At 33.8% G+C, this 72,089-nt stretch overlaps 4 protein-coding genes and 1 long non-coding RNA gene across 5 annotated transcripts; 2 read left to right on the top strand and 3 right to left on the bottom strand.

Annotated features, from left to right (window-relative positions):
* Window positions 1-10,118: 10,118 nt before the first annotated feature.
* On the bottom strand, window positions 10,119-15,182 carry LOC145582476 (uncharacterized). Its single transcript, XR_014099884.1, has 2 exons — window positions 14,730-15,182; window positions 10,119-10,347 (listed from the first exon to the last, which is right to left on the bottom strand). It is a non-coding gene; the product is annotated as an uncharacterized LOC145582476 (long non-coding RNA).
* Window positions 15,183-42,302: 27,120 nt separating this feature from the next.
* On the top strand, window positions 42,303-44,833 carry LOC145582475 (disease resistance protein RGA2-like). The gene is made up of 2 exons (XM_081639467.1): window positions 42,303-44,367; window positions 44,503-44,833. The coding sequence occupies exons 1-2, from the start codon at window positions 43,008-43,010 to the stop codon at window positions 44,538-44,540; spliced, it is 1,398 nt and encodes a 465-aa protein (XP_081495593.1). The 5' UTR covers window positions 42,303-43,007; the 3' UTR covers window positions 44,541-44,833.
* Window positions 44,834-50,657: 5,824 nt separating this feature from the next.
* LOC145582474 (putative disease resistance protein At3g14460) lies at window positions 50,658-58,828 on the top strand. Its single transcript, XM_081639466.1, has 4 exons — window positions 50,658-50,805; window positions 53,481-56,845; window positions 58,314-58,387; window positions 58,480-58,828. The coding sequence occupies exons 2-3, from the start codon at window positions 54,677-54,679 to the stop codon at window positions 58,365-58,367; spliced, it is 2,223 nt and encodes a 740-aa protein (XP_081495592.1). The 5' UTR covers window positions 50,658-50,805; window positions 53,481-54,676; the 3' UTR covers window positions 58,368-58,387; window positions 58,480-58,828.
* A 498-nt stretch (window positions 58,829-59,326) lies between these two features.
* LOC145582473 (transcription factor ORG2-like) lies at window positions 59,327-63,860 on the bottom strand. The gene is made up of 3 exons (XM_081639465.1): window positions 63,756-63,860; window positions 62,294-62,668; window positions 59,327-59,601 (listed from the first exon to the last, which is right to left on the bottom strand). The coding sequence occupies exons 1-3, from the start codon at window positions 63,858-63,860 to the stop codon at window positions 59,503-59,505; spliced, it is 579 nt and encodes a 192-aa protein (XP_081495591.1). The 3' UTR covers window positions 59,327-59,502.
* Window positions 63,861-68,129: 4,269 nt separating this feature from the next.
* Window positions 68,130-70,895, bottom strand: LOC145582472 (transcription factor bHLH101-like). The gene is made up of 3 exons (XM_081639464.1): window positions 70,554-70,895; window positions 69,676-70,041; window positions 68,130-68,228 (listed from the first exon to the last, which is right to left on the bottom strand). Exons 1-3 carry the CDS (start codon window positions 70,893-70,895, stop codon window positions 68,130-68,132), a joined length of 807 nt encoding a protein of 268 aa, XP_081495590.1.
* Window positions 70,896-72,089: the final 1,194 nt, after the last annotated feature.

The following is a 72,089-nucleotide window of genomic DNA, read 5'->3' as shown; positions in this document are numbered from 1 at the left end:
TAACAAAAATTATAATATGAGTTGGTGTGTCATAAATTGAAAGTGACATTTGTATACTTTAGAAAGTCTCACCATTGGGAAATTAGACTTCACATGAGTTGCTAAATTGAGAAGCGGGTTGGGTATCACCATTGGAGGTAAAAAAAACAACTCATTTTATATTTTAATATTCAAAATTTAGATACTCAACTTTGAGTCTCATTTGACAAAAAGTGTGGCCCTTATCAATATTATAATATATTTTGTAATTTATTTAAGTTTTATTATTATTATTTTTTTGAAAAATTTACAATATGGATTTGGTGGGCCATAAATTGAAAGTCACATTAGTATACTTAGGCCCTGTTCTTTTGACCTTTTGGGCAGAGCAGAGCAGAACAGATTTCAGCAGAGCAGAGCAGATTGGAGCGGAGCAGAGCCGAGCCGAGCAGATTTCATTATTATTATTATTAGGAAAAATGCACTTTATTAATCCCAACTATTGCCCATTTACCTACAACAATCCCAACTACATTTTATTTTTTAATAATCCTAACTATTGACTCAATTTGCCTAGAGTAGTCCTAGCAGGTCACCTACCTACATTAGCAGGTAAAAATCCTACGTGGCATCTGTTTTTCTTTCTTAATCTTCAAAGTTTGACTTCCTCCCTTAGTTGGCATTATAAATAAAGTGAGTCACCCCAAAATTTTTTGCCCGTTATTTTTCCTTCTCTCTTCTTCTCCCCTGTTACAGTAGTTCAAAATTTTAATTTCTTTTCATTTTTTTTTTTTTGCGATTATTTCAATTTATCAATGGCTGGTGGAAGGACTTCACTTGGTGGGTCCCCAACGTCTTCTTCAAGCTCTAGAGGAGGGTTGTACGCTAACATCAAATGTAATTGTGGGCTTGACGCTATTGTACGAACGGTGAAGAAGGGACCAAATGTTGGTTGTAAGTTCTTTGGTTGTCCAAAATGGCCGGTAAGTCAATTGGTTGATAGTTTATCCTATTGTGATTGCTTTATTGAGTAATTAAGCTTTGTTGATGTTGTTTTTGTTTTTAATCGTTAAATTTGCTGAAACTAGGGTTATGTTGACATTGTACATGATACTGATTGCAATTTCATGAAGTGGGTTGATTGTAACAATGGTGATGACTTGAGAATTCATATTTTTGAAAGGGAAACAAACATAGCTGAGTTGGATATGCAAAAGGCTATGTTAGAAGACAAGGTCAAGATATTGCAAGGAAAGAAGGGAATTTTGTGGAAGAGGTACAAGAAATGAAAGCTGAAATTACCCAACTTAGGATTGAACTCATGCATTGTTCAAGGAACGAATCCAATTTGACAATGGCTCTGTTTTGTTCATGGGTGTTCTTTGGCATGGTGGTTTTTATGTTAAATTTGGGTTCTTGATTAGTAATGAACTAAGTAGCTTAGTTTTTGTGGAAGAATTATGTACTCATATCAATTGGGTGTATTTTAGTGTGTAATGTTTTGTAAAATCAGCATTGTGGTTTGTACTTTGTGAGTTTTTATGCAATGAAATAAAAGTAGACATTGGCACAACATATTCTTCATATAATATCATACACAAAGGTAGATTCATGTTATGGTAAATTAGTAGATTCATATTACATCATTCAAAAGTAACCAAATCCAAAATAAGTAGCCAAAATGCACAGGCTGCTGGTAGAGTGAACTGTCAACAAAATAAACCTTGTGCCTTAGTATTTTATACACAAAATGACTAGGACATTGTTTCATACAGACACATCCTACATATGCTACTGAGTTTGGTGATGCTTGGTTGTTTTTTGGCTTGAGCTATCTCCAGTCATGACATTATGGCCTTGCTGACTGAATGTTGTTCTGGTCCTCATGGTGATAGCTGTTCCAGAGAGTTCCTTAGTAGATTTTCCACGAACCTACAGGAAAAATGTATAAGTGTGGTTAGTGAAATCTGACAATGTTGAATAAGAAATCACAGAGTCAGATTTATTTGGGTTACTTACATTGCTTATCATAGACCCATCTGCACCAAATAGAACTCCAACCCCCATAGGAACTTAGCTCCTTCCCCTTCCTCTGCCACCCCTTGGATGGCCTCTCCCGTAACCTCTGCCACCCCTAGTCTGCCCTCTCCCACCACCTTTGCCACCCCTTCCCTCTGTAGACTGAGACTGTGATGCACCTGTAGTAGCAGTTTGTGATTGACCTCTCCCAGCCTGAGGTTGTTGACCACCTCTTCCCCCTCTTATTGCCCTTCCCCCTTTTCCAAGTTGAGTGGGTTGGGCAGAAATGTCATGATGTGATGGTGCAATCTGTGCATCAGTAGTAGTTGTTTGGGATGGCTGACCATCTTTCCTAGTCTTCCCTAGGTTTCTTTGTGGGTGGTTCAGTTGGGACCTCTATAACATCTTTATGAGGGCATTTTCTTTTGTTGTGGAGGGTGGATTTACACAAAGTACAGGACATTTGTATACCAGTTTTGGTTAAGGAGCCTGACGGCTATTTGTAATATTTCAATTTTGCATCAAAACACATCCCAGTCCAAACCTTGATACATCACTATACACCCCATACAAATCACTTCCATCCGGCAGAGCCAGCACAGGTGCTGTGGTTAACCTTTCTTTCAGGATCTTAAACGCCTCCTCACACTCTTGAGTCCATAAGAACTTATGCTCCTTTTTCATCAAACTTGTCATGGGTTTTGAGATCCTTGAAAAATCTTTCAAAAACCTTTTGTAGTAGCCTGCCAAACCCAAAAAAACTCCTTACATCCGACACATTCTTTGGGGTTGGCCAATCACTCACAGCTCGAATCTTACTTGGGTCCACTACAACTCTATCCTTGGAAATCACATGGCCCAGAAATGCTACTTTCTCCAACCAAAACTCACACTTAGACAACTTGGCATACAACTGATGCTCCCTTAAACATGATAACACTTGCCTCAAATGCTCCTTATGCTCTTCTTCATCCTTTGAATAAATCAAAATATCATCAATAAACACCACTACAAACTTGTTCAAGTATGGCCTGAAAATCCTATGCATCAAATCCATGAACACTGCAGGTGCATTGGTCAAACCAAATGGCATGACTGTAAACTCATAATGACCATAACGGGTCCTGAAAGCACTCTTTGCAATATCTTGCTCCGCAATTCTCAACTAGTGATACCCTGATCTCAAATCTATTTTCGAGAATACCCCTGCTCCTTTCAACTGGTCAAACAAATCATCGATCCTTGGTAATGAATACTAATTCTTCACTGTCACCTTGTTCAACTCTCGATAATCAATACACAACCTCATACTTCCATCCTTCTTCTTCACAAACAATACTGGGGCTTTCAAGGTGATGAACTAGGCCTAATGTAACCTTTCTCCAACAAATCATCCAACTGAGTCTTTAACTCCCTCATCTCAGTTGGAGCTATCTTATATGGAGCCTTAGAAAAAGGTCCAGTTCCAGGCACTAGTTCGATAGTGAACTCAACATCCCTTATTGGTGGCATACCCGAAATCTCATCTGGAAACACATCTGGAAATTCTTCTACCACAGGAATACTCTCCTCACCTTTCTTTTCCTCAGATTCAATCTCTTGAACACTACACAGAAACAAAGGACAACCCTTCTTAACTAGCTTCTGTAGTTGCATTGCAGACACGATTCTCAACCCTGAACTTTTCCCTTCCTTTTATATACCACTTTGGTCTTACTTGGGCTAGTCAAAGTAACCTTTTCAGCCGCACAATCAATCTTTGCCTCATACTTTCCCAACCAATCCATACCCAGAATCACATCGAAGTCATTCAAATTGAACTCGATCAAATCTGCCAGAAATTCTACCCCAGATATGGAAATAAGCACACTAAAAAACAATCTCGAACAACTCTTTACTTCCCCAAACGGAATAGACACATTTAGAGAAACTAACTCAGGACTTTCTAACCCGAGACTCCCAACTACATTCTTAGAAATAAAATAATGTGACGCCCCTGAATCAAACAAGACTCTCACAGGAGAAGAACTTATAAAGAAAACACCAATTACCACATCATTAGCAGACTCAGCCTGACAGCTATTCATCACGAACACACGACCCTTTGGGGCACCTCCCACACCGCTACTGGTTCCAACTTTGGGTTTAGGTCCACTAGACTGAGGTGGTTTACTAGGTGCACTAGACTCTTTCACTTTCCCAGACTTAACATCAGCTTCCTTCTTGAAACACTCGTACTCACGATATCCCAACTTCTGACAGTAACGACAAGTTACCGGGTTCCCCTCACAGTCCTTTCCTAGGTGGTCTTTCTCACACCTTTTGCAAAAATACTTCCTCTTGGGTCTCTCACCCCTTTGGTTCCCATTCCCATTAGGCCTAGACGACTGGCCTCCATTCCCTTTCCCAAAGTTCCCCTTGTTGTCCCTCCTATCTCCAGAATTCCCTTGGTAGCTCCCATTGGGCTTATGCCTCTTTTCACCCCCGTGAGAAGAGTATGGGTTCTTCCTTTTCTCTCCACCATGCTCCATTTCCCTCCCCTTGATTCCGTACAGGTGGGCTGCACGTCCATACACTTCATCCAGGGTCTCAAAGGTCACTCCCCCTAACTTCCCTTGCAGGGTCAAGGTTAGGCATTGCTCAAATATCTGAGCTTTGATGGTTTCAATAGGGACTACTTCCGGGGTAAACCTCATCAACTCAATGAACTTGTTGTAGTATTCACCGGTTAACATGTTCCCCATTCTTAGGTTGGTAAACTCCATGCACTTTTTCTTTCTCAGGTAGGAAGGGTAAAACTTTTCTCTCAAGGCTTCCTTAAACTCATCCCACCCAAAGTTTGGCTTTTTCAACAACTCATCTTTTCTTTGGGCCCACCATAAATTAGCTTCCTCCCTCAAGTAGTAAACCCCATTATTCACCCTCAACTCACTTGGGCAATTGATAGCATCAAACAACTTATCAAACTCCCTCATCCAGTTTTCAAGACTGGCAAGACCATCCTTTCCCAAGTAAACAGGTGGTTTGGCTGCAACAACTCTCTTGAAAACCTCACTATAAGAGTCAAGGTCAAAGTTTCGGTTTCCTTTGTTCACCACTTTCGTGATGCTCTCAGTAATATGGGTTAGCTTCCTAAGGAACTTCTCAACCTTGGAACAAGTGTGCTTACTTTTCACTTGGTCTCTCATTCTTGCAGACATACTTCCTGGGTTAAATTATCATACTTTGAAAATTAAAACAAGTTCTATCATATAAGCATTTAATTCACTTAACAACATAGAGAAATTTCAAATAATTCATTTTATTTCATTAATAATTAATGAAAATACAACTTTGTCATTTAGGACAATTATTGAAACATTAAACAAAACCATAGTTCAAAAATCATTCAATCAAACAACACTATGAGCATAACCATCTTCAATAGGATCATAATCTAGATCATCACTCCTATTACTTGGTTCGGCCATGAGAGTTGGGTTTTAACCACTATAGCTTGAAATAAGGTCTGATGAGCTTGACCCAGATTTACTTATATTTCTGTCCGGGCCAGGAGTGTAACTTGGGCTTTTTGTTGGGCTTACATCACCACGAGGTTGGCTTGAAGAAGCTTTGGGGTTTTGGGCTTTTTCTTTTGCAGTTTGAGAACGAGTCCTAGGCCTTTTTGCAACATGGAAATGGACTTTTGGGCTAGGTCGTTTTGAAGATTCGTAGCTTGGAGTTTGGGTAGGAGAACGGTAATGCTTGCCCCTACTAAGAGGTGGTAAGGACTCATCACTAGATTTCATATATTCATAACGCTTCCTTGGGTAAGAGAAAGGTATTTGGGCATTTAGGTAGTACATTTGGTCATTTTCTCCATAAGTGAAATCTTTTGGAGGCTTGGGAATTTTCACAGCTTTTCTCCTAGGTTCATACTTGCGCTCCACATAGTGCAAGTCCCTCTTAAGGCTAGACATGCTTGCTAACCATTTCCCTTCATGATGATGCTTCTCATTCCACATCCCATTTTTCTTGATCACATCCCCATATTTATCAAAAAGAGGTTGATATTTCTCAATTCTAGGCAAATGGGCCAAGGCCAAAAGAACCATCCAAGGTTGTTGGGTCAAGACTTCCTCACCAAACTTCTCATAAAGGGTCAAGGCCAAAGTACAAATTCCAGTCATGAAATCACTAACTGTGACTCTACTATCTTTCAAGTAATGAATGTCAAAATAATGGTGTCTCATTTCATCAATCTTTTCCATTTGTTTCACACACACACGCAAAACAATTAATTAAATTTCGAATCACACAAACAATTCAATTCAAAATCTATTTGCAATAAGAAATTCATAACTCAATAAACCAAGTATAACTCAAAATCACCCAATCATGGGTAACACTCCAAAATTTCGAACCCCCTATACACACTTCAAGGTGTTTTAACACCAACTTTAATGCACACATGATCTCATACTCAAGTTTCAAATAATTTCAATTCTTTTTATTTTCGAAAATAATAAATATGTACTTGAATCATGATTATAGGACAGTCGAGCCCACGTCTCCCAGGAAAGTTACCAACAATGTTGAGGAGAGCCTTTCCTAGACAGAGAGTCGTACCCATTATAGGCCTCCGTAGAGAGCTCGAGCATCCTTTTCTCATTCATCTTTCCACAAATAGGAAAATAGTTTTATATAAAAATAAAGCTTTTGACTCTCACACAAATGCGAAACTCTATCTATCCTATATGCCCTTCTTAAGTCTACCCATCATTTTTATTATTACTCCCATTTTAATATTTTTAGGACCGTTAAACTGATACCACTTTGTAACACCCCCAAATCTCCCTCTACGGAAATACTAGTATGATACGTATAATTATACCGTAGAGATAGACTTAGGCGTATTACCGTCGCGTGATTACGCAAGGCTACTCAAACTTACTAAACAAAACCAATACTTTGCTCTTCTTTATCTAATAATAGACTAAAAATAGTAACCATTGTCATGAGTACTCAAAAATAAATACAAGAACCAACATATCCTAATCTAGGTGAACCATTCCCGGGACTTCAAATGCTCATTTATGACTTCACCTGAAATTAGTCAACACTGCTTACCATTAAGGTAAACAGGGCGAACCAAAACAAAAAAAGAAATACGGATTAGCAAAATATGCTAAGTACGATAAGTGTGAGATAATTAAACTCAATTTATTCATAAACATGCTTTTGAAATCAATTCCATCCATTCCAATAATTAAATCAATAATTCCAACTCAAGATTCCAAAACCAATATTAATATCCAATAAATCCAATTCCACTTATTTTAAAACCAAATCCAATTACTCAAAAACTAATTCTAATTCCTCTCCCAAGTGTGCACACCCCCAAGCTAGTCTCCTTATGTTACAAGGTTATTCTTAAGGAAAGACTCGGTCATACAAAGTCCAAAGTCTTATCAAATAAACCAAATCTGCATAGTGGGATTACTCACATGCTTATAAAGCTTTAATAATAATAATTCAATAAATCCACTTTAAATCCAATACTTCCAACTTTTAATAATAATTCCAAAACTCCTCTTTATTAAATTCAACATGCTCTCAAAATAAAACCCTTTTAAACATGAATAATAATTAATTCGTTTAAAACATGATATAAAATCAATTCTCCAATTTATTTATTAAAACCAATTTATTTAAACATGCTTTTATTTCATAATCATAATTCAATTCAATTGGTTTAATAAACAAGCTTGGGTGATGTGGTTTTTTGTGGAGTAGTGTGCTTCAAAAAACCTAAATCTAAAGTATTAAAAGCAGTATGGGTAAGGAGGGGTGAGTTTGGGGCATCTGTTTCTTTGGGTGAGGTGGAAGATGCTTTTTTAGGCAACTACTGTTCTAGATTAGGCAATTTTTTTGAATTAATGTTGGGACAGGTGTTTTTTTGGTCCTAGGGCTTGTCCTAACTTGAGTCAAAGTAGTTGGTGGGCCCCTTTTAGATGTCCTTTTCTTTTTCTTAAGTTTGGATGGTTGTGGGGAAGATTGGGAAGCTTGTGTCAGTGGTTGGAAGTGTCTTTGAACTTCAGGTTCCCCCATTGGCTCAAGCTCTGGTGACTCATCTCTATGCTTTACATAAAGCTCCACACACTTATACTTCACACCCAACTTTGCTACCTTCATAACATCAGCATCATCATGTACTTTCCTCAAACCATTTGTCATGCTTAACCCAGGCAGCAAGTAATACAACCCAGCAACATCTTTGCTCTTACCACAACACTCCTTAGCTAACTCTATTATGTCAAAGAAACTTAGCAAATCTGGGTCAATTTGCTTTGATTTACCTCTGCCCCCCTCATAAACCAAATCACCATTACTAAGATGCTTGAACCACCCATTATGCCAGAACTTCAAACAGATTTTATCACACATTTCAACCTAACAACTACAACAAGTAATCACAATTACGCCCAGCGTAAAAATCATGAACAATAAACCCTAAAATAACAAATACATGCCACACAAAACTAATCAACAATCAAACTTCAACACAAATCAGAAATCACCTCAAACCCTACCCAATTAAACACGTTAACAGATAATTCTACCCAACATTGGCAATCATACGCATAATTTAGCAACATAAAGCAACAATCTTTGCGAAAAATTATAGATCTAGGGTTTACCTTGAAGCTGCTACACTTCACTTCTTCAATGGCGTCGCGAACACTCTCCTACCAGCGTCAATCCTTTTTTCCTAAATATGGAAACTCAATTTTGGTCGAATTTTGCCAATAATGGGTACTGAATTATGGTTGACAGAGTTAATTCAAGGGAAGAAGTGTTAATGGCGGGCTTTAATTTTTGCAGAAGGTGGTTAAGGGAAGTGCTGACGTGGCTTTTGTTTTGGGAGGGAAATGAAATGAGGAGGTCCACTTTAGTCTTCCTACAGTCAACACTTCAAAAAAGTTAAAAGAAAATAAAAATTTGGGGGAAGGTAAACTTTTGAAGCCGGCTGCCAATCAACAGGGACTGCTTTAGGCAAATTGAGTCAATAGTTAGGATTATTAAAAAATAAACTGTAGTTGGGATTGTTGTAGGTAAATAGGCAATAGTTGGGATTAATAAAGTGTATTTTTCCTTATTATTATTATTATTATTATTATTATTATTATTATTATTATTATTATTATTACTACTACTACCACTACTACTACTATTATTACTATTATTAATATTATCGCATTATTATACTAATTATTAAACATTATTATTAAATATTAATTATTATTATTATTATACTAATTATTAAATATTATTTTATTATTATCTTTATTAAAAATTAATAATTATTATTATTATTAAAAATTAATAATTAGTATTATATATAAATATTAGTTATTATCTTTAAATATTAATTTTTATTATAAAAAAATCAATTATTATTATTATTAATATTATTAATAATAAGTAATATTATTACTATTATTGTCATTTTTTTTTGAGAAAATATTATTATTATTATTATTTATTATTTATTATTCTTAATATTTTAATTATTAAATATTAATTATTATTATTATTAAATATTAATTATTTTTTATTATTATTAAATATTAATTATTATTATAATAATTCAATATTAAGTATTAGGGCAGGGCAGAACAGGGCAAATTAAAGCAGAGCAAATTTCAGCAGAGCAGAGTAGCTCTAAAAAACGTGGCCTTAGAGAGTCTCATCATAGGAAAATTAGACTTCACGTGAGTTGCTAAATTGAGAAATGGGTTGAATATCACCATTGAAGGTAAAAAACAACTCATTTTATATTTCAATACTCAAAGTTAAATCTCACTATTGGAGATGGTCTTAAGATGCTCCGTTGTTTTTTAATGTTCTTTTAGCTGGGTTTAGACCTGCCAACGTTTAACACTTCTACTTCAGGTGCACGATAATCAATTAATCATCATACACTTATGTCCAGCTTCTAAATATTGCACTTGATTATGTGACATGATGCATATGACCATGCTGTGGTAAGAAACAGGTTCTTTAGAGATTTACAACAGGAGTTAGAAGGATATGTGCACTGCAGTAAACACCACAGCAAGAAAGGATAATGACGCATGTAGTAAAACGCTACATATTTCCACAAAACTGGAAAAGTTAATTTTCAACATGTAGAACAGAGATTCAATTGATTTTCAGAGGTTTACAATATCAACCTCACCCATCAATATGTTCCCAAAAATTATTATTTTTTTGGTTAATGCTGTGAAGCACTCTACAAATTCAACAGGCAAAAGCAACAAAACAACTTGATGGACTCCAACAACCTCCCAAACATGCAACTTCAACCTGCATACATGAAAAAACAGATCTGGTAAGACAACATTCATATGGAAAGAAAGCCGAGCAAAGGGCAACCCATGTTCACAAGAAATATCAATAAATGCACTTCTAAAGCAATCACCCCAAAACAGCAATCAAACGAAATCAAGAGGAAATATAACCTCCAAAAACCATAACAATCTTCAGATCACTTTCATTACAAAACAGTATACAGTGTAAATGATAAAGCCCCAACCAAATCATTGTTGACTGACCCACATGATAGTTGTAAGCAAGATTAAAATGGATACCCAAAACAATAGCTCTTCCAACTTCCAAGAAACAAATATTCAGTCATGTGCCCAAGTCATCCACAAAAGGGAATGATATGGCACTAAGAGCAAAAGAGAGTATTAACAAAGTAAAAAAGAAACAAGAACATGAGCTCAAGTTACACATCCACCTATAGAACAATCCACTATAAGGGATCAACTCCGACATCAAAATAATTCTATAAATGAAAGATAAATCTACTAATGACTTTGTGCAACGCAATTCCATAGCTCTAAATTATACTTAGTAAGATATAGAATGTGTCATAAATGAACCGAGAGAGGATGTTTAAGGATCTGCCTCTGGACTTGAGAGTTATTGATTTTGGTTATGAATGAAGGGTAGAATTCAAGTTTGCACTAAATTGATTAAAACACCCAAGTCAAGTTGGATATTTACTTAAATTTCATCACATAGGTCATCATTAAACTAAGCAGGTCAGCTTTTATTTGCTTGATTTGTAATTTTTCAAAGACACCTCTTAAAATAACCATAACTTGCAACATAAAGTAAAGCTTTCACCGACACCAGCCAGCATTTCAGTATGTTATTCTCTCCATCCCCCAAAGACTGCATAAATAGGGTTGTCCGATTGTCTCTAATAAAATTAGTGAATCTATCAGCAATAAGGAAGAAGTTAAGTTGGGATAGTAGATTGTAATTTAATGCAATTATTTTATCAAATAAGGTTCACATTATGAGTCTTTCAAGTAGCTAGACACTCCCTGATACATTCTAACCCTCCTTTCTCTCTAATAAATTCTCTGCTCCAATTGACTAATCAGCATAACCAAAAGTGCTTCCCCCTAGGAGCCACACAACCAGGATATCTTCCTACCCTACACCCTTTTTCCTCTCTCAAACTTGGGTTGAATGAAAACCCTCTTGTGGTTCTGGATACCTCTAGGAGTGTCCGCAGTTCGGTTTGAAATTTTCCAAGAGCAAACTGACTGCAAAATACGGTTTGGTGCAGTTTGCAGTTTCAAAATTGTGTTGCGATTTCAAAATTATATTGCGGCTTAGAATTTTGACCAAACCCTGGTTACTGGTTTAGGTGCGGTCAAAAACAGTTTGGTTTGCAGTCTAGACCACGCTCTGAACAACCCTAGATACCTCCACCACACCACCACATGTAGAGTTTATAAAGCCACCATCTTCACCAACGCATTATCTGCAATCTCTAAACTCATCTGATAAGATATACCACACTACCAACATAGCTACTGCAGGCGAAAGGCCACCAGACAGATGCCATAAGCATCACCTCTCTCAAAAATCCTCAACATCTGCAAAACAACCAGACTCCCACCCACTGCACCACAATCAAGATCCCCTCGACCGTCAACACTAGAATTTCATTTTGCAACTCTGTATAACCACCTTGACTGTCACAGGCATAACCACCGACATATTTGCCTAAAATGCTTGCTCAACCTCTTTAATCACTCACTCTCCACCTCAGGATGGGAAATCGCCACCACCAGGAGAGATCCTTCATCCAATGAAAAAGGTGGCAGTTGTTTTGAGTCTTGAGTAACACCGTTACTTGGTGGTCCTCCTCTTCAAGCTCCCGTTAATCAAAATGTAACTTGGGTACAGTATTTTTCCAAGACTTTTTTTTAAGGTTCTCAAAGCAAGTCCTTATTATTTCCTCCATTTATAGTTCAAATGTTGGTAACGATGCAACAACTCCAATAAACTCCATTTCATCAAATTCAAATTAGGAATAATAGTATAATAATCCAAAAGCCATAAATCCTAAATCGTACTGTCAAATACAAATAATAGACCAAAATTTTTGAAATGTAAAAATAAGGAAGATGTAAAGTTAGGGGAAATTGATAGTAGACTGAAATTCGATACAATTAAATCATCAAATGGGGTCCAAGACATTTTAGAGGCAGCAAACTCCCAATGCTAAGAAAAGTTAAGTAAACTCAACCAACTAAAGCTTACTTCATCCTTTCTTCCTAATAGCCTGTATATATACACTCTTTCTTTCTTTTTCTCTTCTCTCCCCCACCCCCCCCCCCAACCACCCCAAAAAAAAAAATAAAAAAAAAATTAAAAAAAAAACCTAATTGACTAATTTGCATAACCAAAAGTGTCCGTGCCCCTATGCTGGTTTATTACACTCTAAAACATGCAGAATCCAACCCAAAATAAGCTGCAAGATACGAAGTTCAATAATAGTCACATTGTAAAACACAACTGCCCAACCTCATATACTAACTTCCCCTACATATCTATACAGAGGATACAAATAGACACACATGCACATACAACATGCCACAACTAGAAGAGAATTAGCTAGGTTGTTTCAGTACTTCTATAAGCATTGCACCTATTAAATTTAAATCAAGAAAACAATGGTTCTTCATGGACACTATTGAACTGCTATTTAAAACATTAGGTGGTACTACAGCATATCGAATATCGATAATCAGCAAACTATGCATTTGAGAAAACGCATAAATCATGGATATCTACTTCCTCAAACACAAAACTCCATTCTATTACTTCATTACTCCACCCCTGCATCTATTTCAATATCCACATAATCATAGACATCTTCATAACTTTACTACCTAGTATCAAACATCATAGATAAGTAGCCAAACATTCTGGTTCACATATGGCAAGATCTCTCTCCAAAATGGATGAATGCATACTCATAATCAGAATCTAATTAATTAAGCACATTTCCTATACGGTAAAAAGTAGAAACCCATAAAATCCTATCACCAGTTCATAATTAAAAATTGTTATCACCAAATACTTCCTCGAGCACAGTACACCATTTCCAAGCACCAGACTACCCTTGCCTTGCCCACTATCCCCCTTGCATCTACTACAATATCCACATAATCATAGACATCTTCATAATTTTACTACCTAGTATTACACATCATACATAAATAGTCAATGGCAAGATCGACTGTAGCTCTCCAAAACAAAAGAATGCATACTCATAATTAGAATCTCATTAGTTGCATTGTATCTCTGCTAATAGCACATTTCCTATACAGTAAAATGAAGGAACCCATAAAATCCTATCATTTCATAATGTAAAGAAGGCTATCACCAAATACTACCTCAAGAACAAAACACCATTTCCAAGCACCAGACTACTTCCTCGCTCTGCCCCCAATCCCCCTTGCATCTACTTCAATATTCACATAATCACAGATATCTTCATAATTTACCTAGTTTCACACACCATACATAAGTAGGGAAACATTCTGGTTAGCATAAGGCATAATCAACTGCAGCTCTCCAAAATGGATGAAATTCACACTCATAATCAGAATCTAATTAGTTGCATTGTGAGTTTGAGACATCTCTGCTCTTCACACATTTTCTAAACAGCAATATGTAGAAACCCTTAAATTCCTATCATCGTTCATAATGTCAAAAAGGCTGTCACCAAACATCACAAAGCACCATTTGGAAGCACCAGATTACTTCCTCGTCCATCTAGCTCCTTTGCATCTTCGTAAAAAGATGCCTCAATAAGCCTCTTAACTCTTTGCCCATGACAGAATACAAAACTTGGTATCATAGCTGTTAACTTGAAACACCAGATATATATTTCTAGACAAAGGCAGCATCAGCCTGACAAACCATTTTACTCATCAGACTTTCTTCTCAGCGAGAAGATGAAATCCTCCCAAACCCTCAGAGATTCAAACCGAACAATTTAAGAAACGAACAATATTCAAGTTAACAATGACCACCATTTCACCTAAAATGGAGTGGTTGTGGTAACTCGAATCATTACAGACCTTCAGCAATAAACGGATATAGCACACCAATTACCAAATTCAAAGTTATCCAATTTCAACTAAAAAAAAAAAACTCAGAATTCAACATTATAACCTAAAAAGTGAGTACAAATCAATCAATCTAATGAAAATGCGGAAATCAAAAGCCACATTTCATCAAAAACTCCCAAATCACCAAACCCTAAAACATAAAACCCAATAATTTCAAGATCAAAATCCCGATCCAATCAATTTAACCAGCTCCAAATTCAATCAATTAAAATCAATTTGAAACAATGAAAACCTAATTACCTGAAAAAGGAGGGAGATCAATGACCATGTTTCTGGGCATGCTCAAGATGACGGCGTTCCTCGGGAAGAGCAACAAGGTAAGAGAAGGCCATACCACCAAAGCAAACATGGTAAAGAGGCATGATTGAATCAGTCTCGATGTATTTAGCATGATAACTGTCGATTCCTTTGGTGAATGATTCCTTGAGGTAGGAGAAAGATAACATAGGCTTCACCTTGTCGGGAACTTCCTTCACTGTAACACCTCGAAGCTCGTTGATGAATCTACGCAACGCCATTGTTGTTCGATGAGGGAGAAAGAGAGAGAGAGAAATTGGGGATCGAATTTAGATTGTAACCCTAGGTCAAAGATCGAATTTTGATCGGGATGTGAAGATTGAATGTGAAATGGGTATTATAGACCTGAGCCTATTTCTTGCTCTTTTAGTTCACTTTGTGGTTTTAACCAATTGGCCCAAAGCTTATTTCTAGTGATTACTAAGGAAACGAGTTTGGCCCTGTTCTCATCAGATTATTTTCACTTCAGTTTATCTTTTAATTTTCTTCTCTCATAAAATATTCATTTTAATTCAGCTTTAATAAGTTCAGTTCATTTTAGCTCATTTCAATCAATGAGAACAGGCCAATAGGCTCACGAAGTACTACTGAAAAAGGTTGGTTACTTTGTATAGCTCGTTTATGTTAACTAAAGGTGTTAATTCAGATGTTCGAGTTAGGTTGGGTGACATCGAGTTAAGTCAAGTTGGGTCGAATTTATTATAAATTTGAGTCATGCTAATTTTTTGTGTCTAGCAAGTCGAAATTTGAATCGAATATTTTTTTGATCGGGTTTGAATCAGGTCTGCCAGATGTGGTTTCAACAACTTTATGTTAAGTAGGTTCGAACAAAATTCTAAAGTTTGTTTTGTAAATAGGTATAACTCGAACAACTTCTCGTATGATTCGTTAATGTTCGTGAACCACTCATTTACGTTGTAATCATGTCTTATGGTGCATGGCGGCGTGCCATCTAGTGGGAAAACCTTTCATGTCCAAGTTATGTTACACAGGCCCGGCCCTTAGCATGTACAGGGTGAGCAAGTGCACAAGGCCCATAAATTAATAGGGCCTCAAATCAATTTATAAAAATAAGGAAATTAGTTGTTATGTTTCAGGTTCGATGATTGTGGGCTTCACTTTTTAAAAAAAAAAAATTATTTTAACTACTCTTGGTTTACTTATCCACACATGACACAGTAATAGATGTCTGCTAACCTTTAAAAATTCATCATCTTACTATCTCAGCAGTCATCACCAATAAGCAACACTCCAAAAATCATACACATCTAACATATCAGCAAAAAGTATAAATAAGGATTTCTTAAGATAAAAAAAGGAGCACATAATCCTATTTTCTTGACTTATAAGAACCAAAAAAAAGCGAGAAAGGGTTTGATCTTATACTTTGGGTATCAACCCTTGAAAGCTTTAACAAACTAGATATATCATCCACAATTTGCTAGTAATGGTGATTGTTGAAAAATTACAATTAATATTTTGTTGTATAATAAATTGAAGGAGGACACATTTATTTTTAATTGCACAGGACCTCCATATACTTTGGGACGCCTTGGTGTCACATCACTCCTTTGCTTGATATCTCCTTCCTAGCTAGACATGTTACACAACCTATGTATTGGTGGATCTCTTGTTAGGCCACAAACATCGTCACAACTCACAAGGGGTTTACCTTAGCTTCATGATACTAATGCTTAAGAAGTTCTTGAAAAGTGGTTGTTAGTTTTTGCTCAACTCGTGCTTAAATGGTTATTGATATACTTAGTAGAGACTAGCTAGAGAGATGTAGTATGTACTATTTATGAGGTTGTGATATACGAAGTACATTTGTAAGCTACATATATGACGTGTGTTAGTTTCTTTTTGTTCACTTGTTGGTACTTGAAAATTCTCTTCACGAGAGTAATAGTTGGTGAGAGAATGGTAAACTTAAAAGGGTGAATTAGACTATCTACAAGTTGAAAGAAAGCTACAACAACCAAAATCAATTGACATGTGGCATGAGAGAAATTAATCCTAAATTTTATATGTAGTTGATCGTTAAATATAGTCTACCTTTCCATTTTTTATTTTTTTTTAAAAAAAAGAAAATAAGTTTTAACTGACATTAATAAGAATTATAATGATTTACATAATCCTAAATACAAAACAAGGCAAATAATAACCTATACGGAGTATTTTCCTTCGACGCACAATTGACCTAAACAATTTTTTTAATTAAGAAATAAAGATGCAATTAAAATGGGGAACCTTAGATTTCTCTTGATGCATGCATGGTGAATTGTAACATACGAAGTAATTCTTTCAGTTCTATTGTACTCCGTACTATTAAACCTAGCTTCCTTATATTTAGAATTGAGTAGAACACAATAAGGACATGTTCCACTCACCTAATTATATTATACGAGTATATCACTTAGTTGCGAAAATATAAAATTTACTAATAAGTCTAAATAGTTTTAAACTAGTTCGAGAAATATAAATTCTACATTAATTTTTATATGTAGTTGGTATGACTAGCCACCATGGGATTACTCGATTGTGTTATATCATTATATGGGTTAATCTGCTATAGTTATATGGGGTCACTATGGTACAATTATAAGGGTTACTAAAATTAGTAATATAAGGGTTAATCTATCAATGTTGTAGAGGTTACTTTATTATTTAAGGGTGTTTCAATAAATATAATAAAGAGTTACTATGTCAATATATTAGAGGTTACTTTGTCAATATTATAGGGATTACTCCGTATTTTTACAAGCGGCCACACATTGTGGCCAACCGCACAGAACAAGCGCCGTAAATTTAGATAAAGGTGAATAAGCTATGGCTATTCATGTGTATTCAATTTACAACTGAAAGAAATTTGAATAAAACTAATAAATTTTGATAAGTTCAAGTTCTTATGAGGGTTAAAAAATTACTCAAATTCAAATTACCACTATAATAAGTTCTAATAAACAAACTTTGGCAGAAATGGACATTCCTTAAGTAATATATGTTCCGTTTGCCTCAAAAAAAAAGTTCTAATAAATCTAATAAGTTTACCTTAGTTCAAATATGTTCCGACAAAATAAGATAAGTTCAAATAAATATAAATCAAACAAATTGAATACATCATAAGTTAAAGGAAATTTTGACTTTTGATACCTCGAAAATGACCCCTATTAATTTTTGGTACCCATCTAAAATTTTATTTTTTTTTGGTAATCATCAAAGTTACAAAATATAGATTTTGGTACCACTTAACAGAATCCGTTAGGGTTCCGTTAAGTGGGACCCCTTATCTAGTTATTTTATGATTTAATTTATTTTTTTTTAAAAAAAGAAAAAACTTATAAAAAAAAAAAAAAAAAAAAAAAAAAAAAAAAAAAAAAACAACCAGCCACTGACACCCCTCCCCCCCCCCCCCTCTCAACCACCCTTTCCCCTCCCCGTGCCGACTGCTGATGCTAGAGATGGTAATATTAGATGGATATCCGCTAATCCGATCCACTCGCTTCAATAAATGGACGAAAATTCGAAATAAATGGATGAAAAGTGGGTGATGGATGATGTGGATGATTATTTTTTAACCCACTAACCATCCAGCAACCCGTTTAACAATTTTTAATCTAAGAATTTAAATTTTAAAAAAAATGAAGTATACAACAAAAATACTTTGTTTGTTGCAAATTAATTTTTTCAAAGAGACAAAGAGTATGTAGTTAGTAGTACTTCATTTTTATTTAAAAAATAATAATAACTTACAGTAGAGATAACCATAAATTAAATTTAATGCGAATTTTTTTTTCATAAAATGTTCATTCATTAGTCACCCGATCCACCCGTTTCATCCGCGGATGATGGATGGAGGGATACGGATGATGGGTGAAGCGGGTGATGGATATGTGTATGATGGGATTGGAATGATGGATGGATGCAGGTGAAACCACACCCGATCCGAATCTAATTTATTGTCATCTTTAGCCGGTGCCCTAACATTGCGGCGCCGACGCCGATGACCCTACCCCCCCCCCCATAAAACCCTTCCTTCCTTCCCATAAACCCTAAATTGGTCCTTCCCCCACCCTGAAACCCTAGCGACTGGGGTTTTTAATGGTGGGGGATGAGTGTTTTGCCTATTGTTGGGCGGCAATGCTGGTTGCGGATGTGACGAAGAGAATTGCAGGGCTGCTGCGAATTGATGTTGTTGCTAGCCGGCGGTCAAGGGGAAATGGAGGGTGGTTTCGGTGGTTGGGCGTGAGGCTAAGGTGGCCGGTTTGCGAGGTGCGATTGTTGGTATTTGCGGTGGCTTTGTGTGTTGGAGTGGGTTGCAGTTTGTGGCGAGGTGGAGTAGGTGGAGCTGCGGTGTTGCTGCAATTAAGGGGACAACAAGAGGTGGTTGTTGATGAGGCTGTTGTTGTGGGTTGGAGTCGGTAGTTGGAGTCGGTAGTGCGTTTGGAGGTGAAGGGGTGGTTTTCGGAGTCGCCGGCAGCCGTTACGGGGAGGGGGGTTAGCAGTGTAGGGGTTGAGGAGGAGGAAGGGTGGCTGGAAGGTGGCAAGTCGATGGTTGGGCCCTACTAACGGAAACCATAACAGAAGTTAGACGGAGGTACCAAAAGCTTTACTTTTAGAATTTGATAGGTACCAAAATAAAATAAAATTTTAGATGGGTACCAAAAATCAATAAGGGTCATTTTTGAGGTTTTAAAAGTCTAAATTTTCTAAGTTAAATTCACATTATATAAGTAAAAATCAAGTGAGTAGAATGCTCCCTAATTTATTTACAAGAAACTAAAGACCAATATTAGACACCCAATCAATTATCTCCTCTATTTAATTCGTCATTAATTTGATAAACACAAATTCTTTTAAATTGATGGATATAAGCCTAAAAACGTACTTCATCTTTAAGTAATTTCTCCAACTTTCAGAAAGAAACCCGCTTGAATTGATATTATTATCACCTTCAATTTCTACATCAGAAATACTTGTTCAAACTCTTTAACATTAACCTACTTCAAGGATATAAATTTCCAAAAATATAATATTTTAAAAAAAAAATTAAGTGAATTGTACACCATAATTTATGCTAAAGGTAGAAATAATATACTAATTTCTTACAGCTTTTTTTTTATGATAATTGATCAACACCAAAAAAACTCAGCAACATCAGATCAAAGAAGCAGCTAGCTTAGCTTGTTCTTTATGGATCAAATGCAAGCATAATCCGCATCAATTATAATAGGAACTTTAGGAGATAAACACAAGGCAAAATGCAACAAAGCAACCATTATTACGACCGGAAGGAAGAGCAACAACGACGGCGGTGGCGGCAACGTCGCCGGCAACAATTGTGGCAACACCAACAAGAGCAAGGCTGCTACAAGCATCCCCATAATTGATCTAAACCCACTACTTCTTACATAAATATTTTGTTTCATCCTCATTGTGTTTGAATATAATAATTTATGTTCATGATCACCATTAGAATAATAATCCATATAAAAAAAAGTATATAATAAAAAACTTAGGATATGTTTTTGACTAATCAAAAAGAGGTTTTGGAGGCAATTTATATATGGGAGAGAAGAGAATGTAACAAGGGAGATTATATTGGTGTAATGGGGTCCATATGGAATAAAGATGGAGGAAAATGTGGGGGATATTGAGGGAGTAAGGTGGACCAAAATGGTCATGAAAGTATGCTAATTTCTTTTCCTTGTTTCTTGTCTCCTAATATTTGTATGTCTTGATACAAGTAACCAATAATGCATGTGTATTAGGACATGGCTAAGATGGGTTTTGATGGACTCATGTACTACATGCATATTGGACGGTTTGTGTATTTGTACGTATAGCCTTAATTTTTTTGGTAGTGGAACTAATACTTCTACTAACTATGCCTCGGTTCATCATCTATGATAGTTACATTGCATACTCTATATGTTACTAAATAACTAATACGGAGTAGTACTTTTATTTTCATTTGGAAGCCGTATTTTTCACCTTCTGAGAATCAACTGTGATATTTAATTTGATTATTTTTAAGGTAGACAAAGTCGGCTTGATAAAAATTATAAAGAGGTATAGAGAGAGAGAGAAAAAGGACACATGATAAGAATTGAAGGGAGATAAAAAGGAAACATTTGGAAAGAAAAAAAAAGTTTTAAAATTAATTAATGTACTTTCTCAAAATAAACTTAACACAAAATTGTGTGATGAATGTCAAAGAAAGACAAATTTTTTCACTTATTTACATACTCCTTCTATCAATTATTAAAATTGTCTTATGCTTATAATTTTATACAGTATCGAGAATACATGATCACGTCAAAGCTTTTAAAATTTAACTCATATAAATGCAAATAGGGAATTATATAATTAAGGGATGAAGGGAATATTTGGTCGTCTGTATTTTCATATGTAATGATCAACGGAGTATTAATAAGCTAAGGGTCTGTTCTCTTCAGCTTAATTTCAGTTCAGTTCAGTTAAGATTCAATTAGTTCAATTCAGGTTCTAATTTCCTTCTCTCATAAACCATTCATTTCAAATCTATTCAGTTTAGTTCTGATTCATTCAGTTCAGTTAAGCTTAGTTCGGTAAATTAAAACAGACCCTAATTTGTGGAGTAAATTGTAAGTTGGCATAATTAAAGATTGTAAAGGGGGTGTGCATCTGTGTAATAAGAGTAACCGTACGTGTAAAACTAATCCACATTTCGCTCTCTCCTCCCTACTCAACCGACAAACGCAATTTGGAGGTGACATCGACATGCATGATTATAATCGTGTTATCTAGAATCTCTGTATGAAGGTTACAAGGGTATTATGACAGCCTCTTTGGTACTTTGAATGTTTTTACTTTTCTTTTTCATTTGACAAGCGGTTTAGGATGTAACAATGTTTGATTATATATGCACAATGCTATATGATTAATCATCGGGATCTTCATGGTCCAATTTGATGCGCTTTGGCACCAAATCCACAACAAATTTGGAAATAAACCACCCCACGATAAACAAAGTAATAACCAATTCAACTAAAAGTTTAACCTGATAATTATCTACGATTGGATTTATACATTATCACGCTCTCTTATATTTAGAATGAAGGTTGGGAGAGATTTGAACATATTGACTCTTGATATCATGTCAAATGACCAAATAATCTACGATTGGATTTAAAATTTAAGTCATGATAAATTATTATGCTCTCTTTTTTTTTTCTTTTTTTTCTTTTTTTTTGAAGCATAAATTATTGTGTTCATACAAGTTGAAATTTGAATTTGATTTTTTTTTTTTTTTTTCAAATAATTGGTTTTAAATCGGGTCGGTAAAGGGGGTGTTTGGGAGTTAGAGGTTTGAGGAAAAAAGAGAGGTTTGAGAGGAAAGAGAGGTTTGACCAACTCAAATATCTATTTGGGGTGTTTGGTACTTAGAGGTTTGGAAGAGAGTTTTGGATGAAAAAGCTAATATAAACAGTTTAGAAGCTACTTACCAAACAGTTTTGCATAAATAGCTAATATAATAAGTTAGTCAAATTAACTATTACAATCAGGTAGTCAAATAAGCTAACCTCTAACAGCTAACTCCCAAACAGGTTTGACACCTCCAATATTTAAAGCACTGGTTTTATACTTTGTCATAAAAGTGACTTTTTTTTATTATTTTTTTTATTAATTTAATCATTTATTTCAAATCCATCTTGCTTGTATGAAAAGTGATATCAGTAGCAAAATCATTTTAAATATCACAACTTAATATTACGATTTATGATAGTAACATATCGAAGTATGATGTATGTACATTAATTTTACCTATTATTAGTCAATGTCATATCGGTTGAAATCATCAAATTTTCAAAACAAATTAATCTAATAAAATGTCCATCGATCATTTTCCCTAATGTATGTTGATCGTTAAAGGATCATTGAAGCGCAACCAAATAGACTTTATGATAACAAAAAAAAAAAAAAAAAAAAAAAAGACTGTAGAAAAAATCTTAGATTTGACGGTACATGAGACATGTCTTCCTTATTAGCCACAAAACGTAAGAAGGCCATAATAATTAAGAAATGTGTGATGATTATGTTTTAACTATTACTCTAATTCTAGAACTTACGACTTCATTCAATTAATCTACTGTAGTTTTTATGGCAAAGGTTACCTACTAAATTGACCTTCAATTTAATTATTACATCACCAAAAAATATTCCTTTTCATAGATTGTCATTTTCCAAGTTCTTTTTGTTTGTTTTTAGGTTTTTTCTAGCCCAATTTCTAAGTCTAATCTCATCAAATAATTCAATTATTTCATTATTACCCATTTCTTACGTTGGTAAAAACGGGAACCCTAATTTTAAATGTTTAAAGTCTAATGATCTTATCTAATTCTTGCAAGAAAGATCATATATGATGTAGTCAAGCCCATCCTTTATCCTATTTACTTTTTTTTTTTTTTTTTTTTTTTTTTTGTGGTAGTAAAGAGTCATTTGTGTAATTAAAATGTACGGAGTAACATACTAAAGAACGCATACTAATAATTTGAAGTTATTTGATTTATTACTAGTATGATTTTTAAGTAGAATGAATTGTGAGCCTTAGGATGTAAAGAGTGTGTAGAACTCTAGGGGGATGGAGCCATTGGGGTTAGAACAAACTCCCTTAATATGCTCCATAGTTAAAAGCTTAACCAAATAAGATAAATCTAATCAACGTAATTAAGCATTATATTAGCTATAACTTCATACTAGAAATACATCACTATTTGGGTTTTATTCTTTTGCATTCAACTTAAATTTATTAAAAGTAAACTAAATAAATTGATATGAAGTAACTTGCTTATGTATTACTAAAAAAAACGATGACACTGCACAACAAGATCGAATCCCCACTTTTATTAATGGGCAAGTTGTGTTGGTTAAAAGCGAAAATTGATGTGTAAAATAATTACTAATCGATAAATTATGGTTGGATAGAGTCAGTCAATTCAATGTATCTTTAGTCGGTAAATGGCATTAGTTTTGAAATTTAATTTACCAACTAATTTTTGAAATTTACCGTACAATTAAATTAGTCACAAATTATTAGCGATCAAAATCAACGGCCGATATTTTTTTAATTAAAGTTGAATTTATTTACTCTCTTTAATAATTTTTGTTTGTATGTGCTTCACTATCCTCAAGCTAAGACTTCGACCATGCATTATAAACACTTTTAAAACATTGACATTTTGAAATACATATCGATATGAATCTAATTCATTATGTATAATATATGTTGTTTTGGGTGAGGAAGTACTAATGTAGGTTTGTTATACATTTGTAAGTGCATAACAAATAATAAAATATTAAAAAGCACATGAGGGTGAGAGAAAGGAGGAGAAAAATGGGTAAGTGGGACCACTTTTAAATGTACTATTAAAAGCTTATATAATATCATTGACTATGTAGTGATATTATTTCTACACGTAGTGAGTACCACTGAATGAATATATAGTACCACTACATGCATATATAGTACCACTGAATGTTCAATGATACTATTTTATCATCCAGTGATACAATTGATCACCCAATGTACTACTCTAAAATCAGAAATTCATTTACGTGAAATGACCCCCATGCCCCTCGTTATGCATTTACTCATACATCACTAACCTCCCTTTGGAAGGCCTCGTTTTGGGTAAAATTACCCAAGACACGTGGTCCTATCAAAAGTTGACACGTGTCAGCCTTCGAGAGGCCCAAATGGATCTCTCACCTAATAACACGTGTCACTCCAAACAAATGGGAGAAAAGGCTGTCTTTCTGACCCAAATCCCGAGAAAGCCGTATTACAGCGCAACCCACCAAATTAGGTCAGAACGACCTAAGAAAGGACGCTTTTCCCAATGTTCCTATAAATAGGGAGATTTCCCCCATTTATGGAGCAGATACATTTATTACAACCACCCTTACATCAGATAAAACACCTGATCTCGGAATCCGAGAAGATCTCCCTTTACTTTTCCGCACCTTTTCATATTCTCCAACACGTTCTAACTTGATCGTCGGAGGCGGGAGCTCTAACCACCCGGAGTCTCCGTTATTTTGCAGGTACAGGCGTCGCCAGACCAGTATTCGAGTTATAACTCTCCCGAGGAACAAAAACACCCAAAACATATGTTATTTCCTATTTTATGTTTCTTAGTTAACATTTCTTTCAATTATTCTTTTCAAATTAAAGATTACTGGTACAAATAAAAAGAGAATGAAATGAAGAAGTAGTGTTATATTTGCTTTAAAAATATATATATTTTTATTTTTATTTTTTTTATTTTATTTATTTATTTTTTTTGGTAGGATTTTTCTACATTATTGTTCATTGAGACTACTCCACTATGGTAAGAATAAAGGTAGAAAAAAAAAATCTATGTGACTAACTACCAAAATTTTGAATAAGTTCGAATTTAGTAGACATACATTGCACCGACTTAATAAAATGAATTTGTGTATAAGGGTTACAATTCAATGGAGTACGATTTCAATTGAGATGACAAAAAGAAAATATGGAACGTGATGTGCTTTTAGGCAAAGAGACGGCTTTATTGAAATCTTAATTATGATGCATTTTTATGATTTTTTTTTTTTTTGAGGGAATTTTTATGATTATTTGTCAAAGCATATAATGTACAATTACAAGTTATACATAAATCACTTGATTTGGTCATGCACTTTAATATGCTGAAAATTTCAAATTTGGTGATTCTTTTTATTGGATTGGATTTGGTCCTTTGAGAATTATATCAGTAATTGGTAGAAGTAATGTACTTGGAAAATGGATCTTTTAACTCTATATGCACATGTGATGAGGTTTTGCTATAAGCGCTAAGTTTCTTAGAAAATATCATTTACGGCTTGTTTGGTGGGGAAGCAGTTACTAAAGCTTCTTCAATCTCTTAGATGTACGTAGACTTTTATTCAAACCTATAAAGCAATGAGCAACCCATAATGCACATTCAATGCTCAAATAGTCAAATTCATCACCATATATTTAAAGATGTTAAAGACGCGTTGAATAGTATTGAATCCTAACGCATTGATCAAACTAATTATCAAGTTTAAATTAGCTTAGCTTGCCCGTGTAAATTAAAAATTAACGGATTTGTTATCTTTGTAAATCTTTCCCAAAAAAGATTATGGGGTATAACTTTGATATGGACTTTGCCCACCCTATCATATCTTTCTTTTTTTTTTTTTTTTTTTAATTTAATTTGACCTAATTCTACTTATATTAGTTACTGTAACTACGCAAACTAAAAAAAAAAAAAAGTAAAAATGGAGACCATGCACATGTAGGTCCTTTGACTATAAAAAGGAGAGAGATAGTGAGTAAGGGAATTACATTATTAATACAATTGGTCCCAGATCGTAAAATGGGGTTGTAGATGATTAAAAAAAAAATATTAGTCATAAACAAAAAAAATTAATAGAGATTTTAAAAAACCTATGAAAATGAAAAGTGAGTGGATGGAATTTAGAAAAACAAATGAAGTATGATTGTACCTATCTATTGTTAAGTGTCAAATTTCTTTTACATTACTATTCGTACTATTTTCTTGCAACTTTCAAGACTCTTGTATATCAAAATTAAAGCATAGTGCTTATTACTTTCAAAATTGCTACGAGTATATGAGCTGAGATTTGATATTTTGATTAATGTCCCTCTATGTTCTACAATCTTATACTATGTACTTTTTTTTTTTTTTTTTTTTTTTTTTTTTTTTTTTTTTGAAGAAACTCTTCAATCTTATACTTCATCATATCTATCTCTATTTTTATAACCCTTCACCCAATAACAAACGTTGCAAGCAACAACAAATAAGTAAAATTATGGAAAAATTGATTATTTTACCAAAAAATACAAGTACATGGAATAATGTAATCTACTACAATTTTTGTGTGTTTAAAAAGCTACAAGAACGAATGATGAGAATCGATCCCAGGATCATTGGAAACCGAGAGGGAGCTCTAACCACTTAAGCTCTCGTAATCTACTACTCCGTACAACTTACACAGTTATGAGATTACATGCCATGTTTCAAAAGAAAAAAAAAAAAAAAAAAAAAAAAAAAAAAAAAGAAAAATACTAGCACATGCCTTACCAATAAATTAATTACAATACTCTAGATCGAATATATTTTTGTAAAAAAAATCAACGGTATATACCTGTACTTAATACCTTGAGCCTAAATTTTAGGCCTTAAATCAAAATTTAAAAAATTCTTCATGTTTTTCAATCCAATTCTTTGACATCGACGTACATCTTCATCACTATTTTCTAAATTAAAAAAAAAAAAAAAAATGTCTCCACGATCGAAATCTCCTTTATATAGAGGCAGAATAATAAGCGTCTAACTGAGGCAATTTCGACGGCAAGAAGGCCAAGTGCACAAGAAAAGCCATCATAAACAAAGGAAGGAAGAGGAGCATCGATGGCGGTGGTGGCAACGGCGGCAAAATTAAAGGCAAAACCAACAAGGACAAAGTTAATATGACCATTAATATTAAACCATAGCATTTGAACATAGTTTGCAATATATATAATGCAAAGATGCTCTAGTTTATGTACTATGTTTAGGCTTATGACGAGGATGGAGCAAAATATTATGATTATAGTAAGAAAAAGGCATTTTGAGGATAAGTTAGAGAGCACAAGGTGTTTACGGCAATGAGATAATGAGGATTAATTGCATACATGCATGTATAAAATTGTGCATATATATGATTAATATGGTTAATGACTAATTACATGCACATGTGAAAAAGGAAGGTTTGAAAATTACGGCATGTATGTATTTGGTTAGTAAATGCACATGGGATATATATTAATCTTTGAAAGTTACTACACAATTTAAGTCATTGTTCACGTGGGAATAAATTTATTTAATGATCTGCAATAATGACAAATTAATTGACTATATGGCGACTTATTATTAGGGGGGTGTTTGGTTAAGGATTGGAACGAATGATCGTGTAGGTTTTTCTTTTTATCTTTATTTTCATCTTATTTAGAACAATGATATTGGTAGATGGAAAAAGAGTAACACTCGTTTGTAAATTAAAAAATGGTCTAATAAATCCTGCATCAGAAAATCCATAGCATGTTTTAATTAAGTGTTCAAAAAAGTTCTTACCTTTATTAGTCCACAATAAGGTTTATGGTTGGATTTTTCAATATTAAGCAGAACATAAAGATATCGTTTTTAAGGTTCTTTCTGGCTCTCCTTTCCCTTTAAACTAACGTCTTCATACAACTAACGAGTATTTGGTCTATGTTAAGTTATAGATTCATTGATCCTTGCTACATAACATGATGAAAAGATGGGTTGCTTACGCGATCTATCTAACCTCCTAACTAACTAACTAACGATGGCCAAACTTTAAAAAGCATGTGATCTAGCAAAATACGTAAATTCCCAATTAATTCAAGAATGGTTGGTCGAAATGAAGTCCTCCAAATTGATTAATGGGTTTCTAACTACTATTTATGATACAATGGATTCGTACTAGCTTTTCGGGTTGTATTGCTTTCGTCCAGTGCAATTTAGCTTGATACTTGTACAAACCAAAAATGTCTTTTAAACTACTAAATGTAAAAGTAAAAATTAACATTGTTGCTAAAAGGTCAAATTATGTCCATTTATTTCAACAAGTTTAATCTAGGGAACTTAAGTCCAAATAATACTAAGTCCAAAAAAATTACTTTAAAAACTCATTTTGTTTCAAAAATCTTTTAATTAATGGTCCATTCGGTATCTTGTAGTTTTCTTTTTTTGGTTTTTTTTTTTTTTTTTCAAAATCATATAATATAATGTCATATAATAAATAAAAAATTGGTTAAATTTATTAAAATCATAATAATTTTAAAACCAACAACAAAAAATTAAAAATAAATTTTTTCTAATTTTTTATTTTTGGTTTTTATTTTCTATAAATAAAACACTGAAAATATAAACGATCACAAACAAACTCAACACTCCCGTTATCTATTTAACCTAACTTATAACAAATCGACTATAGATATAGGGTCGCCACCAAAATTGGCAAAAGATTTGGTTTCGTCAATAGAAAAGTACGATCTAATATGATCATTAACTTTGACAATTTTGGTAAAAGAGGCCGTACACACAACAAATGCATTAGCATGTGGTGTGCCAAATTGAAAATCAAATACATTTGTCCCTACTTAATTCATTTCACTATTTAAGTCCAACGTAACTATGATTCATTCATTGTACTATCTCTAGCTTTTTTTTTTTTTTTTTTTTTTTTTTTTTTTTTTTTTTTTTTTTTTTACGAAAAGCTACATAGCCTACATTATTCTTTACCATTTTGTGGCCAAACATTTGAGGCTCACCTTGGCCTCAGTCTTAGGCTTGACGTTGGAGGTTCGTTATTTTTTGACCCAATTCATTTAACCCACCTTTTGGTGTCCATATAACAAAAGTTACTTTATTTAGACTTGTTCATTGAAAAAAATTTGTCTACAGAATATTATCCTAAGGAAGTGTCAAAATTAATCCAAGACTTCAAACATCACCTTAAGTTTTTTGTTGACTTGTCCTTTAATATGATATTACAGCTAATGTGACGAGAAAGTTACAGATACAAGTTATATCCATCCACCCTTTCAAGTGGAATACTTCTTTGGTATTCAACTATTAGTTAAACGTTCTGGTTGAGATAGTCATCTAACATGTTTATAGCTGATATTAATTTATACACTAGTTTTTAGGCACGAGTGATGCCACGAGTTATTACACAATTACCATGATAAAAATCCTTATTAATATACTTGTAAAAAAAAAAAAAATCCTTATTAATATTTAATTTGTATTGATTGACATGTAAAATGAAATAATAGCTTAGTGGTTAACACATTATACTCTAAACTTAAGAATGTGGGTTCAAGATCTTGTCAGAACCAGGCTTAAACATATGAAACGAAAATCACATTAAATGAGGAGTGAGCCACGTGATATCTAAACTTGTTTAGGAACATCTTTCACGGGCCATTAGGAATAATGTGAGAGGGGGAAAATATTATAAAATGATAATGGGTTTAAAAGAAAGAAAGAAAAATAACAGCGCCTTTTTTGGTGCAGCATGTAATTTCATGTAACACCTAATTTCAAGTAACTCCTAATTTCGGTAACCCCTATTTTCTAACAACTCCTAATTTCAAGTAACCCCTAATTTCAAGTTATTCATATTATAGATAGCCCCTATTTTCAGGTAACCCCTAATTTCAAGTAACCCCTAATTTCAAGTTATTCATATTATAGATAACCCCTAATTTCAAGTAACCCATATTATAAGTAACCTATAATTTCAAGTAATCTTTAATTTCAAGTAATCCATTTTATAATAAATCCAAAACAGAAGACAAAAACAAGTAACCTATATTATAAGTAAACCTTAATTTCAACTAACCCCAACTCAAACCCCACTAAACCAACCTAGTAACCCAACAAAATGACAAAGAAATGCGATTCATCTTATTCTTCTTCAATGGATCTCCTTCAAAGCTACTTCGATGGTGTCGAAGAAGACGACGATGACGAACAACCCCAACCCCATCAAACCAAGCAACTCTGAAAACCAACAAAATGACAAAGAAATGCGACGATTTGGTCTCCAAACTCGAAACTAGGGTTAGGGTTTGGAATTGAGAAGGAGGATTTGAAATTGGAAAGGAGAATTTGGAGGAAAGAGAAGGAGTTGTAGAAGAAAAGAAAAAGACAATGAAGAAGAAAATGAGGAGTGAGAGAATGATGATGATGATGATGATGATTGGGGAAGATGAAGAAGAGTGGAGATGTTTGCTGCCACTGTTAGAAGATAGGAGAGAGAAAAGCAAGAGAAAGAGGAATATAGTGAGGAGTGAGAAGTGGGAAAACAAAAATAAATACATAAATAAATAAAAAAATGTGGTTGGCCACACGGTGTGGCTAGCCACATATAAAAATTTGCCGAAAAATAATATATAATGAGATTGAGGTTTCCACTTTTGGTAATAGGACACTTAAAAAAACGACCATTTTTGAAAAGTGGGGAACTAAAAAAGAAAAATGGAGGGAGTAATATATAATAGTATAGATATTAAAATGATGGCAATACTAAAAGTTGTAGCATACGTTTTGTAAATTCAATTCATTGAAAGCAATATGCCATCAATTGAATTTCATATGGGGCAAACGAGTTTAATTGGTTAAAGACATAAATAAAGTATTGAAATATAGTCATGTGAGATCTTGTTAGACTTATCTCATAAAATACATTCACAATATCAACTTTTTATAAATTTTTACTATGTACACTTATAGATATTTAACATATAAAATGTGGTTTGAGATATGAAGCGCAGGAAATATGTATTAGATCATTCGCTTCTTCTTGTAGTTCTGGTCAGCACTCGTGTGACAGTCGCATGAATGTTTTATTTTCGAGTACAAAGAGATCATAAATAAAGAACAAATTACAACCTAGGAGAGCTACAAAAAGAAATTAAAAACAACCAAACATCAAAAGAAAAACCTTGTAAACTGTGACTGAGCCGATACACCCAAACAAACCCACTAACAGGGTATGCCACTTACCAGTATGGGAAACCCAAACCAGAGAAGCCTTAGGGCATGTTCTGATTTACTAAACTGAACTGAACTGAACTTATTGGAGCTGAATTGAACTGAGCTGAATATTTTATGAGAGAAGGAAATTAGGAACTGAACTGAACTGAATTGAACTGAACTAAATTTAAGCTAAAGAGAACAAACCCTTAGTTTTCCTGAGTGGGGTGGCTTGGACTCGGCAAGTTCAGGACAAGTCTTAGTTTTGCTTTGTAGTTTGTTTCTTTCGATTTTTCCTTTTCTTTGTTTGTTTGTCTTTCTTTGGGGCTAGTCCCCTCTCGTTCACCAAAAAAAAAAAAAAAAAAAAAATCGAGAACCCTTGCAACATACCAAATACCAAGGAGCTTGGACACTAAAAGGATTGTTACCAAAACCTTGTCTTGGACCAAGAGTTGCCAACTCCCATCAGTCACAAGAATGCTTAGCCTTCTCTGTAATTAGATTTGTAAATGATTGATCCGCAAAAGTATCTCTCGCCTCTCCTCTTCTCTTCTCTCCTCCTCTTTTCTAGGGTTTCTAAAAAATCTTGGCCGTTTAGGTCGGATATAGTCTAATTTCTTTGGAAATTAGACTGTTTTCGACCCTTTTCCCTTAATTTTCTTTAGTTTTTGCATTTTAGGTTTCAATAAATCTACACTAGTGTAGATATTCGCTCATCTCCCTATGGTGGAGTCGTTAGTTTTTGTTAATTTAGTTGTTTGTTTGCGTTTAGGGTTTGTTTGTGTGTTAGGGTTTATAAAAAAAGTAATCATCTTTTGCCCTATTGTCGGTTCCTTAGTAAAGATTTGTTCGGGATCGCAACGGTTGTCAAGTTTTCGAATGCGTTCAAGCGAATCAGATGAAAATCATCCTTACGGCTACAACAAATCGTCAGACCGTCTCTCCGAAAAGGCTGTATATTCCAGCGATGTGTACGAAAGATGTACCATAGTGCAAGATCTTTTCAACGATCGTAGCTTTGATGAAGGGAAACCCTAGTTTGTTTCAATTTTATGTACTCCCTCCGTTTTTAAATACTTGCTCCATTTCTTCATGCGCGGAGATTTAGGAGAAATTGAAGAAAGTAATAAAATATGGAGGTAGTGGGGTGGGTTAAAAAATAAAAAAATTGTTAAAAGCAAAAGTAGTAGAGAAAATTGGAGGAGAGAGAATATGAAATTAATAAAATATGATTAATGGTGGGTCCACTAGGTGAGAGAAATTAATTAAATATTGTAAAAGCTTTCCAAATAAGGAAATAGAGCAAGTATTTAAAAACGACTGAAAAAGAAAAGTGGAGCTATTATTTAAAAACAGAGGGAGTATTTGTTAATTTAGATTTCATTTGTAGATGGCGGATGACTTTTTATTAATGAATTGAAAAAAAAAAAAAAGATTTGTAAATATTATCATTGTTAATTTATTAAAATCATACTCCGTATAATGCTTAACCAAACGAACCCTTAGCTAAAGTGCACGGACAGTACTTCCTTTGTACTTTACACCGAAATTACCGTTGTTGTCTTGGCCTTTTTTTTTTTTTTTTTTTTATACAAAAATTAATTCCTTAATGACTGTTCCTAGTTTTCCTCTTTCGTTTTGCTTTTGAAGAATCATTCAGTCTCTCTCCCCACTATTCTTCTCAAGATTGAGCAATGCACAAACAATCATGATTCGACAGTACTTTATTGAAATTTAAAGCTCCATCTCTCTCCTTGATTGAAGTGTGTACTCTGAATTCTCCATTGAAGCGGTTCCCGTTGAAAAGACTAATCTAGAAAAATGTAGGAGTAATATAAACATCTCTAAATATATCTAGAAATAAGTTAAGAAAAATCTATGATAAAATATCCTAGAAATATCTAGAAAGCTAGCAAAAATAATAGCCTAGAACTATCTTGAAGGAATTAAGAAAAGCGTAGAAACGTAGTGACGGTGGAAGCACCGACATAGAGGTAGTATAAATATGTGTGTTGCATGCTCTCATTTGTAATCAAGCCATATAATACAAAAAGCCTTTTCCACAAAAAGTCATTAACTCTCCTCTTTATTTTTCATACTAACATCTTCAATATTTATTAACTAAAACCAATAACCCACTACCACTTCCACTAAACAATTCTAACAATTGGTATCAGATCCAATTAATCCAAAGCCTCCATTTTTTATTCATCATCCAAATTCAAATATAACAAAAACTCCACATAAATTCAAATGGCCTCCCTTACCTTAAATTCAAACACAAACATAAACACAAACACAAACAATTTTAATCCCCAAGTTAATTGGGTACCTACATTTAAGGGGGAGAAATTTGATCAATAGATTATGCAAATGAAATCAATCTTCATCACCCAAGATATTTGGAAAATTATTGAAGATGGCTATGAGAAACTCAAAGATGCCAATGAAGAGGCTTCTTGGGATGCCTCTAAGAGAGGCCAATACAAACAAAACATAAGAAGGGATCATTATGCCCTTTCCATAATTTATCGTGGGGTAGATGAAACAATACTACCTACGATCATGGCCGCCACAACGATGAAGGAGGCGTGGAGTATCCTGGATACAAAATATAGAGCCTCGGAAAAGGTAATACTTTTTAAACTTCAATATTTGTGGGGTCAATTTGATAGTTTACAAATGACAGACAATGAATCAATTCAATCCTACGTTGATTGAGTCTCAAATATTGTTAATCAAATTCGTTCTAATGGAGACACAATTGAAGATGTGAAAATAATTCGAAAAATATTAAGAACACTTACCAAAAAAATTTGATCACATAGTGGCTGCAATAGAAGAGTCTAATAAAGATTTAAAATTGCTCAACATGACTGAGCTAATGGGCTCTCTATTGGCTCATGAAGAAAGAATGCGTAGATTTGATGAGCAACCGGTAGAACAAGCCTTTCAGGCTAAATTAAAATTTTCAAATGGAGAAAATAAAAATGGCCATGAAAATAATTTTCAACCAAAAAAGAAAAATTTTAATAACCGTGGTCGGGGAAGAGGAAATTATAAAAACCAAGGGAGCCGAGATAATAACTCTTTTTGTATATTATGTAAAAAAAATGGCCACAATACAAGAGATTGTCGGTACAAATGCAAAAGATGTACACGACACTCTCATTTTGAAAAATATTGTTATTTCCGGCAAAAAGAAGAGGCCAATTTTACAGAAAATAATAACTCTGATGATCAATTATTTTATACTTGTTTAAATGCTCAAGAAGAGCAAAATGACACATGGTACATTGATAGTGGCTGTTCCAACCACATGACCGGAAATAAAAATTTCTTTGTCAATCTTGATGAAAATATAAAATCACAAATATTTCTTGGGGATGGGAGTAATCAAGAAGTTTTCGGAAAGGGAACAATTGTTGTTAAAACAAAAAATGGCTCCTCTAAATTCATCCCCGACGTGTTTTATGTCCCTGGACTGGCACAAAATTTACTAAGTGTGGGCCAATTAGTCCAAAAGGTCTATATGGTGAAATTTGATAATAATCAATGCCACATATATGACAAGAAAAAAGGGCAATTAATCACTACCACTAAAATGGCTCCAAATAAAATAATTCCACTTAAAATGCAATTGGATTCAAACATTGCCCTAAGTACAATAGTGGATGAGTCCACCTTGTGGCATTTGAGATTCGGGCACTTAAATTTTGACAGTTTAAAACTGTTAAAAAATAGAGAAATGGTGATTGGGCTACCACCAATCACTAATGAAAAGAAAATTTGTGAGGGTTGTATCTATGGCAAAATGCATAGATCACCATTCCCAACCTCATCTTGGAGGGCTAGAGCTTCATTAGAGCTTGTCCATGCTGATATATGGGGTCCTACCAAGAATCCGTCTCTTGGCATAAAAAGATACTTTCTGTTGATTGTTGATGATTTTTCACGCATGATGTGGGTATATTTTTTAGAGAAAAAGTCAGAAGCATTATCCCACTTCATGCAATTTAAAGCCCTCACAGAAAAACAAAAGTGGGCATTCAATAAAGGTTCTAAGAACCGATCGTGGGGGAGAATTCACAAGTGATGAATTCAACAAATTTTGTAAGGAATAAGGAATAAAAAAGGAGCTCACAGTGAGACGCACACCACAACAAAATGGTGTTGCGGAGAGAAGAAATAGGACAATAGCTGAAATGGCCCGAAGTATGATGCAAGAAAAAAATCTGCCTAAACATTTTTGGGCAGAAGCTGTCCACACAGCTGTTTACATCCTTAACAGATCTCCCACGAAAGCAATAAGAAGCATGACTCCATACAAAGCTTGGCACAAACGAAAGCCAAGAGTACGTTGAACACCTCAAAGTTTTCGGGTGCATTGCATATGCCCACATCCCGAAGGAGAACCGTGACAAGTTAAACGAAAAAAGAGAAAAATGTATCTTCATTGGATACAGTGACAAGTCAAAAGGATATCGTCTCTATCAGCCCGAATCCAAGGAGTTGATCATCTCTAGAGATGTCATATTCAACGAAGGAGCACAATGACAATGGAACGAGCGCAATCCAGAAGTTCAAGATCTAGAAGTTCCTATAGCAGTCATTCCACCTTCAAGCCCAAAACAAGGTGAAGGCCCAAGCAGCCCAAGATCAACACCAAGCAGCCCAAGACCCCCAACAAGCAGCCCAAGGTCACCATCAAGCTCAAGTTCAACACCAGAATCAAGTCCAACACAAGAAGTTCGGCGATCACAACAACCCAGGCGTCCCCCAGCCTACTTGGATAAATATCAGTGTAATCATGCTATCATGGCCCTCATCGCCAGCGAACCACAAGGCTTCCAAGAGGCAGCGCAAGTAGAAAAATGGATTGACGCCATGAACGAGGAAATCAACATGATAGAGAAGAACAACACATGGAAGCTCGTGGAGAAGCCTCAAGACAAAGAAGTTATAGGTCTTAAGTGGGTCTATAAGACGAAGTTCAATGAAGATGGCTCCATTCAAAAGCACAAAGCACGTCTCATAGTGAAAGGTTACTCACAACAACCAGGCATCGACTTCAATGAGACGTATGCTCCAGTTGTCCGCATGGAGACAATTGGTCAGTTCTCGCTCTTGCTGCACAATTCAAGTTATCAGTTTATCAATTAGATGTCAAGTCAGCATTTCTCAACTGGGAGCTAGAAGAAGAAGTATATGTTGAACAACCACAAGGATATGTAATCGAAGGCAAGGAAGAAAAGGTTTATTACCTTCGAAAGGCCCTATATGGGCTCAAGCAAGCTCCTTGTGCATGGAATAGCAATATTGATGGCTATCTTATTCAAAATGGGTTTATAAAAAGCCCAAGTGAGCTATCACTCTATATCAAGACCCAAGGGTCAAATTTTCTCATCTTATGCCTATATGTAGATGATTTAATCTACACAGGCATCGATCCGAGGATGTTAGAAGAATTCAAGAAGGCAATGGTGTCATAATATGAAATGACAGACCTCAGAGCTATGAAGTACTTCCTTGGCATGCAAGTCAAGCAAAGTCCAGGAAAAATATTTCTCTCAGAAGAGAAATATGTCGAGAATATACTCAAAAAATTCAACATGAGCGATTGCAAGCCAATGGCTACACCAATGGCCACAAATGAGAAGCTCTCAAAGTATGATGGCAAAGAAAAAGTGGATGCATCACTCTATCGAAGTTTAGTCTGATCTCTCATCTATCTCACCAATACAAGACCCGACATTGTTCATGCAGTCAGCATCATTTCAAGGTTTATGAGTGAGCCAAGTAAAGCTCACTTAGTAGCAGCCAAAAGGATACTCAGGTATATCAAGGGAACAAAGAATTATGGAATAATATACGAGTCCGAGATTAACTACAAGCTCACAGGCTACACAGACAGCGACTGGGCCGGAAGCATCGATGATCGGAGAAGTACAAGCGGATACGTGTTCCAGCTAGGATCTAAGTCTATCTCATGGTCATTAAAGAAACAAGCTACAGTGGCACTATCGTCATCGGAAGCAGAATATATATCAGCTACAAGTGCGGCATGTGAAGCAGTCTGGTTAAGGAGAATCCTACAAGATCTGCAACAAGACACACAAGGTCCAACTACCATATATTGTGATAATATGTTCGCCATAGCAATGACAAAGAATCCAGTCTACTACAGTCGTACGAAGCATATCGAGATACGACATCACTTCATTCGAGAATTGGTCGAGAAACAGGAGATCGAGCTATAATTCTGCAAGACGGGAGAGCAACTCGCAGATATATTCACCAAAGCACTTCCATCAGACAAATTCTTCCAATTTCGAAAACAACTCGGAGTTCAAGATTTTTCAGATTAAGGGGGAGTGTTGAAAAGACTAATCTAGAAAAATCTAGGAGTAATATAAACATCTCTAAATGTATCTAGAAATAAGTTAAGAAAAATCTATGATAAAATATCCTAGAAATATCTAGAAAGCTAGCAAAAATAATAGCCTAGAACTATCTTGGAGGAATTAAGAAAAGTGTAGAAACGTAGTGACGGTGGAAGCACCGACATAGAGGTAGTATATATATGTGTGTTGCATGCTCTCATTTGTAATCAAGCCATATAATACAAAAAGCCTTTTCCACAAAAAGTCATCAACTCTCCTCTTTATTTTTCATACTAACATCTTCAATATTTATTAACTAAACCAATAACCCACTACTACTTCCGCTAAACAATTCTAACAGTTTCTTAGCTCTCTCCTCCATTGAAGCAGTTTTTTTTAGGTATGCTATTAGTTTTTTTTTTTTAATTTGGTTTTTGATATAATTTAGGATTTCAGGGTTTGTGTTTAGTTTGATTTTTATCAAAAAACGGTTTTGGATTTAGATTGCTGAAAGTGAAAATTATGCCCAATTTATGATGTATGCTTTAATTCATTATAAAATGGTAAATTTTAGGATTGGAAGATCATCTATATTAGGATAGAATTTTGTAGAAGTCACCAATCCGAATCACGCACCCATTCAAACAATAACCAAATGGAATTCTATAGATAATGCTCAGTTTTTGGTGACTTCAACATAGTTTTTTGTTTTTGGGATCTTAATCTGAAATCACAATATGGAATTATAAATTTTATATTAATTTATTTATGCTCCATTGCTGGTCTAAGCTATGATCAACTGTTAGTCCTCTAAGGGTAATTTTTTTTATCTTTTCCTCCTCAACATTTCTTTCATAGGAATTACAAGTTTATCTCCGTGGTAAACAAGTTTCGTTTATCACGAGGACAAAAATGTAATGTAATAGTTAGCGATTTTACTCCATGATAAATGAATGAAAAGTTCAACGAAAGCAATAAGTGTTCTTTCTTCTTTGGCATACCACATACGGAGTCTTTTATTGAAATGGCAAACATAACAATTAATGTTGTTTTGGTGCATAAGGAGCCACTAAGGCAATAGCTATAAAAAATTTGAAGACAATGTTCTTGGTTCTGATAAATGATAATAGAACAATTGTGATAAAAAAAAAAAAGATATAGGACTGCATAAGCTAAAAGTGGAAAGAATAGACAATAAATAAACATTTATTACACCGATTTACTCATAAATTTTCGATAAATTTCCAACTTAATGCTAAAAAAGGAAGGATATTAAATGCTTAAAAAAAACAAACTGAAAGTTTTGCAGTAGCCAAGTTAAATGAAGTTGCTGCTTTTGTTAAAGTGGTCCATTTGTCTTGAAATTGAGAGCATCATAGGCGAAATTTCTGGTTGATAATTGACAATGTATGGCCATGTAAAATTGCACTTAGGTTTTGCTTGTGGATCACCTGTTTGACTTCGTTTGCTTATGTAGTGTGATTGATGCTTTTCACACAAATGTCCACTACTAAAATTCGGCCAATTTGCGACCGTTTTTCTACGACCGTCATGAAAACGGTCGCAAAACATGAAATTTGCGACCGTTTTGAATGCGGTCGCAGATTTGCGACCGTTTTTAAAGCGGTCGCAGATTTGCGACCGTTTTTGGGTTATAAAACGGTCGCAAAGGTATTTAAATAATTTTGTAAAATAAAATACATGTCAAAAATAATTCAAAATTAAAATAATGCTATTGCGACCGTTAGTAGCAGTCGCAAATTTCTACAATTGCGACCGTTTAATAGTCGGTCGCAAGTTTCTACAATTGCGACCTTTTTAGAGTCGGTCGCAAATCTCTAAAATTGCGACCGTTAAAGGGAATCAGTCGCAAATCTCTAAAATTGCGACCGTTTGTGAGTCAGTCGCAAAATTACAACCGCTATTGCCTGTCGCAAAAGATTTTTTTTTTTTTTAAAAAAAGATAATATAAATGAGGGACACACCCTAACCCTAATGTACAGCCGCTCCACTTCCCCTCTCTTATTTTTTTTCATCTCTCTTTCTTCTCACGCCTCTCTCTCTTTCCTCTTCTTCTTTCCCTGATCTGCTTCCCTTTCTCCGATCTCTTTCCTCTTCTCTTTCCTCTCTCTCTCTTCTCATTCGACCCTCTTCCTCCATTTTCCTTATCTCCACTCTATCCTTCTCATGCCCATCCTCTTTCACTCTCACCTCCTAATTCTCTGAATTTCACTGCCAAAAATGAAGCAAAGCACTTGAGAATTGAAGAATAAGAAGCCGAAAATCGCTGCTCATTCAAGCTTTGGCTCAAATCGGAAGCTTCGCTTGTGGTGTTGATGCCGGCGATTTCTCTCTCCTCCACGCTGCTTGCCACCGTCATGACCACACACCGTAACAAGACCTCCACCGTCACAAGAACGAGCCTATGAGAAGTCAAGGTTTTCTAGATCTGATGTTTTTTTTTGTTTTTTTTTTGAAAACTTCTAGATTTGATATTTAATTAAGGTTATATTGTTGATCTAGATTTATTGTTTCTAATTTCTGATTATGTATAATTGTTTTATTGTAATTTTAGTTTTTAATTTTGAAAGATCTATATTATTGTTTTATTTCTGATTTGTGTCGCTTTATTGTAATTTTAGTTTATAATTTTTGAAAGATCTATATTATTGTTTTATTTTTGATTTGTGGGTAAATTTCTGTGATTTGTATAATTATTGTATAATTTTATTTCTGTTTTATGGGTAATTTTCTTAATTTTTTTTAATTTTTTGGGCGGCGGTGGGTTGAGGTGGTTTCGGGTGAGTGGCGCTGTGTTGAGGTGGTTTCGGGTGGGCGGCTTTGGGTTGAGGTGGTTTTAGGTGAGCGGCGGTTGATTTACTAGTTAGGGTGGGGAGTTGTGGTGGGTAAAGGTGGTTTGGGTTGGCGGTGGTGGTGGGTTAGGTGGTTTAAGGTCAGTGGCGGTGGGTTTTCGTGGTTAGGGTGGGCAGAAGTGGTGGGTGAAGGTGGTTTGGGTTGGCAGTGGTAGTGGGCAAAGGTGGTTTCGTTGGTGTGAGGCTAGATGTGAAGTACAATAGTGTGATTTTTCTTTTTTTTTTTGTTTTAATTTTAGCGACGGCTTATGGCGGTCGCTAATTCCAAAAATTGCGACCGCTGATATTACCTGTCGCAATTTTTAATTTTTGCGACCGTTTTCTAAACAGTCGTTGAAAATAATAAAAACGGTCGCAAAAAATCTACGACCGTCAAACGGTCGCAAATAATGATTTTTTGCGACCACGTGAATAACGACCATCACCTTACGACCGTTGACGGTCGCAATCATTAATTGCGACCGTTTTTACTATAATCTGCGACCGTCAGAGACGGTCGCAATTTGGCCGAATTTTAGTAGTGGTCTTGCTTGGTGGTGTGTGTACTGGTCTTTGAACTTTAAAAAGCACAAGTTGAAGAAAAGAAAAGACAAAAGGATGAGGCCGCATGAAGTTTAGAATGTTAGAAATGTTAATGTAGAAGCCCGTTCTTGATGAAGCTAAATTAGAAATGTATAAGAAACTTAGAGATGAATTCAGTAATAGATTTTCAATTTGATTTAATTTACCTGATTGTATCGAGTAATCATGATTTGTTATTACGATTATGAGTTGTATGTTTTATTATTATTTTAGAATTGCAGAATTATTGTCAATGTACCATTTTAATATGAATGTAATTTCTATGTATTAATATGAACTTTATTTTTACTAAATTGATTTCAAGTCTGTTAATGTTACTTTATATTATTGTGATAATGTATAAGATTGCTACCCATGACATTTCATTTAACCAAAATCTTATCTTCTGACATCCTTTGTTTTATGACCACATATCATTATCTGAAATCTTATCTTCAGACTAACCTTATCGTTTTTTTGTCTAGATAATTTATCAGATTGCTCCCATGACATTTCATCTAACCAAAATCTTATCTACTGACATCCTTTGTTCTATGACCACATATCCTTATAAGAAATCTTATCTTCTAACTAACCTTATCCTATTTTTATCTATAAAATTCATAATATTACTCCCAATAACATTACATCTATTAATATCAACCTTATATTCCCTTTAGCATTAAAAAAAAAAACCTAAAACCTTCGATTTCAAATATTGTTTGGTAATAAACATAATATGAATTTCGATTCAAACTCTTCAAGTTCTTCTTCTTCGTCTTCAAGTTCAACTAATGAAATCTATGATCAAATGGTCATGAATTTTATCAACGAGAGTCATCGATTACAAGTAATGCAAAATGCAGTACTTGTAGCTGTAAACAATTCAGGACAACAAAATGAACAAAAACGTCAAAGAAAACGAAGAATAACCGTGCCGAAAAATCGTGAAGCAGCTCACGACAATTTAGTTTCAGATTACTTTAGTGACCAACCAGCATACGATGAAATCACATTTCGAAGCAGGTTTCGTATTCGAAGACCCCTTTTCCTTTGCATTGTCAACACATTAAGTGTAACTAACCGTTACTTCCATTATGGACTTATGGGGGAAGAATAACTTTTGATAAGTTGACAGGTTTAGAGTTTAGAATTTTCTAGACACATTGTTTGGGATTGTAAGAATGGTAATACTTTTAATTTGAAGAATTTCCAACTGAGCATCTTATAGCTTCACGATGCGCATCATCTTCCAACTAAAAAGTGAAAAAACTTGTTAAACCATCATCTTCCAACTAAAAAGTATGACTAGAATTAATCTGTATTAGAGTTTTAAGAAAAACCATCTTAGATTAGTTAGAAGGCACAGCCGCACAATCAACCACTTTTAAATTAAGCACACAACACTTTTGCAGGACTGAAATCAAATGAAGATGCCAGTTCGTGTATGCAAAAACCTGAGCTTTTGAAGCCTAAACGATGGAAGACTTTGTCATTGACTCTACGTGCCATAGCAAGAATGAAGATTATGGTTCAGGAGAGATACATGATTCTTTACTGTCTTCTGTTTGGTGATATTTATGAGTTCGAAAGAGAAAAATTAATTCAATTGTGGATGGCATCGGGGTTTTTGAAAGGGGAGCCTATGGAAGATAATGGTGACTGTTTCTTTGAATATCTCTTGGAAAACAAGTACATCTTACCTTCAAGAATTGGCATTTCGAGACAGAGTAATTTGTATAGAGTGAATTCCGAAATGATACCTGAGGTTCGCGCCAGGCAGATTCAATTAAAGACTTCAATATGAGAATAGGGGATGACAATGCTATGGCCAATCAGTTTGCTGATTTGTGGCATATTTCTGTGCAGTCTAGCAACATTAATCAATCTTTCGAATCACTCAAGAAAATTGGCGTAGTAAAAATGCTTCTGTTGCTTAACGGATCTCTTCTCACACGAGTGCCACCTGATTTTTTTTCAACTTTTAAGTTTCTTACAGCATTAGATTTGAGTGGTAGTCGTATAACAGAGCTACCAAGTTCAATTCAGGATGCGAAAGAGCTTTGTTATGTTGATCTTTCAGGGTCGCCGATTAATAGGTTACCTCAGTCAATAGTTCATTTGCGAAAATTGCAAACTTTGAGGCTTAAAGGGTGTACAGATCTTTTTGAGCTACCTGAAAGAATGATGGAGCTTATTAATCTTCGACATCTAGATCTTGATGTTCTCAGCCAATTGACTTTGATGCCAAGAGGAATAAGGCATCTAACGGAGCTTCGAACTTTACATGCATTCATTGTTGATGGTCAGATCGTTGATGGGGAGAAACGCTGCAATATCAAAGAGTTGAAGCTTATGAATAATTTATCTGGAACACTTTGCATATCAGGGTTGGAGCATGCGAGCTCACAGGATGCAGAGGAAGCAACTATGATTGACAAAAAACGCCTTAAGCATTTGGAACTAAGATGGAGTGATTTTAGCGAATATTTTCCAAAGGAGGAATTAGTTAGAGTTATCCAAGGTCTAAAACCACATTCATCCTTGGAAGAGCTGAAGATTGTGTACTATCCCGGAGAATGTCTTCCAAATTGGATTGGGGATCCTCAATATGAATGGTTGGTTAGTATTACCCTATTCAAATGTGAAAATTGCTCGGACTTTCCTTGTCTTGGTCGACTGCCTCAACTCAACAATCTTGAAATATTCGAAATGAATGGTGTCAAAAAAATTGATCACACATTTTACGGAGATGACATTGATCGTGCTACATACCATGCTTTGGAGAAGCTATCAATTGATGGTATGTATCGCGTGGAGGAGTGGAAAGGGTTAAGAGACCGGGACTTCCCTTACCTAGTTAAGCTCATCATAAATCGATGTCCCAACCTAGCATTACTCTCTTCATTCCCAAGATGTCAATCTTTGAAGCATTTGGAAATAATAGATTGCCCACAACTTAAATGTTTGCCTGATGATATGTTGTCCTCCCCACTTGATAGTCTAGTTATAGATGATTGTACTTTGCTTAGGGAGATATATTCAAAGGGAGGCGAAGATTCACACAAAATAGAGCATGTGAAAAATGTATGGATTGAATCAGAAGAGACAGAATCAAGCGATAAACATTCTACTAGTACTAAAGATGATGATTCCATTAATGGTAAGCTTTTGTAATTAAATATACAGTGTCTCATTATCTTGTACATTGAATTGATAAATATTTTGAAACTCAGTTTGTGTGAAGACAATCCTTGTAGTAATATATATATCTGATATCTGATGTGCTTTTATGCAGGTACGCATCAGGAAGATTATAGGGATGAAGATGATTGAGTCATAACTTGTAATCAATATGTAAACATTTTGGTTGGCTTGCCTCATGCTCAAAGAATTGGAGCATACTAGTACTACTCAAGCTAGATTGGATTAAATTTTGATCTTATCTGTACACATATCATTAAAATTAACTAAATAATCAAGTAAAACATCAATCGAATTGTATTATTTTGTATTTTTCAAATATGAAAATTTTATAATTTTTAGTTATATTGCTTTAATTTTTAGCGCTTTTGGCTACTTGCGAATGCATAACATGGATTTTTGAGGTTGATGTTGGTGAAACTATGGCAATGAGACACAGTCTGCTGACTGCAATTGAAGCAGGTTTCAATACCTTTGTGCCGAGATTGATAACATTAAGTTGTTCCATCGTTTGAAGAAGGGTACTGCTAGAGGTGTGACTTCTTTATCGTTCGGTAAATCAAATGGCTCATATTTTAGTCGAGTAGCAATTTTGGAGTGTTTTGTGTTTGTAAGGATTAGCACTGTCAAAACGGTTTGACAGTTCGGTTTCGGTTCGGTTTGAAATCGGTTCGGTATTTAATCGGGTCGGTTTGGAATCGGTTTAATTGTCTCACGGGTCGGTTTTGGTTCGGTTTAAATGGTTATCGGTTCGATTCGGTTTCAGTTTATTTTTAAGCGGTTTTAATTCGGTTTGGGTTGTAAACAGTTCGGGTAGTAAACGGTTCGGTGCAGACGGGTTGCGGTTTGTTAACGGTGCGGTGTAAACGGTTTTTATCCCGGTTCAAACAGTTTTGGGTTGGAAACGGTTTCGGGTTAAAAACAGTTCGGTTCTTTTTGGTTCAGTTTATAACTGGTTCGGTTCTTTTTTGGTTCAGTTTTTAACTGGTTCGGTTCTTTTTCAGTTCAGTTTATAACTGGTTCGGTTCTTCGATGGTTTAACCACTTTAACGTTATTCATATCGGTTCCATTTCAAGTTTACTAAATTACGGTTCGGGTCGGTTTTCGGTTTCAAAAAATAAATTGTTTATCGAGTTATTTGGATTCGGGCAGTTAAATGGTTTTGGTTTGAAATTTGATAGTAGTTGCTAACCTTTTGCGTTCACAAGTTTTATATAAAGTCGCGAATCATTTCATATTTAGGCATCATATTATAAACAAATTCTCATTGATTTTATAAATACATATTATGTTCTGTTTCAAGTGTGGTCATACTGATCTTACTAGTTATATTCCCGTCAAAAAAAAAGTTTGTAAACAGTTCGATTTAATTATATTCCCATAAAAAAAAATCCATTTAATTATATAAAAAAGTTTGTAAACGGTTCGATTTAGAAGCGGTTTGGTTCATAAGCGGTTCGGTTTATAACAAGTTCGGTTTACAATCAGTTCGGTTTTTAAATGGTTCGGTGCAAACGGGTAGCAGTTTGTTAACAGTTCGGTGTAAGCGGTTTTTTTGCCAGTTTAAACGGTTTCGGGTTGGAACCGGTTTCGGGTTAGATACGGTTTGGTTCTTTTTCGGTTCGGTTTTCTTTCAGTTCGGTTTATATTTGGTTCGGTTTGATAACGGGTTCGGTTCTTATACGGTTTAACATTATTCGGGTCGATTCGGTTTCGGGTTTGCTAAAATACGGTTCAGGTCGGTTTTCGGTTTCAAAAAAATCGGTTTTTAATCGGTTCGGTTCTCATTTGGGTCGGTCGGTTTCAGGCAGTTAAACAGTTTCGGTTTGAAATTTGACAGCACTAGTAAGGATATTGAAAACTTGATTGATTAATAATATTGCTACGGTGCTTTTGTATAAATAAAAAAAAAATAGTTTAGCCGTAAATGAACATGAAACAAAATTATTTAGTACTCCCTCCATTTCGGAGTTTTCACGGGTATTAAGAAACTTAAGTTGGAAGTACAAGTATATGGGAAAATTAATAATAATACATTGAAAAGGGAAATTTACATGAGATTTACAAAAAAAGTAGAGAGAGAAAAATAAATGTGCATAGAAAAAGCAAAATTTACATGCGAAAGTTAATTTTGCACAAATATTATTGCAAATGAGAGAATATTTAAATATAAATGGGATGAATATTTTGGGAGTTAACACAACAAAAGGGCCCTCAATTGTTGTTTTTTTCACCTTTTGAGTACTCAATATTTTTTTCACCGTTTGGGTGGGTACTCTGACCCAATTTCCGGCCAAAAAAAATAAATCAGCCCAAACAATTAAGTACCCTTGGTTAAAAATTGCTTGGGTTAAGATGTGGGGCCCACCCAAAATTGTTTCTTCTTCTTCCCCTTTTCTGAATCAAACCCAAACATTTCTCAGTTTCCATTGAAGCAATTTCTAAGGTAAAATTTTAATTTCTTTTTTTCATCATCTAGTTTCAATTTCTCAATCTAGGGTTTTATCCTAAATTTTATTCACATTACACACAAATTTAGGGTTCTCCTAAGCTCCGCGACATCCTCCATTTCTCGGCTTTCGATTCATCATCCTCCACCGTCTTCTTTTAATCGAATTGTTGATGAAAATTAGAAATTACGAGTTAGGGTTTTTTTTTTGGGAAGAAAACGACGGGGGCATGGTGATTTTTTGTTGATTTTGCCTAGATTTTGTGCTTATAATGTAGTATTCTTTTGCTATGTGTGATTGATGTTGCTAAATTGTGGATTTTTGTTGAAAAATTTGCGAAGGGTTTAATCAAGAATGAAGTTTTGGGTAGCAAAACAGGGGAAGGGTTCCTCAAAAATTTTGTGACTTAATGTTGCAAATTTGGTCGACTGATTTTTGTTCTTGCAGGTGAAGGGAGAATTGGAGCAAGCTCGACTAATTTTCTAGAATTTTTGCTTTGAAATTTGGCTAACTGTTATTTTTTTCTAGATTGCAAAGGATTAATTTTTGCTTTTTTTTTTTTTTTTTTTCCTTTTTTTTGTATTGTGTACTTGTTTTAATAGCCTCCAATGGCTAGTTTTTTTTTTTTTTAGAAATTGATTACTTGAGTTAATGCATTTTTTTTTATTAATTTTAATTACATGTGGTTAACAGTGAGTTAGATAATAGTTAAGTGGCCGGATTTTGGGTTTGAGTACCCAAAGAGTGAAAAAAAAAAAAAAAATTGAGTACCCAAAGGCTGAAAAATGTAACAATTGAGAGCCCATTTGTTTAGTTAACTCACATTTTGGAACTAAAATTTGACCAAAAGGGTTGTTCTTTTAGGGACGGAGAGAGTAGTAAATACTCGTAAAGCGATAAGTCACAATGATTTAATTTGATCTAGATATAATTATTTTTGAAATAAAAAAAAAAAAAATACTCTCTCCATTCATTTTAAATGCAATGCTTTGACATGTGCAAGTTTTAGGTGGTTCGATTGATTTGTTAAAGTTTATCCTCCCTTCTTTATTAATTGATACATTTTGACTTTTACCATTTTGCATACTTTTTATTTCGACTAATTTTTTGATTTATAAATAATATTTCTTCCGTTTTTTAATAGGAAAAATTAACAACAATAATCCCAATTTTACCTCATTCACCCAAAATAATCTCAACTTTGGATTATTTTTTAATAATCCGAACTTTGATATGAATTTGTTTTTAATGGTCCTAGCAGGTCATCAAACTTGTTATAACAAGTAACTTAACACGTGTCGGCACATGAGTGGACAAAAAATAAAAAATAATTATTGAGAAAAGTTAAAAAAAAAAATTGTAAGAAAAATAAAAAAAATTTAGTAATTCATGACAGAAAAACCACCCCACCAGCTCAACCACCCTGTTGACTTGAATGAACAATAAAAGAGGGGGGTGAATTGTATTGTAGAGGAAGTAGGGTAACTTTTGCGGTCCCCCCCCCCCCCCCAAGGGAAGTTTTGGGGGGGTAATGTTCTTGCCGCCTCCACCGCCCCATTTATTTGTGGCTCGCCAAGGCGACCTGGCAGGTCGGCCGGGTCTTCCTCGCTCGAGCTGGAATCTTGTGAAGAAGGTAAGCTAGTGACTCATTCAGTCCAAGGGGATAGTCCGGGGAGTTCCAAGGCTAGAGTCAGATTTCAGGTTCGGGTTCGGGATATAGATGGAATCGAGAGGGAAGATACTAAGAGTTTGAATTCCTCTGTAGGATAGTAGGGCGAATGAATTGCGGAAGGGCTAACCTGCAATCCTGAGCTGTCAGCAAAAGGCGGAAAGCCCCTTAGGTGTGTCCGCACCCCCCTGAGTAGACGAGAAAGAAAGGATTTCAAAGAGATAAAAACTTAATAAAAACTTAAAGTGCAAAGAGATATTTTACGTGGAAAACTTCTTGACCCCAATTAAGAAGAAAAACCACGACTACAAGGAATTTTAAAACTCAACTCTTAATTATAATGGGACAAACAACCTATTACAAACTAAGACTCTAACTCAAGTTCCTCTATGCATGAACCCAAGTTCCCTTCAATTGATCCCTCAATCAGTTGAATGCTCTCAACTCTCTCTTTCTCCTTGCTTCACTCAAAGCAATACTCAATTGTAATAGGTTGTAATACTTAAGTGGATTATAACTCTTTTCGAAAACTAAAAAGATTGCAATACTCAATTGTATTCTTTTCAACAGAAACTAAGTCTATTTATAGAGAGGAGAGGAAGTTAATTCTGCCGTTGCTCATCTTCCACTAAGTCACAACTTCCTTAAAAATAGGAAGTGCAAGTAGTGGGATCTTGGGCAACAAGCAAACCGCACCACTCCTATAAACTTTGAAAGTGTTTTACTTCTCCATGATTTTTCTCAACCGAAATTGACAAAGTAAAACACACGTACCAAAACCTTTTTCAAAATTGATTTTTCCTAAAGATAAGCCTCAAGATTAAACAGAAATTTTTTGATTTGAGAAAGGTATTTTAAAAGATATTTTTCAAAATATTTCATAAATAAATATCCAACCAAAGAAATGGAAAATAAAATCTTTTTCATATAATTAAAATTCACTTGACCCCTATTAAACATCAAAGTACTTAACATAAACATAAGACGCCTAAAATACAGAATAAATAAATTAGACTTCTCGAACACTCTTGTGAAGCTTTGACTTTGGAGCTTCAGTTCCTCACTCAAGGGACTTGTCTTCTGATTGTCTTCATTACTTTTCTTATCTGCATTAGTTGTCTTCAAACCTTGTTCTATGCTCCTTTCTCTAGATTTTCGTAGCATAAACTTAGTTCCACTAAGAACCTGTCATCAAACACTACTAACATAGAAAGATAAACTGTTATGAATTTGCTTAGGTTCCTTCGAGTCATCGTCAAAACTTAGGGTCAACAATATTCCCCCTTTTTGATGAATGACAAACCTAAGCAAACTCCAGTAAACTAATGAAGATAAATCAGAAAATTAAAAAAAAAATAAATAAAAATAAATAGAGATATTGAACTAGATATATACCTCAACATAGATGGACAGAGAGCTTGTTAACAATTGAGTTTGCCTTTCTTTTTCCCCTTTTGGCTTTCATCAAAATTAATGCACACATATCTATCATTAAGGGCAAATTTGTCATTTGTCATTTATTATTTATTATTATTTTTATTTATTTACAACGGTCCAAAGAGGGAGTTAATTTGTCATTTAAACTCATCCTACTAAATCATCTATTTACAAACGCTATTATGAACAACATTTTCTTAGATAAGCTTATCAAAGCAAATAAACTTTTCCAATAAGCTTACCAACAAACATTAGTACAAGTATTAGCTGATTAGTACTTCCTCCGTTCTGTTAATATTGCAACAAGGAAGAAATTACGCATCCCAAAGCACATTTTATATGTTAAATATCTATAATTGTGTAAGAGTAAAAATTATAAAAAATTGATATTGTGAAAGTATTTTATGAGACGAATTTAACAAGATCTCACATGACTATATTTTGTTTAACGTATAAATTATATTATATGGTCAAACAAGAGTGATGAATAGTGCAAAAAGTCCATTGTTGCAATATTACTAGAACGGAGGAAGTATTAGCTTATTTAACCCGTCAATCAGGTAAATTCGATCAAATCTCTAATTTCACTCCAATAAGCATAGTATTATTAATTTATTGACTTCAAGTTGTGAACATAAAAACTGAAAGAGTGATACCCCAGTAAGCTTATTATTAAACAGTCCATTCCCACTCCTCAAGTCTTCAAGTCGGCACTCTCCTCAGGTCCTCACTTGTTATCTTCGGATCCCTCGACTCGTATTTTCCCTTCAATTCTTGATTTTGAATCCCTCAAATCACCGGATCTGCCCAAAACTCATCACCTGAGCTCTGCTGTACTTGGTATGTTCTCTTTTCCGACAATTTCCTTTTCTTCATCAGATCTGTTTTTTTTATTTTTAACAGCTGGGATAAGTTTTCTTTCCTTCTTTTTATTAATTTTTTTAGCGGAAGATCTTACTTTGTATACTTCCTCTGTTTTTTAATACTTATAATACTTTCTAAAATAGAAATGTCACAATACTTGCAATACACTATAAATGGAAAATTATTTTAAGGAAAAGATGTATTATTTATCTTATTTAAAGCACATAGCCTAATAAATTAAACTCCTAACAACTACTCACCTTATTTTAAAGTGTATTATATCATGTGAATACCACATTTTTTAAATACCGTAAAAGAGTGTGTGTTACAACTAGGAAAAAACGGAGGAAGTATATTTTATGAACGATTTGATATATGTTTATACTGAGGCACAACTTTTACTCTTAGTATTTTTGATTAGATTTCAATAAAAAATATACAAGTACAGAGTATTAATTTAGAAAAACAAGTCAATGTTAAGGTATAAATAGTATAGAATTTCAAAGTGATGTATTTTTAAAAAAAAAAAAACACAAAGAGGGAGTATTTTGTATAAATGAATTAAAATGTACTTGGTAGTTGGTACTAGCAATCTGTAGTACGCTGACCCTCCTTTTCTTTTTTTAAGAGCACAAACCCTTGGTCTTAAGTTCAAGTCTACATGTAAGTTGTTTGCTTTGTTATCGTTTTTAGTTTTTCTTTTTAAGTTCTCTTTGTAAAAAAAAAAAAAAAAAAAGGTTCAAGTCTACATGTAAGATTTTTAGATTTTTGTAAGATTATTAAATGTAAGATTATGTGGTTCGGGAGGAAGGGGAGGGGCCAGCAGGGGTAGGGGGAGGTGGTTCGGTGGTGGGGTTAGAGTGGTGACTAAGGAAAGGGGATGGAAAAATCTAGGGGTTGGGAATCAACTTAAAAGATTTTGGAGAAGGTAAAGGGAAAAATAGCCTAACAAAAACATCAAAGGGAATGAGGATAGTTGATTCCCTATCCCGGTGATGAGTACCTCCAATTCAACGGCCCCTAATAATTAAGTAATAAAAATTTTATTGTCTTTTTAATCTATATTAATTATTTAGTAACAAAAAATCTATAACAGTTTAAATTAATAAAATTACTAGAGAATAAATGGTTTAAAATTTATACTTTCATTTTTTTTAAAAAAAAAAAAAACTTAGTTTGACTATTGCCCTATTTATACACTCTATATACCGCTTTAACTAATGCTTCGGCTTGATATAAAATACTTTGTATTAAACATTGACATGTAAATATTTGTTACAATCTTTTTAATGTATAGTTTACGAACTAACTTTTTACACTAATTTTTATGTGGCTCTATCCTAGAAGTTACTTTGTTTGTGTTAATAGGGATTACTTAATCAATATTATAGGGGTTACCAGGTTAGTATTATATGGGTGCGTAAAAGATGATAATGATCAAAATCATTATTAATTATTGTTTATAATTTGTAATCCATTGATTTACTCCTAACTTTGATAATCAAATTATACACAAATTTTTATATGTGTGTGGTCATCGGGATTACTTGAGTTACTTGGTTAGAGGTTACTTGAGTTACTGGGTTAGGGGTTACTTGAGTTACTTGATCAAGGGTTACTCGAGTTAGTCGGTCAGATGTTACTTAAGGGGTTCGATTTGGGGGGGGGGGTTACTTGAGGGGTTCGATCAAGGTTACTTAAGGGGTTACTCGGTTAAGGGTTACTCGAGTTAGTCGGTCAGGGGTTACTCGAGTTAGTCGGTCAGATGTTAGTTAAGGGGTTCGATCGAGGGGTTACTTGAGGGGTTCCCTTGAGGGGTTCCGTCAGGGATTATTCTAGAGGTTACTCGGTTAGGGGTTACTTGAGTTACTCGGCCCAGGGGTTACTCGAGTTAGTCGCTCAGATGTTACTTAAGGGGTTCGATCAGGGTTACTTGAGGGCTTTCGTTTACTCGAGGGGTTACTCAGTTAGGGGTTACTTGAGTTACTCGCTCAGGGGTTACTCGAGTTAGTCGGTCAAATGTTACTCGGTTAAGGGTTACTTGAGTTACTCGGTCGGGGGTTACTCGAGTTAGTCGGTCAGATGTTTGAGGGATTTGATTAGGGGGGTTACTTGAAGGGTTCGATTAGGGTTACTTGAGGGGTTCAATGAGGGTTACTTGAAGGGTTCCGTCGGGGATTACTCGGTTAGGGGTTACTTAAGAGGTTGTTCGATCAGGAGTAACTCGAGTAACCCCCGACCGTCGAGTATTCCTGACAACTCGAGTAACCCCTGACCGAGTAACTCGAATAACCCCGACCACACGGAAAATCCTTGCAAAATATATCCTTTATTATTTAGCTAATGTTTCTAGTCATATGCTTTACCATCATACTTTATTGATGTTCAATGCTTTAATCTTGTGCTATATATATATACACACTATTGTATACTTATTAATATAATTAAGCTTTTTGAGAGTGAGAGATACCTCAAGTGGTTAGAACTTCTCTCCCGATTTCAGATGATATCCTGGGATCGATTCTCACCCTTTTCATTCTCTCTAAGCTTTCTCATAATTTAATCAACTTTGTTCTTTTATAAGCTTCAAATATGTACTCATATTTTAAGTACTTTTTGGATATTAATCTTATATCCCTTGCTATTTTCAGGAAGGCAAAGGGAAATCTTATTTGATTAAAGGGCATTATGGATAGTGCTTTTCTAGATGCCTTTGCATCAAACTTTCTTAAGACCCTTTGGAATCCAGTATTCAAAGTTATCGGTGATGAGATATATAAGATAAAAGATATGGATGTAGCACTGAGAAAGCTGGAAATGAGTAGAGAGGAAGCCCTAAACCTGCTATATAAGGTAAAACCCAGTAGCAGACGTGAAGCAGATAAATTGTTAAGCTATTTATGCGAAGCTGAAGATCTCATTGAAGTGATTGAGTATGAGATTCAAAAATTGAAACCACCCACATATACCAGTGTCTCCGGGTGTTGTATTCTAGTCTCGCTAAAAAACTTGACTAAGCCTCGTCAAATAGATGAGTTGCAAAAGAAGATGGCTAAAATAATAGATGATTTGAAAGAACAAGTGGACTTGAGCCAACATATTCAACCTCTAATTAAAACAAGTCCTCCAAACAAAAAGCTGAATTTAATCGGGAGGGATGCAGATGTCCAGTTCATACTTGAAGAGCTAACTTGTTCAGAGAAATATGGTTCGAATGGAGTCTCTATAATTGGCATGAGAGGTGTTGGAAAGAGTGCACTTGCTGAACACATCCTTAATCACAAGAAAGGCCACGGGAGTGCTATGCGACCGCAGCATTCCCTTAAAGTGGAAGGGAAAATTCTACAGGACTGCCATAAGACCAGTGTTGCTCTATGGTACAGAATGTTGGGCTTCTAAGAAAGAGCATATTAAAAAGATGGAGGTTACGGAAATGCGCATGTTAAGGTGGATGTGTGGAAACACTTTAAGAGATAGAATCAGAAATGAGGTTATTCGCAAGAAAGTAGGTGTGGCGGGCATTGTAGATAAATTAAGGGAAAATCGTCTGCGTTGGTTTGGACATGTAAGACGGAGACCCGAGGGTGCACCGGTGCGAAGAGTGGAAGAGTGGGACCATGGAGGGATTAAACGAGGAAGAGGGAGACCAAAGATGACTTGGTTGGAAGGAGTGAGGAAGGATATGAAGTGCATGGATTTACGTGAGGATGAAGTTTTGGATCGTAAGGGATGGAGGAGAAAGATTTATGTTGATGACTACACGGAATAATCAAATTTGGTTCATGTTAGCCGACCCCACTTTTGGGATTAAGGCTTTGATTGATTGATTGATTGATTACAAGCTTCTATGTTTGGCACAAGATTTTGTATGGAAGGCTTGTTTTCAAAGTTACAGGTGGTCTATTCTGAAGGGAGGCTCAACGGAAATGGTCAAGGTCATCTCTTGGGCTGTGATAAGTGGTTATTAATGCTAGATGATCTTGAAGAAGTCTCTTCAAATACTTGGTGCAGTTTCCAGACAGAGTTTCTAACAGCTGGGAAAAAAATTCTCATTACTTCTCTTAGTCCTCGAGTTGGAAAAATGGCTCAAACTACCCTCCTTTATTTAAAGCCCTTGTTAGAAGAACATTGTCGAGACTTAATCCGCCACAAAATAGACCTTGTACATCGCTGTCCACCACCTCAGCCTTCTATAAGCTTTGACTTGGCTAAAATATCTTGTGGCTTGCCGTTAGTTGCTAATTTCTTAGCACAGTCATTACTTGGGACTGAGGAAGAGGATCGATGGTTCATTCACGAAGACTTGTGGAAGTGGCCGGAAGTTGAAAAAGAAATACTTCCAATTCTAAAATCAAGCTCCATGAATCTTGAATTGAAATTGAAGAGATGCTTTGTTTACTTCTCCTTGTTCCCTCATGACTACGTATTCTGTCGGGAGGATCTGATCCATATGTGGATTGGAGAACGACTAGTCGAACCTCATGCATCAGGTTTTGAATTAAATGGGCAGAACTTTTTCAATGAGCTACTGGAACGATCGATTGTTCAACCTCAACCAGTTGACAGCTGTGGCTTGACAAGGTACGAGATTCATAAATTCACTCATGACTTTGCCCGAATGCCTGCAGGCTCGAAAACATATGTCCGAAGTGGCGATGAATGCATGTCCAGCTCTTATGAGTGGGATAAATACACCCGTCATTTTTCCTTGTCTTCCAATAAGCAAATCCAACCTTCCTTATGGGACAAAATTAGGAAGCACCTTAGAAGTTTAAGGACATTGCTTCTTCTTTACAATAGGCAAGAGATTGGGAGAATTGGTGAAATTCCTTCTAATTTTTTTGATAAATTATCTGGTCTTAAAGTGCTAGCCTTGAATAATACCGATATTTCCGACCTTCCCAATTCTGTAAAAAAGTTGAAGCACCTTCGTTATCTAGACATTTCAAACACTAATGTCAAAATATTACCTGAAAAGCTAGCTAACCTTTCTGCCCTGCAAATTCTCAAGATTAGAACCGACCCTGAAATCCCTCAATTACCTGTAGATTTCAACAAATTGACTAATCTAGCATTCATTGATTGGCAAGAAAGTGATATACTGAGAATGGCCTCTAAGCTGAGCAAAATTGGGAACCTCGTCAACCTTCGGACTCTTCCTGTATTCATCGTAGATAACAAAGAAGGGCATCGTATTACAGAGCTGAAGGATATGAATCATATCCAGGGATCACTGAAGATAACAAACCTCCATAAAATCACTGATGAGGCAGAGGCTAAGGAGGCAATGTTATCTTGTAAGTCTTCTCTCCAAAAGTTGGTGTTAATATGGAAAGATAATGTTTCAGTTGCAGAGGAGGTTCTCAGAGGCCTAAAACCTCATCATCAGCTGAAAGAGTTAAGAATTGCAGATTACAGTGGTGCTACATTTCCACAATGGCTTTCACACGACGTAACTAAGCTTCAGAAACTTGAGTTAGTTGGATGTCAGTCTTGTTGTAACTTGCCTGAAATCGGACAGCTCCCAGATCTTAAACTGCTTCATCTTAAAAAAATGAGCAACATTAGAAGTTTGGACCAAAATTTTAGTGGGGTACCTAGTACTAGTACTAAGTGTTTCCTTTCGCTTGAGTCATTGGTATTACATGATATGACAGAGCTTCAAGAATGGAATGGATTGGAAGACAATATCATGCCATCGCTTCGTGAGCTTAAGATTGTGAACTGTCCAAAGCTGAAGAGTCTGCCTTCTTTTCTGTACCAGTTTACTTCACTTGTTGATTTACAGATTGAAGAGTGCATATCTTTGAGCTCGATACCAAAGCTGCCATCATCACTAAAGTCATTGACCATTGGAAATTGTAATCTGCTGAAAAGTAAATGTCAAGATGGAGGTGAATATTGGTCAAACATAAAAGATATTCCGGATGTTTTTGTTGATGGTGTAAAAATGCTTACAACACCTGCTGAACACATCTCTTCTCAAAATGCAGAAAATCATAACTCGTCTCTCCAGGTATGTTGGATCAAATTGATCATTGATTTTGTTAGTGATTGTGTGGCGATTTTTTTTAAAGAAATTGTGTGGTTGCTTTGGAACATATTGTTTTAAGTTCATATGATAATTGTTAACATCACCGTTTAGCACAAGCAATGACTCAATGAGTTGTATATTTTCAGGAAACACATGTTTATCTCTGAGATAAACAAATTATCACATAGCATTGATGATGACTAAGTGATTGATTTATTTATCACAAAATTCACTATGTCATGTAATAAACATTTTTGTTTAATCACAGTGATAAACTTGGGCCTCCTTGTATGTTGTTCTTACTGTTTTAACCTAGAATTATTCCTATGTCTCTGGTTTTAGATGGATTATTTTGAAAATACTTCAGTTTCTCTAGTATCAGAGCCATTGTATGTAAGCTAAAATTCAGCTTAATTCTTTTCTCATAGCTTTAGCCTAAAAAATCTAGCCTTATATCCTTGTCTTTCTCTAATTTTAGGGATTGAATTTTTTTTTTTTAAAAAAATATCATATTTTCTTCTTGAATCCTTTGATTTTGCACCCATCAGATGCTGCTTCGTCTTTATATATTGATAAGTTTGAAGGAGCTTCATTCCAGATTATAAAAACCAACCGATCTGTTATAAAAAAGAAAGCTCGGATTTGTTACTAGAGCCTTTATTAAAAACACAAACTTTGTGATATTAGCAATGTTTGTTGCCTAAGATATGTCACAATATTTTAACTGCCATTAAGAAGTCCATATTACATTTGTAAACCATGTATGTAAACAACTTCAGGTTTGCCTTGAAAATTGGCTTTAGAAATTACAAAGTCAATAAGAATCTATATGAAGCCAAACTTGATTGTGAGTGATGAATACTGCACTGCACTCACTATAATATGGGAAATAATTTGAATGATGAGTTTCATGCTTATTTCTAGGAAAAAGGGTGATATAATGATATATGCAAGTAAACTTTTTTGTATAGGTACAGAAAGATGTTTATTTTGCTGAAAATACTCTAGCAGAAACTTTGAGGAAAATTCAGAGAGAAAAGAGAACAAATTCTTTCATTGGTTTTTTTGAGTGTATTTTTGTACAAGTGAGAAAATAAGATAGTAAACGGTAAACCTCTATATATACAGCTATTACAAGGAAAATAGATATTACAAAAATATCTTAGTAACAGAATTCTGTTAGAGCTGTAACAACCTATTGCCAGGTCAGAACCCGAGGAAGCTTCTGGAACAATCTGCATCGTTTCTAGAAGCTTCTGAAGAGAGTCAGCTGCAGCAGCATGGCTTGAATTAGCATACTAAAACAAAAGATGAATATAATCTGTAGTAGTAGTTATGAATATTAAAGTGTGATTGAAAGTCCATTTTTGTTGGAAGTATTATGCATAATGTTTAGCTTTGCACTTGAAATGGACAAATAAACTGATCTCTTTAACCAAAATGTTCCCAGGGTTTCCAATATGTCATTCAAGGTGTTGTTTCAGCATTCGGACGGCTGTTTTGAAGCATTTGAATCAATACAAGGTAATCATTTACGCTTTGTTTACAAAAAAAGAAAAAAATCACTACAAGGTGTTTCTCTTTACTTATTCCTGGGTTTCCAATAAAAATTGAAGCATTGCATCAATAAATTGGATTATATCAAACTCGGCGCTGTAGAGAAACTGCTCATCAGCGTCATGGAGTCCACATTTTACCTGATAAAGTCCATCAACAACAGATTTGATGCATCTACTTTTCGACAAACATCACAGTGTGAGCCTTGTGCAATTTTTTTTACCTGGACTTGGGTCGAGCTACATCTACTTGTTCCGGTTCTAAGACGACCCCATTTACCAATTTAGTTTGTTCTACTTTGGTTTCTTTGGAGATGTTTCTTTGGAATTGTTTCATTGTCAATAAGATGTATAACTCGTATTCCCTCTTTTCCCAAACAATGACTACAATTTTTTAGTTGTTTCAAAATAGTTTCTTGCTATGTTCATCATTTTTCTATTATTCTATCACATTTGTTTTTGACGACAATCTCTCATTTTTTTGTACAACAATTTGAGTCAGGACTTAGGAGTTAGGAATTTGTATGCCAATGAGTCGAGTACTCTCTCTGTCTCAAACTAGTCACATTAATAGGCCAGGGTAATTAACTCTTATATAGATATATAATAGGACATATTTACCTCCGTTTTTTTTAGTGGACACATTTTTCTTTTTCACTCTTGCCAATGCACTATTTTAACGCTTAATATCTCTAAATCTCGACTCTGTAAAGTTATAAGAAGTGGGTTTTAATAAAATATACATTGAGACGATTCTAATAAGCCCAAATATTATGTTTTATCATAACAATAAATCACAAAACCTAGTCAAGTATAGTTAGTGAATAATGTAAAAGTCAAATTGTGTCAACTAAAAAAAAAAAAAAACGGAGATAGTTACGTGACTAGTAATTGCAAGTATGCAACAGATACTACAGCAATGATATGCATGTATAATTGAGTAAAATTGACATTTACCCTATAATAAAGACTAATACGAAGTATAAGATATGCATATGTTTTTCCTAGGTTAAAAAAAAAAAAAAAAAAAAAAAAAAAAAAAAAAAAAGATCAAAAAGCAAAATGTAACATGATATGGGCACTTCAACTACAAGGTGTATACAACTTCTGCTTCTGCTTCTGAAACAAGGATAATAGCTCTTCATTCAACTTGTCGTAGTTGACAACATAATTTTCTTCCAACTGTTAGATAGATAAATAAACAGCTTAATCAAAACATTGATCTTTAACTATCCTTATAAAAGGAAAAAAGAAAAGAAAGGAAATTGAATACTCCTTAAGTCCTGCTTTGACAACATAATATTCTTTTAAAGAATTCATGACCACTACTTAGAATATGTTCTTATTGATTAAACTGAACTGAATATTTTATGAGAGAAGAAAATTAGGAGTTGAATTGAACTTAATTTATTAGAGCTGAACTGAACTGAACTGAACTGAAAATAATATGATGAGAACAGGGTCTTAGCACCTAATTTTATTCTCTAATCATTTAGTTACTTGATTATTATCTTAGTTTGTTATGAATTAACTAGATTAATTAGTACGTCCGCATTTAGGTGTGATTGACCATGCTATTAATATAACTAGTCTTCTGGCCCGTGCAATGCACGGCTTGTTCATAGAAAATTGCACTGAGATATGAGTGAGAAAATACCAATAAATAATTATGAGTGTAATATGTAAATGAAAACATAATTAAAGAAATAAAAATTGTGGGACTTTAATTGAAATGAGACTTAATAGAAAGAAGATGGAGGAACTAAAATCAAAGAGAGAAATTAAAAAGGTTGAATTAAAGAGGAGAGATGAAGATGAAGTGTTTAATGAAAAAGTTAAGAAAAATTGTATAATCAAAAATAAAAAATGTAAAACGACATGTGGCACATTGAGTTGAAGAAGAAGATAAGGAAGTGCAATAGCATGATGACACATGTTTTTTTTGGTTTGCTTTTTTAAATACTAAGTATAAATGAGTCGAACAAATAGTGGCCACGACATTAACATAATAATTGTAGAGTTAGCTTTAAAAAAAAAAATTGTAGAGTTACAAGTTTACAACAATATACAAAAGTTATGGCCATGAATTAACACATATAGACATATGGTAGTTGAAATGCATAACCAAACGCGAGTGTTGAAACACAACTTTGATCATTAATTTATCTAATAATATGTTAATAAAATTATAGTAAAATTCATATTATGAAAGTATACATTATAACAAACCCAACAATATATTGTATAATAGGAAAAATTGACAAAAATAATCCCAACTTTACTCGATTCGCTCAAAATAAATCCCAACTTTTGATTACTTTTTAATAATCTGAATTTTAATATAAATTTTCTTCTAATGGTCCCAACCAATTTAAAAACTTGTTATAACAAGTCACCTTACATGTGTCAGGATGTGATTGGTAAAAAAAATTAAATTAAAAAAAATTAACTTAAATGTAAAAAAATTAAAAACTTTACAAGAATAAAAAAATTAAAAAAAAAAAAACCTTCACTAACCCAGCCACCATGCCCACCAACGCCTGACCCCCATCTCGGCTGCCGGCGCCTACCCTACACCCCGGATGGCGGAACTCTCCGGCGCAAACAACCCCTCCACAGCCGGCGAAGCTCGACCACCTTTTCCCACCCAAATTCCCCCACCCCGATGACGCATCACCCTCCTCCCAGGCCATTTCCCCTCCCCGAGCCACCGCATAAATGCCCCTCCCTCCCTGGAATGACCCTTATTCCCTATTCATCGGCCCCCAAGACCTTAATTCAGACTCAAAACTACCTAGAAACCCCAACGAGATGCCTACCTTTAACAACCTTGAAAACCAACGGGAAAGGGAGAGAAGTAGGGTGAACTTCGCCGGCGAGGGAGGGGGGAAATGAGCCAGATGGATGGTCCCCGTCCTGTCAGGGAGTCAGCAAACCTCCGACCGTCGTAGGTGGGGTTAGGCTCGGCTGGGGCGGCGGTGGTTGCTTTGGTGGTGTTTTTTTTTTTTTTAATAATTTTTTGTAAGTTAATTAATTAAACAATTAAATCAATAATATAAATTATAATTAAAATTAAACTCATTTTTGACCAATCATGCAATGACAGGTGTACATAAACTTTTTTTTTTAAAAAAAATTACCTACTTATCAAGTTACTGGTCACTGGAGACCATTGAAAGCAAATTTATATTAAAGTTCGGATTATTAAAAAAAAATCAAAAGTTGGGATTATTTTAAGCAAATCGAGCAAATTTAGGATTATTCCTGTCAATTTTTCCTATACAATATCATTTGTTTTTATTTATTTATTTATTTATTTTTATATTAGTGAATTAATTAAGTCAAAACCATTATATGAATAGTGAAAAAAGTCAAATTGTAACACTTATTAAAATATGGAGAAAGTATATGAAGTCAACAATTATATGGTTGGCTTGCGGAGAATCTTGTACAGCAACCCTTCTTCATTTGTCAATACCTCATAAAATATAACATTTACTCCTATTCGATTACTTGACTCAAAATTTTAAATGTACGAAGTATATAATAATACTAAGTGTATATATATATGACTCAAGCTAAAATTGATCTAGTCCAAACCAATTTAACACATAGAATTATTGTGACTAATGTTATTAGATTGTCGTAAAACCTAATCAACATAAATCCAAACACAACCATACAATTAAATAACCAAATCAATTTTGAACTAAATATAATCATTACTAAAATATAACTTGGACTGGATTGACATGAACCAAACGACCTATTTGTCATCGTCACTAAACAAACTAAATAAAATGCATCCGATAAGATAAAAAGATATTTTCTTTTTAAACCATTATAAAGGTAAAAGATGAATTAAGGTACTTACCCATAAATGTATATTGTAGAAAAACCTTCCTCCAAAGGATTGAAAAGAAGAAACATCAATAATAATATTACCATTCTTCTCAAGCAATGTAAGCACTTCACTCAATGATACCATTTCAAATAATGTTGATATTTGAATTACCATTTCTTTATCACTCAAATTATTCATAGAAACTGAAAAAGATGTTGATTTCTCCTTGTTTTTGTCCATTTTCGGCTTTTCCTCGTGAATATTTTTCCTTGTATTATTTCCTTGCAACACTGAAATTACTGATAAGAGCTCTTCTTTTCTATGTGTTAGATCCTTCACTTCTTCTTGTAGTTCTGGTATATACTTCAGCACCCGTGCAACGGTCGCAGGAATGCTTAACCTTCTCTGTAATTAGATTTGTAAATAATTATCATTGTTAATTACTTAATTGTTGTTAGAATAAAGTGCTTAAAATAAAGTTCAACTTGAGTCAATAATGTGTAAATTAACTCTAAATGTTCGTTCTAAGTACTTAATTAATGGGTTCTCAAAAAAAAAAAAAGTACTTAATTAATGTGTAGTATTGTACTAGCTTGGTTTAATTTAAGTCATATTAAGCATAATTAAAAATTGAAATCATCCAAATGTCGACACGTATGTTACTGTACCATCAATACATACGTTACATTTTTATTATTCTACTATCAATTGGAAATAGATAAATTTTTAAACTTGGAGTATTAGCTATACAACAAGAAGTATTACTTATTTAATGGGGTAACTTTCATAATTAATAAATAAAAATATTTATGTTCTATTATGTAAGAAATGTGTATTTTTTTGTTAAACTGTGATGCTATCTAAAACATTTTATAACTATAATATTATATAAATTATGTGGGAGATTAATCACAATTCATTGAAATTAAAATAAAGATTATCAAATAAATAAAGGTATGAATGTAAATATGTTATACGAAGTATTTATGAATATGATCAATATGATTGTTTTATTGATTGAAAAAAAGAATTATTTTGGTGAATGAAGTGAAAAATACTTAATTTTTGAGTAAGCTGAACCAGCCCACAGGCAAAATCACAAGGGATGTGCATGCAATGGTATGTACAACCTTATTAATTCTTTTTTTTTTTTATAAGAAAAATTAGTTTTTGATGTCACATGCACATAATACAACCAATTATACAATAATTTGATTAATTTCTACAGTTTAATTACTTATATTTGACGTTCCATTTATTGAGGATTATTTTGGGAGTTCAATTTCTCCTAGGACCTAATACCTTGTCTATCTCATGTCACTTTTTTCGGACTCCTACATTGTTCAATAATTAGAGAGAATCCTCACGCGTAACTTTAATCATTATACATAAACCCAACTTTAAATAGGTAAAAGATGATTAAATTATTAAAAATGTTAAATCATGTTTAATTAGATGTATATATAGAAGTAGAAATTTAGCGTTAACTTACAATTTGATCAGTAGGGGGAAGCAAGTCACGTAGAGAAGAATACAAGACATTAATCTTCTTCCTCCGATCCCTCTCACTAGCGTTATGATTAATTTTTCTCTTCATTGTTGTGGTCGTTGTCACGGCTGCCCCAAACTGATGATCAGCTGAACTTGTACTTAGCGGCGATTTTCTTTGCTTAATCTTAACAAGATTATTGCTATCATCTTGAGCTTGAGACAACAAAATATTAGGAAGAAAAATGGCGTCCAAGTTTAGATAATTATTATCTAGTAAAACTTGATCATATGTTTCTAATTCTATAGGATACTCCAATCCTAAAGTGGGTACAAAAGGACACATCGTTACTATATTTTTGATCTTAATAAGGAGATGAAGGGAGGTTTGGTTTTTTTTGGGTGCTAAGCTATTTTCTTGGGTTCAAGTCCTTGTAAGAGGTAAATGTGTTTTTAGTGAAGCTCTTTATATAGCTACTCTTACAAAGTATTGGACATACATTATTATATATGTGTAAAAATATTAAAATCTAAGTTTTAGGACTAGTAAATAAAAAAATGGATATCCATAATAATAATTATCATAATTATTCTTAAACTTTCTTCATACAAATGCATATTGACTTCTAAACCTTTTTTTTTAGCGAGTATTTCTTTTTGTTAAGGTAATAAGGAAGGGAATCAAATTAAATGAACGGATACCTCTCACAAGCTAAGTTAATCCAGTTAATGAGTTGAGCTTAGTCAGGTCGAATTTTACTGAGCTTTGATCAAGTTTTGACCAAATTAATTTTGATACGTAGCTCATTGATTGATTGTTCGGACTCTGTAGCTTTCATGGTATAACCAAATTCATATGTTGAACATTAATTCCATATTTTTCCTTTACTGATTGACCATATTTGATAATAGATCTTTTCAAGTTTAATTTCTTATCGTTTTTCAAGTCAAGCTTTGAGTATCTCAACTCAACTTGCTAACATCTCAAGTCAAGCCTCCTTGGAATAAGTTTTGACATGTGATGAGCTCGATTAGCTTGTGAGTTGCCTCATCTTTCTTCTCATACCAACTTTTAATCAAAACAATGAAATAATCAACTGATAAGCTTAATTAGCTAAAAATTCATATAGTGGTAATATACTTTTTAGTGATTACTTAGATATAGCTAAAACATTAGTCCGTACAAAATATTTCTATTTTTTAAGAGATGCTTAATGAATAAACTTAGCTTCTCGATCAATTAATTGCTTAGATCAACTACTTTGACAATCACAAGTTCACAACCAACAATGATTTTATTAAAGTGTGAGTGCGCTAGCTTTTGCTAAGGACATGTATACTTAATTGTGATCAATATTTAACTTAATCCAATAGGATAAATTTGCGTTTATAAAGAAATTAAAGTTAAATATTTAAGAACGACAAAAGTATGTAATGCACTAGATTTACACGTGGTTGCCTCAAGCCATCTTGTGCACCACTTATCTTTTTTAGTTAAAAGTATCATCACTTATCACCTAAATTGTACTTATATACGAATTTATACAAGCATTTTTATATGCTTATCTAGTTTCGCATTTTACGTACGAGTGGTGTATGATTATTCATAATGCGTTTAACTAGCCGATTAAGAATTAAATAAGTATAATTTGTATACAAGTTGTTAATGTGATAATGTCTTTTGTTTAATAGCAATAACTATAAAATGTTTAATGCTACTTGATCATTTATATATACATTATTTGATGTTTAGTTGTTTAGTGGAAGTTTGTCTACTAATAACAAGTTCGTGTCCATTAAATTTGCAACACGTAATAGTGAACGTCTTAACATCAAAGCAATACAAATTGTCTTAATTTACTACATGTCAGTATGGAAATAAATAAGATAATTTTGATTTTTGAATAAACTTAATTGTCTTCGTAATTTCCCCAATTACTTGGGAGTTAGATCATAATTGAAGAGCTAATTAACCTTTCCGAAGAATTATGGTTAAAATGCCATTTTTATAGTAGGCATGAGAGGTGTTGTTGTAAAGCTGTTTCTGGAAACAGATTGCTTCTAGGAGTCTCAGGGTAGTGAGGTATCAAGATGTCTTAGAGCTAATGTCCAACTGTCCAAATGTCCTTTAGCTCCACCTAGCAAAGGTATATTCGAGGGCTCCGCCTTGATGTCCGAGAGCTCGGCCTGCAAAATAGAGAAGGTTAGCTGCCCTGGGGGTGTGACTCGGAAAAACCCCTCCGATGCTTAAGTCAGCGAAAATACTTTCTAGAGAGAGAAAGTAGCTAGAAAGTAGAAAGAGAAAGAATAATTACATAGAGAAAAAAGAGAGAGAATTAGAAAGAAGTCATCTTCATTAATGATTGGAGAGTTATTTATAGATGTACTTTCAGGTGGCAAAGCTGTACTTAGTTGGACAGATTTGGGGTAAATCTGTACTTTTCAATGATTAATGACGGGCTGGATCATGGAGGGGTATTTTCATAATTTCAAGTCACTGGGCTTAGGACAATGGACTTGGCCCAAACAAAAGCTACTTTTGTTGATTTGCTTATCACATCCGCCTTAATCATAAGCTAAAAATTAAAGGTGCAAGTCAAATCTCCTCTTATTTTATAAGCTATATATCATGTCTTAAAATTGGCATTGACTTTAATTGGAGAAGATGATAGTTCATTCATGTATTAAATTTGAGATTTTAAAGCCTAACTGATTTGTCGTTGGCTCTAACTGTCAGTGAAAATGAGAATTATTGTCCTGGAGAAGTACATACTTTACTGTCTTTTGTTTGGTGAAATTATGAGTTTGAAAGAGAGAAAATAATTCAATTGTGGATCGCAGTGGGGTTTTTAACAAAAGAGCCTTTGGAGGATAATGGTGTACCTTCAAGAATTGGCATTTCAGCAAAGTAATTTGTATAAAGTGAATCCCGAAATGATACCTGATGTTCGTGACAGGACAGATACAATCAAAGACTTCAATATGAGAATAGGAGATGACATTGTTATGGCTAATTAGTTTGCTGATTTGTGGCACATTTTTGTGCAGTATATCAACATTAACCAATCTTAAAATGCTTCTATTGCTCAACGAATCTCTTCTCACACGAATACCACTTGATTTTTTTATAATGACATAAAATAATGGACTAACAACATATCTAATATTTTTTATAAGTGAGTTTAAACAACATAAAATAAATTATATTAAAATTAATTATTTATAAGCTAACAAATTACGTGATATAACAAGTTTGAAAGTTATGTCACCTCTTTTGCAAGGTAGACTATATTAATCATATACATCATTACATGTTGATCTCCTCTCTAACAAATTTATACTTTATTTTTGTGCTACTTAATCAAAAAGTATTCTAAATTTATCTCAAAATAAATTTTAGATTTTCTCATATTTAAGTCTAACTATTTTTATTAAAACTCTACTCTCTTTTGAATTATTTATCACTAGCAAACTAGAAAATAAGTGTTTTAATATTGTCAAAACTTGATCAACCATAAAATATATTCTTTTTACCTTTTAGCACCTTAACTTTTTTTTAGCTCTTCAACCTTTTATAAAATTATAGCTATTAACTAGAAATCAGTTGCTACATTCTTTGTACGTACGGTTAGGATCTGGTTGCAAATTGAAATTAAAATCTAGTTCTATGAGTTTTAATTTGGATTAAAATTGAAAAGATTTGGTGCTTTGCTTACTTCTCCTTATTCCCTCATATATAAGTCATAACAACTACAAATTTTGTCACCATAAAACCTTATGCTTTAGGTTACTTCTCTATATTATAGGTGGTAAGGCGGGGCGGATCCAAGGTTAAGCTAACGGGGTTTATTAGCATCATATCATCATAGTTAAAGCATATATTACGGAAGAGTTTTAGGCTATTAGTTCAATGCATAGATTTTTAATCCATAGCTTGCATTGTTTAAAGTGTCGGACCATGTGAGTTAGTGAGTATTGAGGAGTTAACTCTAGATTAAGCCCAATACAGTTTATGATACTGGAAGACGCATTGTAAATCAGATAAGCGTCGTCATAGATATAATTAATAGCCTCAAAATTCTATGTGCAAGTAAAATTATTTGTGACTTTTTAGGCTTCTAAAGGTCCTCACTCTTTGTCCTTTAAATAAATTTTGAGTTTTTTAGTTTCTGATCTGAATTACATAACATATAATGTGTTATTCTCGATTGGATAACTTTGATATCGTAAATCAATTTTAGTCAAAAAATTTCCAAATTCCAATGTTAATGTATAATGTGTGATCAGAATTATAATCATGTATCAAAACTTTATCAATCACAAAAGGTTAGATCGATATCTAAACAAAACTAAAAATTAAGGCAGTTCTTCAATATTGCTAGGAATATATATGCATCTGCATTATTTGTTGCTTTTGAAGCTGGAACATCAATGCTTCATTCAACTTTTCGAAGTTTATGTTGCAGTTTCCTTGTATCTGTTACACATTCATACACACACAATTAACATAATGCTCATGGAAGTATAATTAACAAAATTAAATTACTTTATATATATATATATATATATTTAAACTAAGATATATACATGGTTAGGGGTAATGCAACAAAGAGTACCTAACGTTTTAAATTTGGCTAAGAATATTCTAATTAAGATAATGTTATGTTACATCACTATATTTATTCCAATTCCCTTAGCCAATTTTGTGAAATGTGAAAAGTTTAATAAAGGCATCCCTCAACCTCTATACTCGTACCGAGTACAATACCAGTAACATTTTCTCATACACTTTCATAAAATTTTGAATTATCTAAGAATTGCATAGATTAGCCCTTATTATGAATCAAACACAAAATATTTGTTCCCTTATAGAAATAATATATGTGGTATATTAATTATTTGAAAAAAAAATTAATTTCCATTACGGAGTACTAATTATATTAATCTTAATTATAAGATAGAAACTTAAGGAAGAGATCAGACAGGTGAACCATCCCCACTGTTTTTTTTTTTTTTCCGAGGAATAATGTGGTAACCTTTAGAATTGTGCTCGATGATTTTCTATTCAAATCTCATATAAATTATACGGAAACATAAATTTGGTTATTTTCAAAGTAAAATCCTAATTCTGCCACTGATGTGACTATGTTTATAAATTCACAATTTACAAGACGGACAGTTTTGCAATGGGCACAATAAAATTGTAGCCATTATAATCTTTCAATCTGTACCTTTAAAATTTGGTATTAAATCTTGACCATTCATAAAATTTGACTATAAAATTATTAAAATGATATATTTGTATACAATAAAAAATAAATAGTTATATTTGAAATTAAATTAATGATGATAATGGATATCACTTTTTATAAAGTCTATCTTAAAGTTTTTTTTCAAATCCTTTCTTCCATTGATTTGTTTGATACCAAAACTCGATTTCCGTAGGATGTATTTCGTATGACAATAGTGTTGGTTATATTTATTTTTGTGGAAAAGATGATATGGAGTTAAGGATAGAATATCTAATATTTTGATTCTTGATGATTATACAAATTTAACAATGGTAGTATGTATGCTGCTGTACCATTAATGGAGATTGAGAGATTTGCTTGGTAGAGGAAGCGAAACTACTTGATTTGGCGACAAAAAGAGGATTTTTTTAAAATTTTTTTTATAAAAACAAGTAGTTTAAAAACAAGTAGTTTTAAAAATAAATCAATTTTATTATTCAGTCAAATATTTCATCAGTCAAATAAATAAATGAATAGGATTTATCCTTGAAATTTTAATGATTGAAATTGAAAACAATTCCAACGGCTACATTTCTATTGTAGCCATTAAATAGTATTCCTTATAAGACTCAATCCTACTAAAACAAAATATACAATATAGCAAGAGAAAAAGGGACAAACATAGTAACTTACCCACAAATGTATATTGTAAAAAGTCGTTCCGCCAAAGGATTGAAAAGAAGAAACATCAAGAATAAGATAACCATTTTCCTCAAGCACCAAAAGCACTTCAGAGATTGATATTCTCTCAAATGCTGATATTTGAATCACCAATTCTTTATCACCCAATTTATTTGAAGAAATCGAACACGACGTCATCTTGTTAATTATGCATTTGTCTGGATTTTTTTCTTGAACAATTTTCCTAGCATTTCCTTGTAATATTGAAGTTTTTGATAGAAGATCTTCCTTTTTATGAACTAGATCCTCCACTTCTTTTTGTAGTTGAGGTATATAACCTAGCACTCGTTCAACTGTTGCTGGAATGCTTAATTTTTTCTGCAACGAATTTAAATATTTATTATTTGCATATTAGAAAAAGGTCACTATTACACTAATTTTTTTCAATAATGTGACAAAATCTCAATTTTTGGAAAGCACATTATATCGTGAACAAATTATTCCTTGGAAATTAATTTATTCTTATAGGTAGTGAAGACATTTTGACCCAGCTAAACCAAAAGTTTAAGTTGTTGGTTAAAATTCAAGATTGGTTTATATGCTTTATCAGTTTTGATTTCATCTGTAATTTATAGATACAGAATATTAAATGATGTACAAGTACGGTTTTCAAAAAAAAAAAATATGATGTACAAGTAAATAAACTTTCAAAATTCATATTTTTTTTTTTATTAATTTGATTTCTTATAGAAAAGATAGACAAATATATGAGGAAGGCAAAATTAAAAAACAAAAAATGAGAAAATAAATTTATAAAAGATTTTTCCTTCCAACCTCGAAGTGCAAATATATACGAGAGAAATTAATATGGAAAATAAGAAAGTACGTACCCTTTGGTCATTTGTAGGAAGCAAAGAACGTAAAGAGGAATACATGTTATTGATCTTCTTTCTTCTATCTCTTTCACTTGCATTATGATTAAGCTTCTTCGATATCGAAGGATTCTTATCAAATTGATCTGTTGAACTTGTACCTTGTGGTGATTCACTTCGTTTAGCTTGATCGCTAGACATTTGATTATCTTCGTAATCTCGAGTTTGTGATGTTGATGATATATTGGCAAGAATTATCGAATCGAAATTGAAGTTATCTAAAGGTTGTTTTGGCTCCAATCCTAAGGGATACTCCCATCCTAAATTAGTATTAGGACATAAAGAAGACATTGCTAACATATTTTCTTAGGTGGGATTAATTTCCTTAATAAAGGAAATAAGAATCTTGTAACTATAAATAAAACAAAGTAAATTTAGCTCAATTTATATGACAATTATAAAGTGCATATAATTTTTTACTACTCGGTACAAATTAATTAAGGAATGAATAATAATATACAAGAAGATGATGACTAGATGGTAAAATAAAGAAAAAGAATCTAAAGGTAGGCTCGTGGAAACTAGCATTTATTAATTTAAAGATGGATTATTTATGAGATAAAAACTAGATTTAACTTATAATAATCAATTTTGCGTGTGTTAGGCTCGTGTATGTCTTAAGAAGCCTCGTGAATTAATATTTTAATACATAGTAACATCTTAGGTGTTATAGCACATTCTTTGGATCCTTGCTAATTTAAATTAGGTCATACTACATATAATATTTCATATTTTATGTGAAATAAAGTATACTTGTAAAAAAATGTTTTTTTTTTTTTTTTAAATATACTGCTTTAAAAAATAAAGACGAAAAAACTAATGAAATCGTTGAAATTGTAAATACATTAATACGTGTACACGTCACTTTAGAGACCTAACAAAGGTAATGCAAAGTATAAATGTATAATTTATATGAAGTAAGACAAACCATGACAAACCAATTAGTGGAATAATCAATTAGCGTAACATCACGAATAAATATTCGACAACCAGTTAAACTTCTTTGTGACAATATTTCATCTTCTTATATATATTGCTTCTAATAATTCACCTCACCTGACTGAATCTAATGTAAGCAACACATCAAATTGACTATTGTTTTGTTCGGGAGCATTTAACTCATGGTGATCGATCTAGTTTCTTCGGTATGTATATACATAATCCTTTACAGTATAACTCATTAATTGTTAGAATATCCCTTGAATCAGATAGCCCCCTCCGACAACTAGCTATCATGGTCGTGTCTGATATGTAGGCTATGGTTGTCTGATTAAATTTTGACCAAAAGAATAAAAAGGTTCTTTCTAATCACCATTTTTCTTTCCTACCCAAAAGATAATGAACATATAATGACCCAAATTCTAATTATGATCTCTAGGGTCACCTTGATTATTTTCTTCGAATTTGTTGCTACAATAATTAGGATTATCTATTGATCATTATGTAATGCAAGAAGTATATATGATGTATGTGTTAAAATATTTTTGATCAAAT

This window comes from Chenopodium album, chromosome 15, assembly GCF_948465745.1.
Source record: "Chenopodium album chromosome 15, dcCheAlbu1.1, whole genome shotgun sequence".
NCBI classification, from domain to species: domain Eukaryota; kingdom Viridiplantae; phylum Streptophyta; class Magnoliopsida; order Caryophyllales; family Amaranthaceae; genus Chenopodium; species Chenopodium album.
Note: the sequence above shows the minus strand (reverse complement) of the source record. Positions and strands in the feature narration are given on the sequence as shown.

Coding starts and splice junctions, on each gene's coding strand:
- LOC145582474 (XM_081639466.1), top strand. CDS start 54,677: ATGTTTGGCACAAGATTTTGTATGGAAGGCTTGTTTTCAAAGTTACAG. Junction 56,846..58,313: donor ATCATAACTCGTCTCTCCAG/GTATGTTGGATC, acceptor AAATGTTCCCAG/GGTTTCCAATATGTCATTCA.
- LOC145582472 (XM_081639464.1), bottom strand. CDS start 70,895: ATGTTAGCAATGTCTTCTTTATGTCCTAATACTAATTTAGGATGGGAG. Junction 70,042..70,553: donor TTCCTACAAATGACCAAAGG/GTACGTACTTTC, acceptor AATTCGTTGCAG/AAAAAATTAAGCATTCCAGC. Junction 68,229..69,675: donor TTTACAATATACATTTGTGG/GTAAGTTACTAT, acceptor AATGTGTAACAG/ATACAAGGAAACTGCAACAT.
- LOC145582475 (XM_081639467.1), top strand. CDS start 43,008: ATGAGAATAGGGGATGACAATGCTATGGCCAATCAGTTTGCTGATTTG. Junction 44,368..44,502: donor AGATGATGATTCCATTAATG/GTAAGCTTTTGT, acceptor GCTTTTATGCAG/GTACGCATCAGGAAGATTAT.
- LOC145582473 (XM_081639465.1), bottom strand. CDS start 63,860: ATGAAGAGAAAAATTAATCATAACGCTAGTGAGAGGGATCGGAGGAAG. Junction 62,669..63,755: donor TTCCCCCTACTGATCAAATT/GTAAGTTAACGC, acceptor ATCTAATTACAG/AGAAGGTTAAGCATTCCTGC. Junction 59,602..62,293: donor TCTACAATATACATTTATGG/GTAAGTACCTTA, acceptor TCTATCTAACAG/TTGGAAGAAAATTATGTTGT.